This window comes from Heteronotia binoei, chromosome 9 (genome assembly GCF_032191835.1).
Source record: "Heteronotia binoei isolate CCM8104 ecotype False Entrance Well chromosome 9, APGP_CSIRO_Hbin_v1, whole genome shotgun sequence".
NCBI classification, from domain to species: domain Eukaryota; kingdom Metazoa; phylum Chordata; class Lepidosauria; order Squamata; family Gekkonidae; genus Heteronotia; species Heteronotia binoei.
In genome coordinates, this window is record NC_083231.1 from 126,442,801 (window position 1) to 126,510,219 (window position 67,419).

Consider the following 67,419-nt stretch of genomic DNA (forward strand, 5'->3'; position numbering starts at 1 on the left):
CGGTTCAGACCCTGCCCCAGTATGGAGAAGGTTCTAGTCGCGACTCTGTGATTCAAGAGGTTCCCTCGTGGGGAAGGGGAGCTGAAGGGCAGATGAAGAAAAAGAATCTTCCAGAGGAGGAGGAGGAATAAAAGGACGGCAACTAAGATGGAAGTAAAGAAACGCTTGGATTCTGCCAGCTCTCTCTGTATTCTTTGGGAAGGGTTTTGTGCTTGGAGTTGAAGCTCTTACGACAGTCGTGTTGGTGAACCCCTCGGAAGCAGCCGGGCCCTGTGTTTGGGGTGGGGCAGGCCAGGCCTGGGAGGTCTCTGGTGGTCCTGGCAAAGCCCTTGCTGCTGCATGGCCAGAATCGCAGCTGGAGCCTCGTTCCCAACCACCCTCAAGGCCAAGGCCGGGGCAAGGCACTAGTGCTGCAGGAGGGCAGTGCCAGGCTTGGCTTCTTGGAAGCCAGATGCTCACCAGAGCTTGTTTCTCTGCTTGCCCCACAAGGGGGAGGCCAGGGAAGGGGTGGCGGCTGTGCCCTGAGGGGCAGCTGTGCCACCAGGGGGGGCCAGGGAAGGGGTGGGCGGGTTGTGCCCGGGGGGGCAGCTGTGCCCCTAGGGAGATCCAGGGGAAAGGGGAGTGGGCGGTTGTGCCCTGAGGGGCAGCTGTGCCACCAGGGGGGGCCAGGGAAGGGGTGGGCGGTTGCCGCGGGGGGGGGCAGCTGTGCCCCAAGGGGAGATCAGGGAAGGGTGTGGGCGTTTGTGCCGGGGGGGCAGCTGTGCCACAAGGGGGGGGCCAGGGAAGGGGTGGGCGGTTGTGCTACAAGGGGGGGCAGGGAAGGGGTAGGCGGTTGTGCTGGGGGGGGCAGCTGTGCCACAAGGGGAGATCAGGGAGGGTGGTGTGTTTGTGCCCGGAGGGGGCAGCTGTGCCACAAAGGGGGAGGCCAGGGAAGGGGTGGGCGGTTGTGCCCGGGGGGGCAGCTGCTGCCACAAGGGGAGATCAGGGAAGGGGTGGGCGTTTGTGCCCGCGGGGGGCAGCTGTGCCACAAGGGGAGATCAGGGAAGGGGTGGGCGTTTGTGCCCAGGGGGCAGCTGTGCCACAAGGGGAGATCAGGGAAGGGGTGGGCGGTTGTGCCCGGGGGGCAGCTGTGCCACAAGGGGAGATCAGGGAAGGGGTGGGGGGTTTGTGCCCGGGGGGGCAGCTGTGCCGCCAGGGGGGGCCAGGGAAGGGGGGCGGTTGTGCCCGGGGGGGCAGCTGTGCCACCACGGGGGGGCAGGGAAGAGGGCGGTTGTGCCCGGGGCGGCAGCTGTGCCACAAGAGGAGGCCAGGAAGGGGTGGGAGGGGGGTGCGGAGGGCGGTGTGCCCGGGGGGGAGCTGGGCCACAAGAGCGAAGGCAGGGGGGCTGGCTGATGCCCGGAGGGGGGAGCGCCACTGTGCCACAAGGGGGGATCAGGGAAGGGTGTGGGCGGTTGTGCCGGGGGGGAAGCTGGCACAAGGGGAGATCAGGGAAGGGGTGGGCGTGCCCGGGGGGGCAGCTGTGCCAGCACAAAGGGGAGGCCAGGGAAGGGGTGGGCGGTTGTGCCCAGGGCAGCTTGCCACAAGGGGAGATCAGGGAAGGGTGTGGGCGTTTGTGCCCGGGGGGGCAGCTGTGCCACAAGGGGAGATCAGGGAAGGGGTGGGGGCGTTTGTGCCCAGGGGGCAGCTGTGCCACAAGGGGAGATCAGGGAAGGGGGCGGGTTGTGCCCGGGGGGCAGCTGTGCCTCAAGGGGAGATCAGGGAAGGGGTGGGAGTTTGTGCCCGGGGGGGCAGCTGTGCCACAAGGGGAGATCAGGGAAGGGATTGGGCGGTTGTGCCCGGGGGGGCAGCTGTGCCACAAGGGGAGATCAGGGAAGGGTGGGCGTTTGTGCCCGGGGGGCAGCTGTGCCACAAGGGGAGATCAGGGAAGGGGTGGGCGTTTGTGCCCGGGGGGCAGCTGTGCCACAAGGGAAATCAGGGAAGGGGGGGTGGGGCGGTTGTGCCGGGGGGCAGCTGTGCCACAAGGGGAGATCAGGGAAGGTGGGGGTTTGTGCCCGGGGGGAGCGTGCAGCCAGGTGGCCAGGGAAAGGAGGGGGCGGATGGGCGTGTGCCCGGGGGCAGCTGTGACACCAGGGGGGGCCAGGGAAGAGGGCGGTTGTGGGCCGGGGGGCAGCTGTGCCACAATAGAGGGGCCAGGGAAGGGTGGGAGGGGGCTGCTGTGCCACAAGGGGGGATCAGGGAGGCGGGGACTGTGCCACAAGAGGAGGGGTGCACAGAGGAGGCAGGAAGGGTGGGAGGGGGGCAGCTGTGCCACAAGGGGGGATCAGGAAAGGGGTGGGCGGTTGTGCCCGAGGGGGGAAGCTGTGCCACAAGAGGAGGGCCAGGGAAGGGGTGGGGGTTTGTGCCCGGGGGGGCAGCTGTGCCACCAGGGGGGGGCAGGGAAGGGGGGCGGTTGTGCCCTGGGGGGCAGCTGTGCCACAAGGGGGGGCGGGTTGTGCCCGGGGGGGGGAAGCTGTGCCACAGAGGAGGCCAGGGAAGGGGTGGGGGGCAGCTGTGCACAAGGGGGGTCAGGGAAGGGTGGCGGTTGTCCCGGGGGGGAAGGCTGTGCCACAAGAGGGAGGCCAGGGAAAGGAGGGGCCTAGGGGAGGCAGGTGCAAGGGGGGATCAGGAAGGGGTGGGCGGTTGTGCCCAGTAGCTGTGCCACAAGGGATAGGAGGTGCGGTTGTGCCCGGGGGGCAGCTGTGCCACAAGGGGGATCAGGGAAGGGTGGTGGCGGTTGTGCCCGGGGGGCAGCTGTGCCACAAGGGGGATCAGGGAGGGGGTGGGCGGTTTGTGCCCGGGGGCAGCTGTGCCACAAGGGGAGATCAGGGAAGGGGTGGGTTTGTGCCCGGGGCAGCTGTGCCACAAGGGGGGCAGGGGGAGGCAGGGAAAGGGGGGGGCGGTTGTGCCCATGGGGGGCCAGCTGTGCCACCAGGGGGGGCCAGGGGAAGGGGTGGGAGGGGGCAGCTGTGCCACAAGGGGGGATCAGGGAAGGGGTGGGCGGTTGTGCCCGGGGGGGGGGAGCTGTGCCACAAGAGGAGGCCAGGGAAGGGGTGGTAAGGGGGGCAGCTGTGCCACAAGGGGGGATCAGGAAGGGGTGGCCGTTTGTGCCCGGGGGCAGCTGTGCCACAGGGGAGATCAGGGAAGGGGTGGGCGTTTGTGCCCGGGGGGGGCAGCTGTGCCACCAGGGGGGGGCCAGGGAAGGGGGGCGGTTGTGCCCTGGGGGGCAGCTGTGCCACCAGGGGGGGCCAGGGAAGGGGTGGGTGGTTGTGCCCGGGAGGGGGGAAGCTGTGCCACAAGAGGAGGCCAGGGAAGGGGGGGCAGCTGTGCCACAAGGGGGGATCAGGGAAGGGGTGGGCAGTTGTGCCCGGGGGGGGGGAAGCTGTGCCACAAGAGGAGGCAGGGAAAGGGGTGGGAGGGGGGGCAGCTGTGCCACAAGGGGGGATCAGGGAAGGGGTGGGCGGTTGTGCCCGGGGGGCAGCTGTGCCACAAGGGGGGCCAGTGAAGGGGTGGGCGGTTGTGCCCGGGGGGCAGCTGTGCCACAAGGGGGGATCAGGGAAGGGGTGGGCGGTTGTGCCCCGGGGGGCAGCTGTGCCACAAGGGGAGATCAGGGAAGGGGTGGGGCGGTTGTGCCCGGGGGCAGCTGTGCCACAAGGGGGGGCCAGGGGAAGGGGGGGGCGGTTGTGCCCTGGGGGCCAGCTGTGCCACCAGGGGGGGCCAGGGAAGGGGTGGGAGGGGGCAGCTGTGCCACAAGGGGGGGATCAGGGAAGGGGTGGGCGGGTTGTGCCCGGGGGGGGGGAAGCTGTGCCACAAGAGGAGGCCAGGGAAGGGGGTGGTAAGGGGGGCAGCTGTGCCACAAGGGGGGATCAGGGAAGGGGTGGCCGTTTGTGCCCGGGGGGCAGCTGTGCCACAAGGGGAGATCAGGGAAGGGGTGGGCGTTTGTGCCCGGGGGGGCAGCTGTGCCACCAGGGGGTCCAGGGAAGGGGGGCGGTTGTGCCCTGGGGGGCAGCTGTGCCACCAGGGGGGGGGCAGGGGAAGGGGTGGGTGGTTGTGCCCGGGGGAGGGAAGCTGTGCCACAAGAGGAGGCCAGGGAAGGGGGGGGCAGCTGTGCCACAAGGGGGGATCAGGGAAGGGGTGGGCAGTTGTGCCCCGGGGGGGGGGAAGCTGTGCCACAAGAGGAGGCCAGGGAAGGGGTGGGAGGGGGGGCAGCTGTGCCACAAGGGGGGATCAGGGAAGGGGTGGGCGGTTGTGCCCGGGGGGCAGCTGTGCCACAAGGGGGGCCAGTGAAGGGGTGGGAGGTTGTGCCACAAGGGGGGGAGCTGTGCTGCCAGAGGGCCCCCCTCGTCTCTCTGTTAAAAACCTCCAAGGCAGGAGAGCCCACCACCTCCCGAGGAGGAAGCCTGTTCCACTGTGGAACCGCTCTAACGGTCAGGAAGCGCTTCCTAATAGAATCCTAGAGTTGGAAGGGAGCTCCTAGGCCATCTAGTCGAACCCCCTGCACAATGCAGGAAACTCACAAACCCATCTCCCTAAATTCACAGGATCTTCATTGCTGTCAGATGGCCATCTAGCCTCTGCTTAAAAACCTCCAAGGAAGGAGAGTCCACCATCTCCCGAGGAGGAAGCCTCTTCCACTGAGGTATCGCTCTAATGGTCAGGAAGTTCTTCCTAATGTTGAGCTGGCCCAGAAACTCTTTTGATTCAATTTCAACCCACTGGTTGTGGTCTGGCCTTCTGGGGCAACAGAAAGCAATTTTGCTCCATCCTCTATATCAGGGGTGTCAAACATGCAGCCTGAAGGCAAATCAGGCCCTTGAGCAAGTGGCTGTCATTGCTTCCTCTCTCCTGCATAAAAGCTTGCTTTGCAAGGCTTGCTCAATCGTTCAGGAGCTACAGAGTCAAGGCTCTTATTTTCAGTTGGCTGAGGCTTGTCCATTAGCGGGGAAAGGAGAGCTTGCCTTGCCAGGCTCTTTCAGTTGCACAGCAGAGCTCCTGAGCAGCCTCTCTTCCTTCTATTGGCTGAGGCTCCTCCCCCTCCTGGTCCCCTAGGGAAGCAGGAAAGAGCTTCCTTTGCCTAGTTCCCTGAATCCCAACAAGTGCTGTCTTAAGTATGTTTTAAGTAAAAAAAAGCAAAAAGCTTTGTGTTTGTGTCCGTTATAAAGTTTGTATCTCTGCTACCTAATCTTAAACAGGTATGCACATGGCCCAGCCCAACAAGGTCTCATTCGTGTCTGTTTTGGCCCTCATGAGTTTGACACCCCTGCGGGCCTTCAAGTACTTGGAGATGGTGATCCTATCACCTCTCAGCCGCCTCCTCTCTAGGCTAAACATGCCCAGCTCCTTCAACCTTTCCTCATAGGACTTGGTCTCCAGACCCCGCACCATCTTCGTCGCCCTCCTCTGGACCCCTTCCAGCTTGTCTACATCCTTCTTCAAATGTGGTGCCCAAAAGGAAAGGGAAGAATTGGGTTCCCCCCTCCCCCGGCAGATAATTGTAAGACCTTTTTTGTATCTGTCCCTCTGTTGTCTTGAGCCCCTGGGCTGAAGTTTCCATGTTTACAGAGCTGGTGGCAAAGGGTTTCTTCCTTCCCCCTCTGTCCTCTTGGGGGGGGGGGGTCTCCTGCCCTCTCCTCACTGCCTTGCTGCCGGCCACCGCCTCTGCTCTTTCCCCAGTGCCAGCAGGGCCGCAGAGGCCACTGGGGTCAGAGGCTCCGTCCAGCCTCCCCTCCCTCCAGAAGAACCAGGCAGCAGGAGACAAGGTGGGGGCAAACCCAACACTTTATATGGGAGACAGTCCTGGCCGGGAGGGGCCACCCCACTCCTGGGGGGGCAGGAGGGTGCCAGGCAGGGGCTCCAGAGCTGGGCCCTTGCAGTCGAGTGCCAGCCTGCTTATGGAGTGGCTGCCTGGCCCCCGTGCTGTGCTGCTGCTCCTCCTCCTCTGGGGCTGTGCTGGATCCGCTGCTGGCGAGTGGGCAGCAGGGAGCTGGGCCAGAGCGCCATCCTCCCCGCCCCACTGGGTGCAGCTGGCGCAGGGGCGAGCGGAAGGTGTGGCTACACAACTTGGTTGTTCAGCTGTCCGGGATACTGTTCAAAGCGCCTGCTCGCCTCCTCGCTGAGAGCGTCTCCTGCAAGAGGGATGGAGGGGGGACTGAGCCCTCCCCAGCAGCAGGGCCTCCCCTCCCCTCCCCCCCTCCCCCTCCCCCCCCCGCCTGCTCCAAACCTATGTGGCAGCTGTGGACCCAGATGCGGTGCCCGTCATATTTGCAGTTGCACTTCATGGCGTTGTTGGTGAAGTCGCTCTCGGCCACCTCGTAGCGGGGGTTGATCACCACCTGAGAGGGAGCCCTCGGTCAGAGGGGCCCCGAGGCCCACCAAGCAAAGCCCCCGCCTCTTGCGCGCAGAAGAGCTCCAGGCCCTGGGCTAGGCTGGCAGCAGACGGGAAAGGCGTTCCTCAGCCTGCCCCCCCCCCCCCCCGCTGTCACCAGAAAGAAGGTGGGGGAAGGGCTCTGTGGGCAACAGGCTGCTCCTCTCCCCCAGCAGGGAGGATCTGGCCGCTCTCCGGGCCCAGAGGTGGCCTCGCCCGCCCTCCCTGCCAGGGCAAAGCCAGAGCAGCCCCTTGAAGACTCCAAGCCCCCCTGCTGGGGATGGAGAAAGCAAGGTCTCCGCAAGGGCCTGTGCTAGGCTCTGCCGTGGCTCACCTGCAGAATGTAGTTCCCGGGCCGGACGTCTGTGATGTCGATCCACTGGCAGTCGATGTCGTGTCGATAGAGGTCCCAGCAGCCCACAGTGATGCCCTGCTCTCCAAAGTTGGCACACTCGTACCGCTTGCCCACATCTGCCAGAGGAAAGGAGCGCAAGGGAGGGGGGGGGACGGGCATCCGGTGCTGCCTTTGGCTTCCCTCCTCCTCCCTGCCCAGTCAAGGAGACTGGAGGAAGGCCAGGGCACAGGCAGAGGGCACTGTGGCTTCACAGTCATGCCCGTGTGCCCGCCCCTGACGCGGCTGGTCTGCAAGGACTCAAGAAAGGCCGTGAAGCTCTCTGAACCCTGCCCCTGCCAGCAAGCTCTTCCTGCCCCACTCACCCTCCTGGCACTCCGTGTCTTCCAAGCAGAAGCTGGCCTTGTGCCCCTCGGCCACCTTGGTGCCATTGGGGGTGAGGAGGTCATAGTGGGTGAAAATGTCCATGCTGTGGTAGTGCCTGGGGGGGGGGGCACAAAGAGAAGGTGAGAGCCAGCAGGGAGGGAGCCCCAGGGAGACCCTTCTGGCCACCACTGCTCCTTACCCGTGGCATTCGTGCCACACCCAAGAGTGGCGCCCAGCCTTGGGGCGGAAGTCTGCCCGGCCGTTGTTGTGGATTTGAGAGGAGAAACGCAGGAGGCGCCGGTGCCCATAGGGCCAGTTGGCATTACGGGCGCTGCTCGACAAGCAGTTTTCCTCTGCCGCACAGTAGAGCATGTGCAGAGGGCGGTCCTCAATGTAGGCCGTCTCTTGCACCAACGGGGCGTGGAGCAGCAAGTCTGAGGCAGCTGCAGGAAGAGAAAGGGGCGCGAGAGAGCTAGCGGGGGGCTTAAGAACAGAAGAGAAGCCCTGTGGGATCAGGCCAATGGCCCCTCCAGTCCAACACTCTGTGTCACATAAGAACATAAGAGAAGCCCTGTTGGATCAGGCCAGTGCCCATCCAGTCCAGCACTCTGTGTCACATAAGAACATAAGAGAAGCCCTGTTGGATCAGGCCAGTGGCCCATCCAGTCCAACACTCTGTGTCACATAAGAACATAAGAGAAGCCCTGTTGGATCAGGCCAGTGGCCCATCCAGTCCAACACTCTGTGTCACATAAGAACATAAGAGAAGCCCTGTTGGATCAGGCCAATGGCCCATCCAGTCCAACACTCTGTGTCACATAAGAACATAAGAGAAGCCCTGTTGGATCAGGCCAGTGGCCCCTCCAGTCCAACACTCTGTGTCACAGAAGAACATAAGAGAAGCCCTGTTGGATCAGGCCAATGGCCCATCCAGTCCAACACTCTGTGTCACATAAGAACATAAGAGAAGCCCTGTTGGATCATGCCAGTGGCCCATCCAGTCCAACACTCTGTGTCACATAAGAACATAAGAGAAGCCCTGTTGGATCAGGCCAGTGGCCCCTCCAGTCCAACACTCTGTGTCACAGAAGAACATAAGAGAAGCCCTGTTGGATCAGGCCAATGGCCCATCCAGTCCAACACTCTGTGTCACATAAGAACATAAGAGAAGCCCTGTTGGATCAGGCCAGTGGCCCATCCAGTCCAGCACTCTGTGTCACACTGTGGCCAAAATTTTATATACACACATACACTGTGGCTAATAGCCAGTGATGGACCTCTGCTCCATATTTTTATCTAAACCCCTCTTGAAGGTGGCTATGCTTGTGGCCGCCGCCACCTCCTGTGGCAGTGAATTCCACATGTTAATCACCCTTTGGGTGAAGAAGTACTTCCTTTTATCCGTTTTAACCTGTCTGCTCAGCAATTTCATCGAATGCCCACGAGTTCTTGTATTGTGAGAAAGGGAGAAAAGTACTTCTTTCTCTACTTTCTCCATCCCATGCATTATCTTATAAACCTCTATCATGTCACCCCGCAGTCGACGTTTCTCCAAGCTAAAGAGTCCCAAGCGTTTCAACCTTTCTTCATAGGGAAAGTGTTCCAGCCCTTTAATCTTTCTAGTTGCCCTTTTCTGGACTTTCTCCAATGCTATAATATCCTTTTTGAGGTGAGGCGACCAGAAATGCACACAGTACTCCAAATGAGACTGCATCATCGATTTATACAGGGGCATTATGATACTGGCTGATTTGTTTTCAATTCCTTTCCTAATAATCCCCAGCATGGCGCTGGCCTTTTTTATTGCAAACACACACTGTCTTGACATTTTCAGTGAGTTATCTACCACGACCCCAAGATCTCTCTCTTGGTCAGTCTCTGCCAGTTCACACCCCATCAACTTGTATTTGTAGCTGGGATTCTTGGCCCCAATGTGCATTACTTTGCACTTGGCCACATTGAACCGCATCTGCCACGTTGATGCCCACTCACCCAGCCTCAACAGATCCCTTTGGAGTTCCTCACAATCCTCTCTGGTTCTTACCACCCTGAACAATTTAGTGTCATCCGCAAACTTGGCCACTTCACTGCTCACTCCCAACTCTAAATCATTTATGAACAAGTTAAAGAGCATGGGACCCAGTACGGAGCCCTGCGGCACCCCACTGCTTACCGTTCTCCACTGTGAAGACTGCCCATTTATACTCACTCTCTGCTTCCTATTACTCAGCCAGTTTTTGATCCACAAGAGGACCTGTCCTTTTACTCCATGACTCTCAAGCTTTCTAAGGAGCCTTTGATGAGGAACTTTACCAAAAGCTTTCTGGAAGTCAAGGTAAACAACATCTATCGGGTCTCCTTTGTCCACATGTTTGTTCACCCCCTCAAAGAAATGTAACAGGTTAGTGAGGCAAGATCTTCCCTTACAGAACCCATGCTGAGTCTTCCTCACTAACCCGTGTTCATCAATGTGCCTACTCATTCTGTTCTTGATAATGCTTTCTACCAACTTTCCCGGTATTGAAGTCAGACTGACTGGCCTGTAATTTCCCAGATCTCCTCTGGAACCCTTTTTAAAGATGGGGGTGACATTTGCTACCTTCCAGTCCTCAGGAACTGAGGCAGATTTCAATGAAAGATTACAGATTTTTGTTAGAAGATCCACAAGTTCAACTTTGAGTTCTTTCAGAACTCTCGGATGTATGTCATCCGGACCCGTTGACTTATTGTTTTTGGTTTTTGGCTTGGGAGGCCCTGGGGGGGGCAGAGTAGGGGAGAGGGATGAGGCAGAGACCTGGCAGGGGGGGCACCCAAAATTCAGCTCTGCCCCCATCCAACCCCTAAGAGAGGGGGCACCCGGAGCCCTGGGGAACATCCAGGGCAGAGACGCGAGAGAAGTGTAGGACTGCCCCTGCCTGCCCTCCCCCTCCCTGGACTCACTCTCAGAACAGATGACCCCTGCAGCGAAGCGGGCCCCTCTCTTCTGGCAGTTAAGGGTGTCGTGGTGCGGGCAGTGCCCCAGCGTCATCTCTTGCCCCGTGCACTTCACGCCACTCAGCACCATCTCTGTCACGTTGCTGGCGTCCCAGTACCACGTTTCCTTGGAGAGACACCAGGCAGCCTGAGTGGGCCGGACCCCTCCCAGCCCCTCACCCTGCCCCAGCCGCACCCCCCAGCCATCCACCTACCGTCACGGCATGCATGGCGTAGCCCAGGCCGAGCTGGCGACATGCCACCATGGCCTCCCTGGTGCTCCAGCCCGTGCTGCAAACTGTGCCCCACCTCCCGGCGTGCTTCACCTCTATGCGCCCCTCAAAGGCCGTGCGGCCACCGACCAGCCGGATCTGTGGGGAAGCCCTGCAGGGAATGAGCGTGCTGCCTGCCCCCCACCCCATGGAAAGGCCTGGCTGCCATGCCCCCTTCAGCCCCAGGGAAAGCTCCAAGCTCAGCAGCGGGGCGGGGGGGGGAACGGGGGGGGAGGAGATGCAAGCCGTCCAGCCAGGAGCGAGAGAAGCCAGCCAGGGGGCCGAGAGCGGGTACCTACTTGCAAGCCTTGGCTGGCAAACCCCAGGCCCAGCTGCCGGCACACCACCAGGGCCTCCAGAGCCCCCCAGCCCTCGCCACAAACCAGGCCCCACTGGGAGGGGCTGCTGCTGCTCCCAGCCCCCAGCGCCACCTCCACCCGCCCCTCAAAGCGGCTGCGGCCCCCGCTCAGGCGGATCTGTGGAGAGAGGGGGAGAGTCAAGGGCTCTGCAGCTCTGGCTCCCTTGGACGACTCCCCCCCCCCCCGCCATTCCTCCTGGTGTGGTCAGTTGCTATACCTCCCCCCCCCCTGTCTCTGGACTGAGCCCTCCACCCTTTGCTCAACAAAGGCCCCGAGTTCTTCCTAGCTGGGGGGGCACACGGGGGGACTACGTTGGGGGCAGATCTTGACCCCCGAGAGTATTTCAAGCACCTGCCTGTGCTTGGACCGCTCTCTCTCCCTCCCTCCGACAGCTGAGGCAGGAGGCGCTAGGGGGGAGGCAAGAGCAGGGGGGAGGGGACAGAGAGGATCTGCCCCCCCCCCCCGTGCAAACCTGATGCCCTGAGCGGTGATCTGAAGAAGCCTTAAGCAAGAATTGAAGCTCTCTGCCCCCCACTTCCTCAGCCCTCTTGTCTGTGCCAATCAGGGCCTTTGCCAATCCAAGGGCAACAAGATCTGACACCAGCTGGGTCAAAGGGCCCTGAGCCAATGAGCTTCCCGCCCCCCCCCCCCGGGCATTGTAGCCTGAGAAAATGGCACAGGCTGAAGCCACCCCCCCCCCCCGCCCATGCCACAGATGGGAGCCAAATGGGGCTCTGGAACACAGGTGCCCCCATGGCCCTTGGAGCCCTGCAGAGAGAAGACGAGAGCTGAGTGGTTCCAGATGCACCTGGGAGCTCCCAGCCCCACAGCAGTCCCCCCCCCCCCATCTGCTGTGCTATTTTACCAGAACGCTCTGCAAATCCCGTTCTCTGAATTCCCAGCTCTCGGTTTTCAAAAAGCAAGTCTCTAGCCCATTCTGTTGCAGAGATGTGGCTTTCCATTTATAGCAGCACAACAAAAGAGGCCAGAGAGGTTTTGCCTTCTAAATGAGAGCTGCGGAAGCAGAGAGACAGTTTGGACTGTGTGAAGATCCGGTAGGACTGGGGTGGTGCTGTTGGGGGCCCGAAGCTGGGAAGCCCACTCCCCTCTCCCCCGCATGGAGCAAGGGCAACAAACCCCTCCCCGCAGCCGATCCCAACCCAGTTCCTCCCAAGGGCCAGGCCTGCCTGGAGGTTTTAGCCGGCCAGTGTGGGAGCCACATGCTCCAAAGGGCCCTGGAAGCTGTCTTCTCCCACAAGCACTCTGGGCCTACTCCCCGCCCACCTGCTTTTGGCCTTGCCTGGAGAGTGAGCAGAAGGGGGGGGGCAGAAGCAGTGACGCTTTGTTGGGGGGGGCCTTTCTGCCTCCTCTCCTGCCTTTGGGCAGCAGGCCCCCCCTTCCCCGCTCTGTGCACAGGGGGCAGGGTGATCTCTTGCGGGAAGGGGGAGGTGGTAGCGAGAGGTCTGCAGGGGCCCCCTCCCCTAGCTAGGGCTTCTGCCTGCCTGCCTGGGTGCTGGGCTCCCTTGAGGGTGGCAAGTCCCTGGCTTAGAGGGCCGCAGCAGGCCAGAGGGGGCGGGGGCAGGTCGGGCTCCTGGCCAGAGCTGGGGGCGGCCCGGCTAACCGTGGTCTCGTAGCCCATGTAGGGGACGTTGCAGCGGACGCCGGCATCCTCCGAGTGCTTGCAGCCCTCCTGGGTGAGGTTCTTGTGTGGGCAGCTCCACAGTGACTTCTCGGAGCCTGTGCAGCGCACCTCGTTCATGTGGATGGGGCCCATTCCTGCCAGAGAGGAGAAGGAGCTCATTCATGCCCTCGGGCTCCATCACACCTGCCCAGCTGCCAAGCCCCACCCATAGGAGCTGCCCTGCAGGGAACCAGAGCGGGGCTCCATCTGGGTCAGCCCTGACTCCGCAGGCAGGGAAAGGCCTCCCACGTCCCCTCCTGCCTGCCTGAGTGTAGGACTTCCTGCAGACCCAGCCGAAGGGCTGCCACCCCTGAGCCACCAGGGCCCCCCCAGGAGCGAAATGCAGCGGCCCTCTTTTATAACCTGGGGGTGGGACCCCATCCACAGGGGAGCCTAAAGAGCTCCTGGCTGAGCCCAGATGGAGGGTGGGGCTGGTGGGTGCCATCCAGACTCACCTTGGCCCATGCGTGCCCCTGTCAGGGCCTCCTTGGCACTGCCAAAGCCCAGCTCCCGGCAAACTACGCTGGCCGACACCAGGTTCCAGCGGTCGTCACAGATGGTGCCCCATTCGCTGTGCCGGAGCACCTCCACCCGCCCTTCGCCGGCCCTGGCCCCGCCCTTCAGCCGGAGGCGCATCTGTGGGGAATGCCAGGCAGCTCAGAGCGGGCGAGAGACAGCCTGCAGCCCCCCACCTGCCCTGGGAAGGCTTCCCTCGTGTGGCCTCTCAAGTCAATAGCTTAGCAACCTGCCATACGATAAGGCAAGAGTGATGGTGGCTCACAGGATATTAGATAGTGCCAGACAAACGGACTTAACTAACTCACAAAAATGGTGCACCTTTATAGCGCTGTTTCATAGGTTTTCTCCCATGCTATATCTGTTTCCCCTAGAAAGCCCTGAATGCAGCAGAATATTCTCCCTTTTGAGGTGGGACGGCCTCCCTTCTGCAATTAGAGGGCAGCTGCAGGAAAATCCCCTATGAAGCTCGTAGATGCCCTTGCTGTCATGACGGCAGAGAGTCACTAGTTCACGGCTTTCATGACTGCAAGGGGCACAGGAAGCACGGGGAATCCCTCCTGCCGTCAAAAATATGCCAACTAAAAGAACTCCTGGAGGGCAAATATCCTGCAGTTACTCTTAAAATAGCTACATTTGGTTGGTTTGGCTTTAGGACGGGAAAATCACTAGTAGCCTAAAATGCTGGAGTATGCTTGTTTTAACAGCCATTTCTGGGTTTTTCCCCAATTTTTATAATGTTATAATACTTTTATAACGTTTTACAGATAGTTCTTATGGATATGTATAGTCATCCCTTTTGTTTAAGATGCTGGCTTTTGCCATCTCCTCACCTGCCCAGGCTGCTGCTTCTGCTGCCGCTTCTTCTTCTGGCCGCCACTTGCCATAAAGAGGGGCCCGGGGACGCAGCCCACCACTGCCGGCATCCCGCCCTTGCACACCCCGGTGGCGTTGCTGCGGTAGAACTCGAAGGAGCAGAGAGAGAGGTGGACCTCGTTCCCCAGGCAGGAGACCGAGTGCAGCCGGTAGCTGGGGGGGTGTCGCTGCGTGGAGAGCCTGCAAGGGGGGGGCGGTCAGTGCCAGGGGGAGGCGAGGGGTGCAGCAGAAGGGGACACTGCCTCTGAGCTGCTCTTTGGGCTGAGGGGGCCATTCTCACTGCCCCCCCCCCCCCCAATATCACTGTCATGGCGAAAGGGAGGCATTTCCGGGGCGGAAGGGGGAGAGTGCTCCTCTCAGCCCAGAGAACATCTCAGCCCCAGCCTTGTGAGCCCTAACAGAGTCCGGTGCTGTGCTGCCCCCCCCCCCCCCGCAAAAGCTGCCTCTCCTCCCTCACAGAAGAGCTCCCAGCTGCCCTTGAATGAACGCAGCGGCCTCTGGATCCTCCAGGCTGGGGGGGGGGTGCCCGCATTACCTCTTGGGGCCCCTAAAGGCCTCCCTGCGTCTCTGCTTGGGCCGAGGAGCCCTGGAAAACAGAAGAGAACAGTGAAGGGGCCCGCCGATGGCCAGGCCCACCCCCCAGAGCCCCCCCCTGCAGCAGGTCTGAAGCAAGCTCTGCAACCCCCCCCCCCCCCCGTGGTCCCAAAGGCCTCCCTTTAGCTGCCTTCACCTGGGCAGGGGAGCAGGAACACCCCCTGCTTGGATTAGACCCAGACCCCCCCTTCACCCTCCCCCCCCCACGGCCTGCTGTTTCCAGCACAGCCAACCCCCCCCCCCCCGGGGGCTCTGAGGAGGGCGGGTGGAGGCCAGCTCTGGGTCTTCCACAGCAGGGGCTCTGGGCTTGCAGGGAGCCTCTCCGTGGCTCTGGCCTCACTGAGCTGTTCCCCCTGCTTCTGTCTCAAGAAGGCCTGGCCCTGGGGTAACCCCCCTCCCGCCCCCGCAGGACCCTCCAGGCTAGGCAAGCAGATGCTGCCTCTGCATCAGAAAAGGCCCGGGGGGGGGGGGGGGGGCGGCCTGTGCACCTGAGCCAGATCTGACCATCACGGCAATTGTCAAGAACAACAACATTCCCCAAAGGGCCTCGGCCAGAGCCGCAAGGCATGTCAGGGCCACACGGGCTGTCCTGGGGGGGGGGCAGTCCTTTCAGCCACCTGATGAGCACAACAGGGAGTTGGTCTTGGCAGTGCCAGCTGTGCCAATGCAAGCTCTACGTGAGGGTGGTGCCCTGAACCCTGATGCCAGTCCTTGGCCCAGCTGCTGCATCTAAAGACTTAAGAATGGAAAAAGACTCCTTCAGGGAACGGAAAGAAGGCCTTATCGCCAAGGAGGGATACAAACAAATCACCAGTGCTTGTAGAGAAAGAGTTAGGAAAGCTAAAGGTCAGGGTGAACTTAGGCTGGCCAAAGATGCTAAAAACAACAGAAAAGGGTTCTTTCTTTGTGTTCAAAGTAAAAACAAGAGCAAGGACATGGTCGGCCCCTTGCAGGGACAGGAAAGTAAAATTGTAGCAGGTGATGAAGAGGGCGGAACTGCTCAAGACCTACTTTTCCTCAGTCTTCTCTTTTGAGGGAAATGGTGCTCAACATGTACATCGCCTAGAGCTCGGCAACAGCCAGGATGAAGCAATTTATAAATTTAATAAATAATAATATATAATAATAAAAACAGAACATATAATCAGGGTCGGGAATTGCAACCTAGTATCAGCATAGAGGTAATACATAAACACCGAGTTTCTTTAAATGAAGCTAAGTCCTCAGGGCCAGATGAACTGGGCTAAAAGAACTTGTGGATGTAATTTATGAGCCTCTGGCCATTATTTTGAGAATTCTTGGAGAACAGGTGAGGGGCTGGAAGATTGGAGGTGGGCAAATGCTGTCCCCATCTTCAAAAAGGGGGAAAAGGAGGATCCGGGTAACTACCAACTTATCAGCTTGACATCTATATCTGGAAAAGGTTTAGAACAAATCATCAAACAGTCGGTCCTGGAACATTTAGGAAGAATGAATGTGATTTCTAAGAGCCAGCATGGGTTTCTCAAGAACAAGTCATGTCAGACTAGCCTTATCTCTTTTTTGGAGAAAGTTACTAACTTGATTTCAGTAAGGCTTTTGATACATACTATCCTTGTTGACAAGTTGGTAAAATGTGGTTTGGATCCTGTTATTGTTCGGTGGATCTGTAACTGGTTGACAGATCGCACCCAAAGAGTGCTTGTGAATGGTTCCTCATCCTCTTGGAGAGGAGTGGCAAGTGGAGTGCCTCAAGGATCTGTCCTGGGACCTCTTTTGTTCAACATCTTCATAAATGATTTGGATGAAGGCATAGATGGAATGTTTTTAAATCTACAGATACTAAATTGGGAGGTGTTACAAGTACAAAAGAAGACAGAAACAGGATACAGGATGATCTTGACAGGTTGGAATACTGGGCTAAAACCAATAAAATGAATTTTAACAGGAATAAATGTAAAGTTCATTTAGGTACAAAAAATCCAATGCATATTTATAGCTTGGGGGAGACTTGTCTGGGCAGTAGTGTGTGCAAAAAGGATCTATGGGTCTTAGTGGACCATATGCTGAACATGAGTCAACAACCTGGAGAGGAGGCTGCTGAGAGGTGATATGATCACCATTTTCAACTACTGGAAGGACTGTCATCTAGAGGATGGGGTGGAATTGTTTTCTGTGGCCCCAGAAGGTTGGTCCACAACCAGTGGGTTGAAGTTAGATCAGAAGATTTTCTGGCTCAACATTAGGAAGAACTTCCTGACAGTTAGAGCGGTTCCTCAGTGGAACAGGGTTCCTCCTTGGGAGGTGGTTATATGGGCATCTGACAGCATTGCTGATCCTGTGAGCTTAGATCAGGTATTTGTGAATTTTCTGTATTGTGCAGGGGTAAGGTTACCAATCTCCAGGTGGGGGCAGGGGATCCCCCAGTTTGGAGGCCCTCCCCCCACTTCAGGGTCATCAGAAGGTGGAAATATTGGAAGGTAAAGGGGCATTTCGTGATTTTTGACAATAACTGAAGCTTTGTGGAATAATGGACTAAATCCTATTAAGAAATAATTTCCTTTTGTTTTGTTTTTTTGATAAAGGTGAAAGGATAAGAATGAAGATGGACATATAGGGTTTGACTTCTCTTATACTCATTCTTCTTTTTTCTTTTTTATTGGGATAAGGCTTTAATATGGAGATTCTTGGTTTGATAAAATTGTCTTGCATTTTTACCAATTTAAGTAAACACCGGCGGGGGTCATAAAAAGGGGGGAGAGGAGGAGGGGGGGAAGTGTAATGTACTGGTATAAATTTGTATTGATTATTTTATTTCTTTAAGAATATTATAACAATATATTGCAAATTAATAAAATTGTTTTACACACAAGGAAGTGGGGAAGGGGGGAGGGAAATGTTTGCTGGGCACTCCATTATTCTCTATGGAGACCAATTCCCATAGGATATAATGGAGAATTGATCCATGGATATCTGGGGCTCTGGGGGGGCTGTTGTTTGAGGTAGATGCAGCAAATATGCAACATAGCATCCTATGCCTCTCCTCAAACCACCCACCAAGTTTCAAAAGGATTGGACTAGAGGGTCAAGTTCTATGAAGAAGAAGAAGAAGAAGAAGATATTGGATTTCTATCCCGCCCTCCACTCCGAAGAGTCTCAGAGCGGCTCACAATCTCCTTTCCCTTCCTCCCCCACAACAGACACCCTGTGAGGTGGGTGGGGCTGGAGAGGGCTCTCACAGCAGCTGCCCTTTCAAGGACAACCTCTGCCAGAGCTATGGCTGACCCAAGGCCATTCCAGCAGGTGCAAGTGGAGGAGTGGGGAATCAAACCTGGTTCTTCCAGATAAGAGTCCGCACACTTAACCATTACACCAAACTGGCTCTCCTATGAGCCCCAAAATGGAGGGAATGTAATGTAACGGCAAGACCTCCCTTTGGAGTTCAAATATGCCTGTCAGAACCTTGCTCCTGGCTCCACCCCCAAAGTTCCCAGATGCTTCCTGGCAGCCCTGTTCAGGGGGCTTGGACCAGATGACGCTGGGGGGCCCTTCAACTCTGTGATTTTATGATTTCATCAGCCCCTGTCCAGCCCAGAAGCCCCCAGAGAGGCACAGGGGCCATTCAAACCCATCCTAGCCCCCAAGCCTTGGCTTTTAGTGTTGGCTGTCATTTTTGTGGGCAGCCTTGCAGCTACCCGTGGCGCAGTGGTAAAACTGCAGTCCTAAGCTCTGCTCATGACCTGAGTTCGATCCCGGCGGAAGCTGGGTTCAGGTAGCCGGCTCAGGTTGACTCAGCCTTCCATCCTTCCGAGGTCGGTCAAAGGAGTCCCCAGCTTGCTGGGGGAAAGCGTAGATGACTGGGGAAGGCAATGGCAACCACCCCGTAAAAAGTCTGCCGTGAAAACGTTGTGAAAGCAGCATCACCCCAGAGTCGAAAATGACTGGTGCTTGCAGAGGGGACCTTGCAGCTACTAGTGGGTGGAAAGCCCGAGGGGGCCTGTGTTACCCCTGACGGCCTCCTCTCTGCCTCCGCGAACTGGGCTCCCTCGGAGTGTGCAAGCTGCCTAGGCCAGTTGGTGGCTGTGCCCAGCTCTCATGGGGAAGCACAGAAAGGACTTCCTTTTTCCCCTCTGGCACCACCTGCTCTATGATTTCACCATGTCTAGAAAACCCCTCTGACTGCTCCAGAGGCGAGGAAGCCCTCACGCCTGAGCCACGTGTGTGCGAGGAAGTGCAAACCATAACTCCACCCCCCCACACAAATGCCTTTCCTCAGCAGGAAAAGAGGCCACAAAGCCCCCCCCCCCACCTCCCCCTCTTCCTGGCGGGCCAAGGCCAGGCCCGTCTCCACAGCCAGTGCAGCCAGTGAGGAGGAGGAGGAGGGGCCTGCTGGTGAGTCATCCCCTGGAAAGGCTGGGCACACAGGGGGAGCTTTGTCCCCAGGCTCTTTCCAGACTCCCATTCATGTCTCTCCAGTCCTCCTCGTGGCTACCCTCTGCCCCTCTCCGTGCCACAGTCCTGGAAGGCCAGGAAAGGAGGGCAAGCAAGGCCCTGCCACTGCCCCCTCCCCTCCCCTGCTTGCTCTTCCTTCCTTGCTCGACCTTTGAGCTGCCTGGGGAGAGCTTTGCCTGCTGCCCTGGCCCCTGCTCTATGGCCTGGCCTCTTCCTCCTCCTCCTCCTCCTCCCTGCTGCCTGCCTGTGCAGAAGCAGCCCCCTCCCCTCCCCCCCCCCCCCCCGCAGGGGAGCAAGGCTAAGGAGAGCCTGCTGGCCTCAGACAAGCAGCCCCTCCCTCCTGCTGGCCCCTCAGCAAGGCCAAGGGTGGGCAGGAAAAAGAGCCCCTCGAAACAGACCCCCCCTTTCCAGAAACCTGCAGGCCTTGGCCCCTCCTCCTCCCCCAGGGCAGGAGGGCACCGGAAGGGAGAAAGGTCTCCCCCTCCCCGCAGCTGGGCGCTGGGATTGGGAGGGCTGAGAGGCCAGCAGGCGCCCCCCGGAACGATCCCAAGCAGGTCAGGGTGCCCCAGACTTCCGGGATGAACCTCGTGCCCTCCAAGCCCAAAGGGAGCCAGAAAGCCAGCCAGTGCAGGGGGTCCTTCTGCTTGGGAGAGAGGTTCATCCCCACCCCCCCGCTCACGGCCGGATTCCCAGCCACTCAATCCAGCCGGGATGGGCCTGCCACCCGCTGCGTAGCCGGGTCCCATCCCGCAGGGAAGCCTCGGGGCTGCACGACCCCGCAGGGCCCGTTACCTCCTGCCACCGAGGCCTGCCTTCCTCGGGCCCTTGGCCGCCTTGGCCACTCGCCTGAACCGCCTGCTGGGGAGGCAAAGGCAGCGGCAGCAGCAGCCGCCTCTTAGTGGGGAGGGAAAGGCCAGGAGCCCCCAGACCAGTCAGCTCTCCCTGCCCTACAGGCTGGGCCTCCCGCCCTGTGGGCCAGATGTGTGCAGGGAGCGGCATGCTCTGAACAGGCCCTCCCCTCCAGGGCCCCCTTTGCCCTGCTGCAGAAATGCCTTCGCAGCGACAGAGAAGTCGGCCCAAAGGGAGAAGCAGCAGCTCCTGAGGCTGGGCTGGTGCAGCGGCTGCTGGATGGCAGAAGGGCCTGAGCTCCGACAGGGCCCTCCCCTCCCCACCCCCACCCCGAGGCTGACCCAGCAGGCCAGGACTCACCGGTAGAAATTCCGGTTGACTTTCTTCTCAGCAGGGAAGCCCAGCATGCCACAGACGACCCGGCTGTTCTGGCTGCTCCAGCTCTCGTCACAAATCTGGGCCCAGCTGTTTTTGTAGCGGACTTCCACGATGCCCTCTGTCACCGGCAGCGGCCGCTTGGCGTGGGAGACAACTGGGCGCAGCCGGAGCTCTTCCACCTGGTTCTGCTCTGTCTGGGGAGAGGGGCAAGTATCAGCCCCCCAGCAGCCACTTTGGCCCTCCCTGCAGGGGCCACCCACAATCCACGTTGTGGGGGGAGCAGGCTGGCAGGAATTCTCTCTGCTCCAGGAAGCAAGATCCAGAGCAAGCCTCTAGTCTGCACTGGACAGCAACCACACAATGCTGCCCCGCCCTCCCCACAGACCCCATGTACCCACGGCTTTGTGGGGCAAATTGGTAAGAGGGTGTGCCAGGAGTCCAAGGCAGGCTGGAAGCTTCCTGGCTCTCCTCCAGTGCTCTTTGCAAGGCCCTGAGTGCGAAGGGACATATCAGAGGCTGCAAGCAATCCGGAGGGATTTGTGGGGCAGCTGGGCAATGTGGAGCCCTTCGGGAGGGCTTGGGGCACAGGGGACAAGGACCTCTTGGGAGAAAACCACTCAGAAAGGGGTTGTAGCTACTGGGAGGCTTTCAGGAGGACTTAGGGCTCCAGGGACGAGGCCCTCTTGTGAGAAAACCACTCAGAAAGGGGTTGTAGCTACTGGGAGGGATTTTGGGAGGGCTTGGGGCACAGGGGATGAGGCCCTCTTGTGAGAAAACCACTCAGAAAGGGGTTGTAGCTACTGGGAGGCTTTCGGGAGGACTTAGGGCTCCAGGGACGAGGCCCTCTTGTGAGAAAACCACTCAGAAAGGGGTTGTAGCTACTGGGAGGGATTTTGGGAGGGCTTGGGGCTCTGGTGACGAGGCCCTCTTGTGAGAAAACCACTCAGAAAGAGGTTGTACCTACTGGGAGGGATTTTGGGAGGGCTTGGGGCACAGGGGATGAGGCCCTCTTGTGAGAAAACCACTCAGAAAGGGGTTGTAGCTACTGGGAGGCTTTCGGGAGGACTTGGAGCTCCAGGGATGAGGACCTCTTGTGAGAAAACCACTCAGAAAGGGGTTGGAGATACTGGGAGGGATTTCGGGAGGGCTTGGGGCTCCAGGGACGAGGCCCTCTTGTGAGAAAACCACTCAGAAAGGGGTTGTAGCTACTGGGAGGGATTATGGGAGGGCTTGGGGCTCCAGGGACGAGGCCCTCTTGTGAGAAAACCACTCAGAAAGGGGCTGTAGCTACTGGGAGGGATTTCGGGAGGGCTTGGGGCTCCAGCGACATAAGAACATAAGAGAAGCCATGTTAGATCAGGCCAATGGCCCATCCAGTCCAACATTCTGTGTCACAAAGCGGCCAAATATATATATATATATACACACACACACACACACACACACACACACATACACACTGTGGCTAATAGCCACTGATGGACCTCTGCTCCATATTTTTATCTAACCCCCTCTTGAAGGTGGCCATGCTTGTGGCCGCCACCACCTCCTGTGGCAGTGAATTCCACATGTTAATCACCCTTTGGGTGAAGAAGTACTTCCTTTTATCCGTTTTAACCTGTCTGCTCAGCAATTTCATCGAATGCCCACGAGTTCTCGTATTGTGAGAAAGGGAGAAAAGTACTTCTTTCTCTACTTTCTCCATCCCATGCATTATCTTGTAAACCTCTATCATGTCACCCCTCAGTCGACGTTTCTCCAAGCTAAAGAGCCCTAAGCGTTTCAACCTTTCTTCATAGGGAAGGTGTTCCAGCCCTTTAATCATTCTAGTTGCCCTTTTCTGAACTTTCTCCAATGCTATAATATCCTTTTTGAGGTGCGGCGACCAGAACTGCACACAGTACTCCAAATGAGACCGCACCATCGATTTATACAGGGGCATTATGATACTGGCTGATTTGTTTTCAATTCCCTTCCTAATAATTCCCAGCATGGCGTTGGCCTTTTTTATTGCAAACGCACTTGCGACTTGGGAGAGCTTCGGGCTCCGGGTACAAGGCCCTCTTGTGAGAAAACCACTCAGAAAGGGGTTGAAGTTACTGGGAGGGATTTCGGGAGGGCTTGGGTCTCCGGGTACAAGGCCCTCTTGTGAGAAAACCACTCAGAAAGGGGATGTAGCTACTGGGAGAACTTTTGGGAGGGCCTGGGGCACAGGGGATGAGGCCCTCTTGTAAGAAAACCACTCAGAAAGGGTTTGTAGCTATTGCGAGGGATTTCAGAAGGGCTTGGGGCTCCAGGGATGAGGCCCTCTTGTGAGAAAACTCAGAAAGGGGTTGTAGCTACTGGGAGGGATTTCGGGAGGGCTTGGGGCTCCAGGGACAAGGCCCTCTTGTGAGAAAACCACTCCGAAAGGGGTTGTAGCTACTGGGAGGGATTTCAGGAGGGCTTGGGGCTCCAGCAACAAGGACCTCTTGTGAGAAAATCACTCAGAAAGGGGTTGTAGCTACTGGGAGGCTTTCGGGAGGGCTTGGGGCTCCGGGTACAAGGCCCTCTTGTGATAAAACGACTCGGAAAGGGGTTGTAGCTGCTGGGAGGGATTTCGGGAAGGTTTGGGGCACGGGGGATGAGGCCCTCTTGTGAGAAAACGACTGAGAAAGGGGTTGTAGCTGCTGGGAGGGATTTCGGGAGGGTCTGGTGCAAGGGGGAAGAGGCTCTCTTGTGAGAAAACGACTCGGAAAGGGGTTGTAGCTGCTGGGAGGGATTTCGGGAAGGCTTGGGGCATGGGGAAGAGGCCCTCTTGTGAGAAAACGACTCGGAAAGGGGTTGTAGCTGCTGGGAGGGATTTCGGGAGGGCCTGGGGCACGGGGAAGAGGCCCTCTTGTGAGAAAACGACTCGGAAGGGGGTTGTAGCTGCTGGGAAGGATTTCGGAAGGGCAGGGGGGATGAGGCCCTCTTGTGATAAAACGACTCGGAAAGGGGTTGTAGCTGCTGGGAGGGATTTCGGGAAGGTTTGGGGCACGGGGGATGAGGCCCTCTTGTGAGAAAACAACTCTGAAATGGGTTGTAGCTGCTGGGAGGGATTTCGGGAGGGCCTGGGGCACGGGGGATGAGGCCCTCTTGTGATAAAACGACTCGGAAAGGGGTTGTAGCTGCTGGGAGGGATTTCGGGAAGGTTTGGGGCACGGGGGATGAGGCCCTCTTGTGAGAAAACGACTCGGAAAGGGGTTGTAGCTGCTGGGAGGGATTTCGGGAGGGCCTGGTGCAAGGGGGAAGAGGCTCTCTTGTGAGAAAACGACTCGGAAGGGGGTTGTAGCTGCTGGGAGGGATTTCGGGAAGGCTTGGGGCACGGGGGATGAGGCCCTCTTGTGAGAAAACGACTCGGAAAGGGGTTGTAGCTGCTGGGAGGGATTTCGGGAGGGCCTGGGGCACGGGGGAAGAGGCCCTCTTGTGAGAAAACAACTCGGAAAGGGGTTGTAGCTGCTGGGAGAGATTTCGGGAGGGCCTGGGGCACGGGGGATGAGGCCCTCTTGTGAGAAAACGACTCGGAAAGGGGTTGTAGCTGCTGGGAGGGATTTTGGGAGGGTCTGGGGCACAGGGGAAGAGGCCCTCTTGTGAGAAAACGACTCGGAAAAGGGTTGTAGCTGCTGGGAGGGATTTCGGGAGGGCCTGGGGCACGGGGGATGAGGCCCTCTTGTGAGAAAACGACTCGGAAAGGGGTTGTAGCTGCTGGGAGGGATTTCGGGAGGGCCTGGGGCACGGGGGAAGAGGCCCTCTTGTGAGAAAACGACTCGGAAAGGGGTTGTAGCTGCTGGGAGGGATTTCGGGAGGGCCTGGGGCACGGGGGAAGAGGCCCTCTTGTGAGAAAACGACTCGGAAAGGGGTTGTAGCTGCTAGGAGGGATTTCGGGAGGGCCTGGGGCACGGGGGAAGAGGCCCTCTTGTGAGAAAACGACTCGGAAAGGGGTTGTAGCTGCTGGGAGGGATTTCGGGAGGGCCTGGGGCACGGGGGAAGAGGCCCTCTTGTGAGAAAACGACTCGGAAAGGGGTTGTAGCTGCTGGGAGGGATTTCGGGAAGGCTTGGGGCACGGGGGATGAGGCCCTATTGTGAGAAAACGACTCGGAAAGGGGTTGTAGCTGCTGGGAGGGATTTCGGGAGGGGCTGGGGCACGGAGGAAGAGGCCCTCTTGTGAGAAAACGACTCGGAAAGGGGTTGTAGCTGCTGGGAGGGATTTTGGGAGGGTCTGGGGCACGGGGGAAGAGGCCCTCTTGTGAGAAAACGACTCGGAAAGGGGTTGTAGCTGCTGGGAGGGATTTCGGGAGGGCCTGGGGCACGGGGGATGAGGCCCTCTTGTGAGAAAACGACTCGGAAAGGGGTTGTAGCTGCTGGGAGGGATTTCGGGAGGGCCTGGGGCACGGGGGAAGAGGCCCTCTTGTGAGAAAACGACTCGGAAAGGGGTTGTAGCTGCTGGGAGGGATTTCGGGAGGGCCTGGGGCACGGGGGAAGAGGCCCTCTTGTGAGAAAACGACTCGGAAAGGGGTTGTAGCTGCTGGGAGGGATTTCGGGAGGGCCTGGGGCACGGGGGAAGAGGCCCTCTTGTGAGAAAACGACTCGGAAAGGGGTTGTAGCTGCTGGGAGGGATTTCGGGAGGGCCTGGGGCACGGGGGAAGAGGCCCTCTTGTGAGAAAACGACTCGGAAAGGGGTTGTAGCTGCTGGGAGGGATTTCGGGAAGGCCTGGGGCACGGGGGATGAGGCCCTATTGTGAGAAAACGACTCGGAAAGGGGTTGTAGCTGCTAGGAGGGATTTCGGGAGGGCCTGGGGCACGGAGGAAGAGCCCCTCTTGTGAGAAAACGACTCGGAAAGGGGTTGTAGCTGCTGGGAGGGATTTCGGGAGGGCCTGGGGCACGGGGGAAGAGGCCCTCTTGTGAGAAAACGACTCGGAAAGGGGTTGTAGCTGCTAGGAGGGATTTCGGGAGGGCCTGGGGCACGGGGGAAGAGGCCCTCTTGTGAGAAAACGACTCGGAAAGGGGTTGTAGCTGCTGGGAGGGATCTCGGGAGGGCCTGGGGCACGGGGGAAGAGGCCCTCTTGTGAGAAAACGACTCGGAAAGGGGTTGTAGCTGCTGGGAGGGATTTCGGGAAGGCTTGGGGCACGGGGGATGAGGCCCTATTGTGAGAAAACGACTCGGAAAGGGGTTGTAGCTGCTGGGAGGGATTTCGGGAGGGGCTGGGGCACGGAGGAAGAGGCCCTCTTGTGAGAAAACGACTCGGAAAGGGGTTGTAGCTGCTGGGAGGGATTTCGGGAGGGCAGGGGGTATGAGGCCCTCTTGTGAGAAAACGACTCGGAAAGGGGTTGTAGCTGCTGGGAGGGATTTCGGGAGGGCAGGGGGGATGAGGCCCTCTTGTGAGAAAACGACTCGGAAAGGGGTTGTAGCTGCTGGGAGGGATTTCGGGAGGGCCTGGGGCACGGGGGAGGAGGCCCTCTTGTGAGAAAACGACTCGGAAAGGGGTTGTAGCTGCCTGGAGGGATTTCGGGAGGGCAGGGGGGATGAGGCCCTCTTGTGAGAAAACGACTCGGAAAGGGGTTGTAGCTGCTGGGAGGGATTTCGGGAGGGCCTGGGGCACGGGGGAAGAGGCCCTCTTGTGAGAAAACGACTCGGAAAGGGGTTGTACCTGCTGGGAGGGATTTCGGGAGGGCCTGGGGCACGGGGGAAGAGGCCCTCTTGTGAGAAAACGACTCGGAAAGGGGTTGTAGCTGCTGGGAGGGATTTCGGGAGGGCCTGGGGCACGGGGGAAGAGGCCCTCTTGTGAGAAAACGACTCGGAAAGGGGTTGTAGCTGCTGGGAGGGATTTCGGGAAGGCTTGGGGCACGGGGGAAGAGGCCCTCTTGTGAGAAAACGACTCGGAAAGGGGTTGTAGCTGCTGGGAGGGATTTCATGAGGGCAGGTGGGATGAGGCCCTCTTGTGATAAAACGACTCGGAAAGGGGTTGTAGCTGCTGGGAGGGATTTCGGGAGGGCCTGGGGCACGGGGGATGAGGCCCTCTTGTGATAAAACGACTCGGAAAGTGGTTGTAGCTGCTGGGAGGGATTTCGGGAGGGCAGGGGGGATGAGGCCCTCTTGTGATAAAACGACTCGGAAAGGGGTTGTAGCTGCTGGGAGGGATTTCGTGAGGGCAAGGGGGATGAAGCCCTCTTGTGAGAAAATGACTCGGAATGTGGTTGTAGCTGCTGGGAGGGATTTCGGGAGGGCAGGGGGGATGAGGCCCTCTTGTGATAAAACGACTCGGAAAGTGGTTGTAGCTGCTGGGAGGGATTTCGGGAGGGCAGGGGGGATGAGGCCCTCTTGTGAGAAAACAACTCGGAAAGGGGTTGTAGCTGCTGGGAGGGATTTCGGGAGGGCCTCGGGCACGGGGGAAGAGGCCCTCTTGTGAGAAAACAACTCGGAAGGGGGTTGTAGCTGCTGGGAGGGATTTCGGGAAGGCTTGGGGCACGGGGGATGAGGCCCTCTTGTGAGAAAACAACTCGGAAAGGGGTTGTAGCTGCTGGGAGGGATTTCGGGAGGGCCTGGGGCACGGGGGAAGAGGCCCTCTTGTGAGAAAACACCTCGGAAAGGGGTTGTAGCTGCTGGGAGAGATTTCGGGAGGGCCTGGGGCACGGGGGATGAAGCCCTCTTGTGAGAAAACGACTCGGAAAGGGGTTGTAGCTGCTGGGAGGGATTTTGGGAGGGTCTGGGGCACGGGGGAAGAGGCCTTCTTGTGAGAAAACGACTCGGAAAGGGGTTGTAGCTGCTGGGAGGGATTTCGGGAGGGCCTGGGGCACGGGGGATGAGGCCCTCTTGTGAGAAAACGACTCGGAAAGGGGTTGTAGCTGCTGGGAGGGATTTCGGGAGGGCCTGGGGCACGGGGGAAGAGGCCCTCTTGTGAGAAAACGACTCGGAAAGGGGTTGTAGCTGCTGGGAGGGATTTCGGGAGCGCCTGGGGCACGGGGGAAGAGGCCCTCTTGTGAGAAAACGACTCGGAAAGGGGTTGTAGCTGCTGGGAGGGATTTCGGGAGGGCCTGGGGCACGGGGGAAGAGGCCCTCTTGTGAGAAAACGACTCGGAAAGGGGTTGTAGCTGCTGGGAGGGATTTCGGGAGGGCCTGGGGCACGGGGGAAGAGGCCCTCTTGTGAGAAAACGACTCGGAAAGGGGTTGTAGCTGCTGGGAGGGATTTCGGGAGGGCCTGGGGCACGGGGGAAGAGGCCCTCTTGTGAGAAAACGACTCGGAAAGGGGTTGTAGCTGCTGGGAGGGATTTCGGGAAGGCTTGGGGCACGGGGGATGAGGCCCTATTGTGAGAAAACGACTCGGAAAGGGGTTGTAGCTGCTGGGAGGGATTTCGAGAGGGCCTGGGGCACGGAGGAAGAGGCCCTCTTGTGAGAAAACGACTCGGAAAGGGGTTGTAGCTGCTGGGAGGGATTTCGGGAGGGCAGGGGGTATGAGGCCCTCTTGTGAGAAAACGACTCGGAAAGGGGTTGTAGCTGCTGGGAGGGATTTCGGGAGGGCAGGGGGGATGAGGCCCTCTTGTGAGAAAACGACTCGGAAAGGGGTTGTAGCTGCTGGGAGGGATTTCGGGAGGGCCTGGGGCAAGGGGGGAGAGGCCCTCTTGTGAGAAAACGACTCGGAAAGGGGTTGTAGCTGCCTGGAGGGATTTCGGGAGGGCAGGGGGGATGAGGCCCTCTTGTGAGAAAACGACTCGGAAAGGGGTTGTAGCTGCTGGGAGGGATTTCGGGAGGGCCTGGGGCACAGGGGAAGAGGCCCTCTTGTGAGAAAACGACTCGGAAAGGGGTTGTAGCTGCTGGGAGGGATTTCGGGAGGGCCTGAGGCACGGGGGAAGAGGCCCTCTTGTGAGAAAACGACTCGGAAAGGGGTTGTAGCTGCTGGGAGGGATTTCGGGAGGGCCTGGGGCACGGGGGAAGAGGCCCTCTTGTGAGAAAACGACTCGGAAAGGGGTTGTAGCTGCTGGGAGGGATTTCGGGAGGGCAGGGGGGATGAGGCTCTCTTGTGAGAAAACGACTCGGAAAGGGTTGTAGCTGCGCTGAAGCTGCTGGGAGGGATTTCGGGAGGGCCTGTGGCACGGGGGAAGAGGCCTTCTTGTGAGAAAACCACTCAGAAAGGGGTTGTAGCTGCTGGGAGGGATTTCGGGAGGGCCTGGGGCACGGGGGAAGAGGCCCTCTTGTGAGAAAACCACTCAGAAAGGGGTTGTAGCTACCGGGACAAGGACTGTGGCTGCAGCATGTGTCTGTTGCTGTGAAGTGGGATCCCGCTACATCAGCTTTGCATTGTTGAACGTGTCACGTTAATATTTGTGCTCTTCTTCAGATCTTGGGTAGGTTCCAGATTTCTGCATTCCCCATCCTGCTGCACTGGGATTGGGTATACTCCTTGTAATGCAGCTTCAGCGCAAGAGGGAAGAGCTCAGTAGAAGTGATGCGTGTGATTTTTAAAAAACAAATTCCAACAGCCTCTCTGTAGCGTGCAGAAAGATGGCTGGCTGCAGCCCACGAGTTGGTGCCTGCAGTCAGGCCGAGTGCCCTGTCGTTTTCCAGACATGGAGCTGGATGGACATCTGGGGCAGAAAGGCCTGAGAGCGGGGCTGGGGTGGGTGAAGCAATCCCTCAAGAAGGAAGGAAGCAGAAGAACGAAATGCAGCAATCTGCCAAATTCTGTCTTCGGAAAGGACCCCCCCCCCAACTTGGAGCAGAGTGGAAAACAAAAGTGCTCATGGGAAAATAGGAGGGGGGGCAGGCCCAGAAGGGATGGAGGCTGAGGCGGGGGGGGCTCTTGGCAAAGGAGTTGCCGCAGCTGCAGCCAGGACACAGTCCAGAAAAGCAGGAAAGTGGCAACTCCAGGAGCAGCTGGGAGGAGAAGAGGCGCTGCTTGCTAGAAAGTGGCCAAGTGCCTCCCCCCTCCCCCGCTGCCTGCTTCTAGCATGACGAACAGACCTCAGGAATGCTGCGGGTGTTAAGTCATCCCCGGCCGGCCTTCAGTCAAGATGAAGACGCATTGGGAGGGGTTGCAAACACAGAAACAGGATGACCTTGACAGGCTGGAAAACTGGGCTAAAATCAGTAACATGAATTATAACGGGGATAAATGTAAAGTTCTGCATTTAGGTAGGAAAAATCCAATGCATGGCTATAGGATGGGGGAGACTTGTCTTAGCAGTAGTATGTATGAAAAGGATCTCGGGTTCTTAGTGGATCAAACTCTGAACGTGAGTCAACCGTGTGATGCGGTGACTAAAAAGGCAAATGCAATTCTGGGTTGTATCAACAGAGGTATAGTGTCCAGATCACGTGATGTGATGGTATTGCTTTACTTTGCCTTGGTAAGACCTCACCTGGAGTCTTGTGTTCAGTTTGGGGTACCACATTTTAAGAAGGATCTAGACAAGCTAGAACGGGTCCAGAGGAGGGCGACAAAGATGGTGAGGGGTCTGGAGGAAAGGTTGAAGGAGCTGGGGATGTTTAGCCTGGAGAGGAGGCAGCTGAGAGGTGATAGGATCACCATCTTCAAGTCCTTGAAGGGCTGCCTCAGGAGAAGCCCCAGGGTCATGGGACGCTTGGCATGCGTGTGCCCCACATTTGCAGGGGAGTAAAACCACTGGGAGCTGGTGGGAGCAGTAGTTAGAGCGTGGGGACATCCAACCCACCAGGGGGAATGATCCACAAATCTTGGTGTGGTGGGGGGTGGGGGAGATGGGGCACTTTGGAGACTTAGCACAGCCCCTTTTCCCTGCTTCCAGAGAGAGATGCTCTTTTAAGCACTGTGACTGACTCAAAGTCACACCACTTGGCTGCACATGGAGGAGAAGTGGTGACTCAAACTTGGTTCTCCCAGATAAGAATCTGTGCTCTTGGCCACGACACCCCAGCTGCCTCTCCCTTCACCTCACAGCCCTGGGGCAGGGGGGGCTCCTGAGTGCCCTAGCCTGAAGGGCCATAAACAGCCCCCTGCCCAAGGCTGTGGTCACCTCCTCCTGCTGGGACTTGGGACTCCTCCTCCTCCATGGGGCGGGGTGGTCGGGAGGACAGCTGAAGAGGAGGGAAGGGAAGGGCTGAGAAGGCTCCCTCGGGGGCTCCAGGGGAAAAGGTCTTTCACAACAGCTCTGTGCAATAGCTGGAGCACGCAGGCCTGCAGCTCAACCAGCTTGTAGCTGAAGCGGAGGCTGGACGGACACTTGTTAGGGATGCTCTAGCCCAATCCTGCATTGAGCAGCGGGTGGGACGAGGTGATGCTATGATGTTCCAGATAAGTGCGAGTGAGTGAGTGTGTGGGGGAGAGAGAGACGGGCTTATTTGATATACCTGTATTTCTTAGTTTAATAAAGAAAACTAGTGGTTTTTTCCCCAAAGACTGCCTGGTCAGGGGAGCTTCCAAGCAAGCCAAGCCTTGGGGGTATTTGACACACATCCCCCTGCACCCCCCACCTGTTTGTCAAGAGAAGACTCTTCCACAAGAACAGACTTTGCCCTTGCAAGAGAAGAGCAAGGATTGTGGGTGTGGAAGTGGTAAAGAGGTAGAACATGTCCAGAGGTAGCAAAGAGGAAGCAGTAAAGGGCTGGAGCGGGTCCAGAGGAAGGCGATGAAGATGGTGCGGGGTCTGGAGACCAAGTCCTGTGAAGAAAGATTGAAGGAGCTGGGGATGTTTAGCCTGGAGAGGAGATGGTTGAGAGGTGAGAGGATCACCATCTTCAAGTCCTTGAGGGCTGTCATCTAGAGGATGGGGTGGAATTGTTTTCTCTGCCCCCAGAAGGCAGGACCAGAACCAATGGGTTGAAATTAAATCAAGAGAGTTTCCAGCTCAACATTAGGAAGAGCTTCCTGACGGTTAGAGCGGTTCCTCAGTGGAACAGGCTTCCTCCTCGGGAGGTGGTGGGCTCTGCTTCCTTGGAGGAGGTTTTTAAACAGAGGCTAGATGGCCACTGGATAGCAATCCTGATTCTGTGAATTAGGCAGACCATGAGAAAGAGGGCGGGAAGGGCTGCACCAGTGCTCGTGGCCCTTTCTGAAATGCCCAGGGAAACGCTGATTGACACTTTGAGGTCAGGCAGGAATTTTTCTCCAGGCCAGTTTGGCCAGGGGTCCTGGAGGGGTCTTTTGTGGAGCAGGGGCCACTGGGGGTGGGGCAATATCTGTGTTGTGCAGGGGGCTGGACTAGATGACCCTGGAGGTCCCTTCTAGAGAAAAGCACACCCACCCCGCCCCCCCATTTGGGGAGCCTGAGGGGGAGGGGTCTGGCTGGACTACTGCACGGTTATGCAAGGCTCCAAGCAGAAGGAAATTCTCCTTCCCAGAGCCCCAGAGCTAAAGCAGCACAGATGCTGCGGGGGGGGGGGGGGAGTGTGGAATCCAGCTGCGCCGCCCCCCTCAGATGTTGGCAGGGTCCCACAAGGCTGGGAGCATCTTGGTGGTGACAGGCAGGCAGGCGGGGCCTTTTCCCCTGCTCATTGCAAAAGAAAAGGCAACCGTCCCGCTGGTCTGTCTAGCAAAGTGAAGGAGAAGGTGGGGGGTGGGGTCAACCAGCCTGAGCTCTCCCATTCTTAGAACCACAGAATCCTAGAGTTGGAAGGGACCTCCAGGATCATCTAGTCCAACCCCTGCACAAGGCAGGAAACTCACAAACGCCTCCCCCTCAGTTCACAGGATCTTCATTGCTGACTCCTGCCTTGAGCCAGGAGACTGAAGAGATGGTGGTTGGACAATTCCAAGCTTTCCTGAAGGAGGAGGAGGAGGAGCCTTCTTCAGGCCCCTTCCGACAGAGTTTGAGGCCTGGAGGGGGGGCTGAAAGAGGGAGCCCCACTTGCCCTGTGCTGGGAGACGGGGCTGGTTCTCTCAGCCCTTTCTGTGGCTCCTGATCCCGATGCTCTTCCGGGCCACCTTTCCAGGCTGGAAGGAGCAGCCAGTTGGCTTCAGGAGGTGATGCTGGGGGGGGGCTCCATCTCGTCCCCCCTACATGAAGCCATGGGGGTGGGTGGGGTCATCCGGAGAGCTGGGCAGGGCTGTCACTAATATGTGGGTGGTGGGACTCCGCCCAGAGAGTGGATGAGGGCAAATAAGCTGGATGGGAGCACCACTAGTGAGTGGAAGCCAGAGGAGGATTGCCGGGGTTCCCTGTTCTGGCTGAGGTTGCACTCAGGAACAAGGCTGCAGTGCGGAGGGTGCTCCAGCACTGGAGAAGCAGCTGACAGCCGTGGCTCGGAGTGCCTTTCCCCCCAGCTCTGGCCACTTCCCCAGCTGCTGCCTTTCGGGGGCAGAGAAGAGCTGGCCACTGCAGCCAGCCGAGGCAGGGCCTTCTCAGCCAGGGCAACAAAGATGGGGAGGGGTCTGGAGACCGAGTCCTATGAAGAAAGGCTGAAGGAGCTGCAGTTGTTTAGCCTGGAGAGGAGGCGGCTGAAAGGTGATAGGATCACCATCTTTAAGTACTTGAAGGGCTCTCATAGAGAAGAGGGTGTGGAATTGTTTTCTGTGGCCCCAGAAGGTAGGACCAGAACCAACAGGTTGAAATTAAATCAAAAGAGTTTCCGACTCAACATTAGGAAGAACTTCCTGACCATTAAGAGTGGTTCCTCAGTGGAAGAGGCTTCCTCCTTGGGAGGTGGTGGGCTCTCCGTCCTTGGAGGTTTTGAAACAGAAGCTGGATGGCCATCTGACAACAATGCGGATCCTGTTAATTTAAGGGGGGGGCGATATCTGTGAGTTTCCTGCATTGTGCAGGGGGTTGGATTAGATGACCCTAGAGGTCCCTTCCAATGCTATGATTCTGTGATTCTATGAGGGCACCAAAACACTGCAACTCCCCTCCCCACCCTCAGAGACCCTCATCCGTCTTCCACTGATGGGCAAAGGATTTTTTTGTTTTGCTTACTGTTCTCTCTACAGTTCCCTCTTTCCTGCCCACTACAGGTTTTGGATACATTTTAACTCTTGCTTTGTTTTAATTACACATTTTTGATGGTTTAAATGGTTTCAAAAATGTAATAATTTTATTATGCACCTTTCAATTTGTTAGCCACTTTGGTAGGATTTATGAGGCAGAAATGTGGGTGTACATTTTGTGAAATAAATCAAGCAGAGACTAAGTATTTACTGTGGTGCAAGCTTTCCTGAGTCACTGCTCCAGAGATGGGAAGGGAAATTCTCCTTATGGAGGGGGGGGGAAGGCGGGGGGGGGTGTCAAGGCTCTGTGTAAGGGGGAAAGGGAGGAGGTGAGGTAGGAAAGGTGGGTCTGTCATGAATCAAGGCTCCTCACTGGCGAAGGAGGCCAGAGATTCCAAGAGAGAAGCAGGCAGCACAAGGGAACCTTCAAGGATGCTGGGACCAGGTTCCAGACTGGCCACATACACTGTCAGCAGCCCACCGCATGGTCTGAAAAGTGACTCCTGGAGTGCTATGAGTGGGCCCCGCCCCGGCAGGGCCCACCTGCCAGAAACATTTCAAGGGGGGTGTTCTTGGCATCCCCACCCTCTCCCTCCCCCCATTCGCACCAGCCTGGACTCCTCCCCTCCCCTCTCCTGTCTCCCTCTCTTTGGGGCTGCTAAGGAGATGCGCCTGCCAGTTGTCGTGTGGTCTGCTGAGGCCGAAGCTCCAGCCGGGGCCCCCACGTCCCTGAGGAGACCCACCTCAATCACATTGGAAGCGACAAAGCCAGGGATGCGCTCGTCCTTGCAGATGACGCCGGCATCTTCCTCGTGGGAACAGTCGCTGTTGCCCCAGCCCCGTGAGCGGCAGTCCAACACGCTCTTCTCGCCCCCACCACAGCTCAGGTTGTCCAGCCAGATACGCCCTGTGTGTGGGGGAGGGGGCCCCAGTCATGCCAGAGAAATGAGGCCGGGAAGGGAGGTCACACAAGCCCCGCCCCCTGCCAGGGCCAGAGGGGGTGGGGCCCCCGGGGTTCTCCTCTGCCTGCCCCTCTTGGGCCTGAGGCTGACCTGCAGAGGAGGGGAATGGAGGGCTTCTCCACGCTCCCCCCCACCCCACTGCAGCCAGACTAGCTGAACTCACCGGAGCCTTTGCCATATTTGGCACTGTGGGTCCAGCCGGTGGCAGCGACAAAGCCCAGGTGGCGGCAGAGAACGTGGGCATTGGCCAGGGTGAAGTCGTCGTCACAGATGGTGCCCCACTCTTGGTTGTAGAAGACCTCGATGCGCCCCTCGTTGTGCTTGCGGGGGTAGCCTGCCAGCCGGAGCTGCAGGGGGCTCTGCCCCGTGGGCGTCGGAGGGCTTGGCTCAGCTGCGCTCACCCACAGCCAGATGCCACACCAGAGGCTGAGCAGCTCCCACCTCCCACAAGCGGCACCCATGGTGACCACGGCCTGGACCTGGGTGGGAAAGGAGGGGTGTCAGGAGGCTGGGTGGAAAAGGAGGGAGAGGGCTCCTTGCAGCCTCCCCTCCCAGCACCCAGGGGCCCTTGCACCCCCTCCCCAGGAGGAGACCTAATGGGACGAGGGCAGTTCCCAGTTACCTCATCCCCCGCCCCCCCCCCCCGCCATGGCCACAGGACAACCTGTCTGGCTCTTTCCATTCCCTGGACAAATGCTGAGAAGTGGCCCTCCGCATCTCTCGCTGCTGACGGTTTCAGCACCCCCCGCAGCTGTGCCATCTGCAGACGTCATGAGGGTTCCCTCCATCCCTGCATCCACCAGGAGAGCAGAGGCCCATGCCCCACCTCTTGCCCCACACTTCAGGCCAGGAGGACAACCGGAGCCCCCTTCCCAGCCCTTGGAGGGAGAAGGCTGTTCTCAGGGGCCAGAGGCCTTCCTTCCAGCTTGACGCCCCCCCCCCCCCCGCAAACCCACAAAGAAGGTGCACACCTCTCCACCCCGAGCAAAGGATGCGGGGGGAGGGCCACTCTCCCCTGAGTCCACACCCGGCCCAGTCAGCTAGGCTAGATCTTGCCTCCCTCTCTCATCTCTCTCCCTGTGAGAAAGAACTCCTCTGAGTTCAGCATCTGACCCTTTGGTAAGTCTGTGGGCCCCCTCTGCACCAGAGCCTGGCTGGTGGCCTGGATGAAACGCCCGCTGCTGCCCTCTGCTCCCCTGGCTGTGGCAGGGGCGAGACAGAGGCCTGCATGGGCCTACACAACCCCCCCCGCATTCTCTGCACCCCCTTCTGGGGGGGGGGGGGAGAAGAGAGGCTATCCTCCCACCTGCACTGAGGGGGGTGGGTGTGCGCTGTCAGACACCAAGTTGAAATCACAGTGTGGTGTGTTCCCGGCCTTTCCAACTAGCACAATTCTTTGCAATGAATGGCAGGGCTTTGAGACTCCACCAGCCAGCTCCTTCAGGGTCAGGGCATGTGATTTGCCCCAGGCCAGCCCTGCTTTGTGAGTGGTGTGTGTGTGGGGGGGGTCCTCCTGGGTGCCTCCACAAGTGTGCAGCTGCCTGCGGGGCCAGGAGAGCCAGGGGCAGCTGGGCTGCTGGCAACCCTAGCAGGACCTCCAAGAGGCAATGCCAACACCTGGGTCCAGAATCTGGGGCACTTGGTGGTGAGGGGGTTTGGGCCAGGTCGAAGGGCTTGACTCCCAAGGCCAGCCTGGGGGCACCAGGAGCAGGATTCCTTCCGAGTGGGGGAGAGGAGATGGGGGGGGGGGGGATTCCATGCCCCAGAAGGGACCATCTCCCCCCCCTCCCTCCCTTTGATCCTCAAGGGAGCTGAGAAAGAGCGGCGGGGGGGGGGGAGGGATCATGCAAGACCCGGGGGGGGGGGGCGGCACGCAGACCTCCGGGATCCTGGCCCAGCGCCCCTCCCCCCCATCCCCGCTGAGTCCCGAAAGAGTTCGAGGGCTGCCGCCGCTGCTGCTGCCTTCCTTCGCGAGGAGGGAGTGGGCGGGCGGGCGGAGCCCTCGCCCGGTTGCCTGGGGCGGGGAGGGGGGAAGCGCGGCCAGGAGAGACGGGGGGGGGGGGGTTCAGGAGGACTGGAGGCTCCTTCGGGGCGGGCGGGTGGGCTGGTTGGCCCCCCTGGCCGCCGCCGGGCTGGCTCTTCGGGGCCAGAGACGGGGAGGGGGGAGCCGGAGGGGGGCGGAGGGTCTCTCTTCGGGGCAGCTGCCCCCCCCCCCGCCGGTGCTCAGCCCGCTCGCCGCCCAGGCCGCCCGGCGCTGCTGGGGACGTGGAAGGGAGGCAGGCAGGCAGGCCCAGCCGGCGCCCCCCACCCCTCCCCTCCCTGCCCAAGTGCGAGCAAGAGAGCGCGGCGGCTGGGAAGCTCCTCCGGCGCCCCCTCCCCTCCCGTCCCCTCCCGGCGCGGGCCTGGCCACTGACCTCTCGCCGCTCCCTCGACCCGACCCGACCCGCCTGCGCCGCCGACTAACGGGCCGCCCGCCTGCGCTGCCCCTGGGGGCGCCTCCCAGGCCCGCCCCGCCGCCACTCCGCCCCTCGGAGCAGCCGCAGCAGCCGCAGCCCTCCCGCCCAGCCCCGGCCGTCGGGGGGCAAGCGAGCCCTCGCAGGAGGACGACCCCGGGCAGCAGGGAGGGAGGGAGGGGCGCAGCGCGGTGCTCCAGGCGGGAGCCGGAGGGAGGCCTTGCAGCCTCGCCTCGCCTCCTCTGCTTCTCGGGGGGGGGGGGGGGCTGGAGACCCTGCCTGGACCCCCGACGAGCCTCGATGGACGGGGGGGGGGGGGCGAGCGGCCCAGGAGGAGGAGGCGCCCCCGCCGCTGCAGCCGGAGACCGAGGGGGGTCCCGGGTGGGCCTGGCAGGCGGGCGGGGGGGGGGGCGCTCGCGGAGGAGCCGGCTGCGGCCCGCGGGCACAGGAAGCAGCAGCAGCGGGAGGAGGGGAGGCCGCCGGGGCTGAGACTAGAGGAGAGGGACTGGCCCAAGATCACCCCGCTGGCTGCAGGCGCGGGGGGAGGGGAATCGAACCCGGCTCTCTCCTCACCACGCCCCCACAGCCGGCTGCCGAAGGAAGCAGCTCCACCGCAGAGAGAACTCGGCCTGCCGGTTCTTCAAGGCCCCCCCCCAGCGGATGCCCCCGGCCGGCCTAGCCTCTCCCGCACCCCAAGCCAGGCTGGCGTCTGGCGCCGCCCCCCCCCCCCCCCCCCCGGTATTATCTCCCCGAGCGCTGCCTCGACGCTCCCGTCTTGTGAGCAGAAATCCCACTTTGAGCTGCGGCAGAGACACGTGTGCTCCGGGCACGTGTGAGCGGGAGGCTTGAAGTCCCTGAGCTGGCTCTCGCTGACACAGCTTGGAGCAGGAACGCCGTTCCGTTAGTTGCGTCATGGGGTGTGGCCTGATATGTAAATGAGTCCTTGCTGGACTTTTTCTACAAAAAAGCCCTCTGTGAAACCATGGTGACCCCAGGGGTGTGGCCCAATATGCAAATTAGCTCCAGCTGGGCCTTTTCTACTAAAACAGCCCTGGGGGGCGCTGCAGGGCTCGTGGGGGCGCGACGGAAGGTTCGTGCTGTGCTCCAGGCCCTCGGCTTCCCTTTTTTTTTGCACGGCAGCCCACGGAGGGGCGCGCGGTCCCAGGCCCGCTGCTGCCAGCCCCGCCTGGGGGCACCTCCCCCCCTCCAGCAGGACCCGGCGGGAGGGCTGGGCGATCTCCCCTCTCCCCCCCCCCCCGCTGCTCTCTGGCGGCGCGCCTTCCTCTGCCGGGGCGGGGCGGGGCCGGCCGGAGTAGCCAGGCAGGCAGCTGGCCTCGCCCTCTTCCGAAGGGGCGGCCCCGGACTTCGCGTTGCCGCCGCCTTCCCGCTCCCGGCCGCGCGCCGGCATGGACCCCCCGGTGAAGGCGGGCCCGCTCCTCCTCCAGCAGCCGTCGGGGCTGCGCCTCGGGGCCAAGGTAGGCGAGACCGGGAGGGAGGGAGGGAGGGAGGAGACAGAGAGAGAGCGGGGCGGCGCCCCCTGCCTGGCCCCACCGCCCGCCCGCGGGCGCTGCGCTTCCGCTCTCCGCGCCGCTGGGCGGGGGCCCCGTCGGGGTGGGGAAGGAGAAGGGTGCCCGCCTCGGCCTGGCCGCCCCAGCCCGGAAGTCTTCTCGCCTTGGCCGCCGGCTGGCTTCCCCGAGCCTTCTGCGCGACCGTCGGCGGGGCCCCCTCCCGCTTGGCTGCACCCCCGGCCACGGCCTCCCCCCCCCCCCCGGCCTCCTGGGGGAGCGCACTGGCAGGCCTGCTGCAGCGGCCCGGGAGGGGGGGCGGAAGTCGGCGGTGGCATGGCAGGGAGGGGAGCTACTTGAAAGGCGCCCCCCCCCGCTTGCGGAAAAGCGGCTGCTGGGGCTGCTGCCCCCCCCGTCCCATTTGGGGGGCGTGCGAGGGGGCGGGAAGAGGTCCTAACGGTTTGCCCCTTGCGAATGGGAAGGGAGGGGGGCAGAGGCAGCCTCCCAGTTCTCCCTCCTCCCCCCAGCAATCTGGGTCGCCGCCGAATGCCTCCCTTTCGTCTCAAGGGCTGGGGAGAGAGCCCCGCCGACGAGGCAGGTGGACCGCTCACAGAACAGAGCGGGAGCCTAGGCAGGGCCCTCCATGGCCAGCCGAGGCGTTTCCGTCCAGGCCTGCGGGGGGGGGGGGGGGGAGAGGCTGCCGCCTGCAGGCACAACGGAAGGGAAGTAGGAACAAGTCATTCGCATGGGGGGGGGAGTAAATTAGCGCACTGACTTCCTCTATCGAAAGCATTGGGCGCTTTATCATCCTGTATGCTAATTCATTGTAAAAACCACCCCCCATGCATGACTGTTATGTCTCTTTTCATTCCATTGTGCCTGAAACCCCGGGGGGGCGGCGGGAGTTGCCGGCAAAGACTCAGCCCTGCTGGAATAAAACTTGGTTGGCCTTCCGGGTGTTCTGCTGCTTCCACTAAGACAGCCCCCCCCCCCCCCCCAATCTATGGACAGGCTACAATTCTGCACACCCCTTAGACCTCTGGGCATTTGGCGGGTGGAGTCCTGGGGCTCTTCTGAGTGATGGGAGTTGTGAAGGCGGGACTTCCCAAGGGTGGGGGTGCAGCCCTCCTGGATTTGGGGCAGAGACCTTCGCTGCTGAGGTGGCAGAAATCCGAGGTGCTTCTGCTGACTTCTATCCAGCCGGCCGAATCCTGTGAACCTTTTCTGCTGGCGCATGGAGATGGAGTGAGGCCCCTGTGGAGAGCATAGGTCGCCTGGCCTGCAGGGGGAGCTGGCTGGCCATGGCAGGCCCTTCCCTCTGTGACCGGAGGGGACTCCTGGCTTTGTTGTCACTGAGCTGTTTGGAGGTTGCGTTTTTAATTTGAGTCAGGGGTCATCATTGTGTAGTGTTAAGAGCATGCTGGGATACAGGTCTTTTAATAGCTAAACAAATAATAACTCTATAAGATGTAATTAGGATCACAGAAGGGTCCATAGAGGTCATCTATTCCAACCTCTGCTCAGTGCAGCAGGACCGAGCATCTGCTTGAAGACAGCCGGTGAGGGGAGCTCCCCACCTTCCTAGGCAGCTGATTGCACCCCTGAACTCCACCTCCCCCCCAATATCCAGCTGGGGCCTTTCTGCGGGTTTCAGTGCACAGAATCTCTCAAGCACAGCACTACCTGAGGAAATGCAGCGTTGCCTGTGTAGAACAGGACTAGACGTTTCTGTTTGGAAGAGGTGGAGTGAAGAGATCCTGGCCTCCACATTTCCCATTTCCCAGTAATGCTGAAGACAGAAAAATCAGAATGGAAAGAACCAGACAGTTGTATTTGACGTCTGTGGCTGTGAGACTTTTTGTAATTGTCCTTCAGATCTGGGGCAGCATTGAGGCACCTTCCGCCGGGAGCTTTTTTTCCTCCCCCCTCCCCCTGTGACATCTGGGGGGGGGCAGGGCTTTCCCCATGGCTCCAGCGCAGAGGAGAAGTGGCAGGGTGGGTGGGGACGCCAACGTCTGTGGGGCGGCTCGGCTCACAGCCAGTCCAGGGAGGGGATAGAGCTCAATTTCCCCTTGAAAATGGCACAGCTGTGCTTCGGTTGTCTTGCTCCAGCCCTGTGGAGAAGGGGGACAGCAAGGTTCTTTTTTCATTTTATTTGATTTATATCCCGCCCTACCCCACCAAAGCAGGGCGGTTCTCCATGTGGCAAAGGGAACTGGGCTGGACCGTGGGGGCAGCCAAGGGGTGGACATGGCCCCCTCGGAGCTCCACGCCACTTGCTCCTGCTTCCGCAGTGGGTGGGTGGGTGTGACTTCCCTCCTTTAGTGCAGCTGCAGCCAAAGTCAAACACAGTGCTTGCCAGAAGAAATGTTGCCAGTCTTTAAGGTATCAGTTGCTGCTGCGGCTCAGCATCTGGACTTTTCTTCAGCAGTCATTCTTTGTTGTTCTGTCTGGCCTTCCAACCAGTTAAGCCAGAAGAGACTCTGTCTAGGTTAAGTTGTTTCCACCTCCTGTTCTGTGATTGGGCTCTGTAGTGCTCAATTCCTCTCCATTGGGCAGCCTTTCCCTGCTGCTGAGGAAAGCATCGGCCAGTTCAAGGGCCCTGACCTGGAAATGAAACCTGATCTAATCCAGCAGTGGGCTTCCTTTCCCTTGAGCCTTTAAGAACATAAGAGGAGCCCTGTTGGATCAGGCCAGTGGCCCATCCAGTCCAACACTCTGTGTCACACTTGATGGACAGCTGTGGCCTGTCCAGTCGCCTGTGGGCTACCCGGACAAGTTCCCTGGAAAGGCAGGAGCAGCACAGGAGTCTCCCAGACCGAGCAGTAGTTGTCCTCCAGACCTCACTGGGTGCTTTGGCAGTGTCGTCGCCTGTTCTGGAGGCTCAGTGGTGGGTCTTTCTGTTTTGCTGCTTTGGGTATTCATTGAAGAACTCAAACCAGTGCGGCTGCTTCTGCCAATTTGTTGGGATTCGGCCTCAGTAGAGACCGGCCTTCATCTCCTGCATCCAGCCGGGTGTCAGCCCCCCAACTGCACCTTGGCCCAAGCTGGGCCCTGTCTGGAGCTGGCATGGCACAGCTTGCTTTCTGGGACATTCCAAGGTTTCCGTGTGACTGTTGAGGAGGATGGCTGCCAGCCTCCTTTGCTGCCTCCTCTCCCAGTCGGGCCAGCCAGTGGCTGGGAGGGTCTGGGCAAGATTGGAAAGAAGACAGCTGCAGAGTGATCAGCCGCCGCCACCTTGAAGCGAGGCCTGGGCTTCGTTAGCACTTGATGCTGCAAGTGGGGCTTCCATTCCCTTCCACATGTTGCGATGCCTGTAGAGTATCTGGGGTGATCATCCTACAGTGTGGGGAGGCTGGGCCAAGAGACGGTTGCTGGAAGATGGAACTGCTAAACACACAGAAGGGGAAGAAGCGCCCCCGCCCCCCGGAAGGACCTCTGTGGTTTAAAGTCCCGTTTCTTCCACTTTGGGGAGCATTTTGTGATCTGGGAGACGTGATATAGAGTTACAAACAGCTTTTGATGAAGTCCCTCAGCAAACACTCCTGTGTGTGAAGACAAGCATTCAAGCAGGAAGCAGAGGAGAGGACTAACCAGACCGTTCCTGCCACGGGGCCCTGCAAGGATTACGATTGGAACTGGGCTATTTAATTTGTTCATAAATGACCTGGGATTGGAGCAGCGCAGTGTCCAGGTTTGTGGACAATACCAAATTATTCCGGAAGCTGAACACTGAGGCAGATAAAATTGAAGCTCTCTTTCTCTACTAGGCAAATGAAGCTCTCTGCTGGCGAGTGTGAGATGCTGCCCGCTGGGAGGGGGTGGGAAGCCCCCTGGGATGCATTCAGACTGGGCCAAGAGCCAGAAGGAAACTGACACTGGAGTTGTAGTGGATCCTGTGATGCAGGAGCGGAAAAGGGGAACTCTGCTGGGGATTGTTAGAAAAGGAACTGAGAACGAAAGAGCTGACCCTGTGATGGCCCTGGGATCTCTGTGGTGCAGCCTCACTGGGAATCCTGGGGGCACTTCTGGTCACCCCCATATCTCAAGAAGGACATTGCTGAGCTGGGAAAAGGGCAACCCAGGTGCTGAGGGGGCTGGGGGGGGAGGCTGAAGAGTCTGCTGGGACTTCTCAGATCAGGAAAAACCAATTAAGGGAGAGAGCACAGAATGAGGTGGACAGATGTGTAGCGACAAGATTTCCTCTTTTGTATCTCATAGTGCTCAAACCTATGGGCAGGAGATCCTGGATGCCCAAAAGGAAACACTTCTGGATATCGTGAAAAGCACTTGCACAGCTGCCTTCAAAAAGGACGTGGACACATCCATTGAGGAGATGCCTGTTGATGGCCATTTGCCTACATGGAACCTCCGTTCACATTCAGAAGCAAAGAGTCCATGAATGCCAGTGGGGGGGGGCAACAGCAGGTGGGGGCTTTGGCTCCCTTTCGACCTCTGGTTGTGGCCTTCAGTCAGCGTCTCTTTGGCCCTCCTCGTGCCACAGCAGAGGCCGAAGGAGATGGGCAGCGGCTCAAGTGTGGTCTTGTCTAGAGTGGCAACGCCAGCAGTGCGCCAGGGGAGGGCATGCCTCCGTCAGTCGTCAGATGTTGGTTCGGGGTGGAGGGGAGTGTGTAGCCATGCCCAGGACAGGAATTGTAACAGGGATAAATGTCAAGTTCTGCATTTAGATAGCGAAAATCCAGTCCATCATTATAGGATGGGAGGGACTTGTCTTGGCAGTTGTATATCTGAAAAGGATCTAGGAGTCTTAGTGGAACATATATTGAACATGAGTCAGCGGTGTGATGCAGTGGCTAAAAAGGCCAATGCAATTTTGGGCTGTATTAACAGAAGTATAACGTCCAGATCATACAAAGTGATGGTATTGCTTTGCTCTGCTCTCCTTAGACTTCACCAAGAGTATTGCGTTCAGTTCTGAGTACTGCAATTTAAGAAGGATATAGACAAACTGGAATTGGTCCAGAAGAGGGCTACAAAGATGGTGAGGAGTCTGGAGACAAAGTCCTATGAAGAAAGGTTGAAGGAGCTGGGCATGTTTAGACTGGAGAGGGGACAACTGAGAGGTGATCTGATCACTGTCTTCAAGTACTTGAAGGGCTGTCCTATAGAGGGTGGTGCAGAATTGTTTTCTGTTGCCCCAGGTTGGACCGGAACCAATGGATTGAAAACGAATCAAGAGTTTTTGTCTAAACATTAGGAAGAACTTCCTCCGTGGAACAGGCTTCCTCAGGAGGTGGTGGGCTCTCCTTTGGAGGAGGTTTTCAAACAGAGGCAAGATGGCCACCTGACAGCAATGCGGATTCTGTGAACTTGGGCAGATGAAGAGAGGGAGGGTGGTTAGAGGTACAGTGCAGGGGGCTGGACTAGATGACTCTGGAGGTCCCACGTGTGGGGACATCAGGGGAGGGGGGTGTCGATGGGGGGTGTCTCCTCCTTGCCTTGCAGGCACATGCCCCTCCCTCTAAGGGATCTGGCGGGGGCAGAGTGAGGAGAGAGAGCCAGAGAGTGTGAGCAGATCCACTTTGAGCAGAGTGCTGGTGAAGGCGGGGTGGTTCTGCCTCTCTGCACAGACAGGCCGTCCGGATTTCCTTCTGGGGAAAAGGGCTGCTCCTGTGAGGCTCTCACGATGTCTCTCCCTAGCGGTGGAAGAAGGGCTGGTTCGTGCTGTATGCGGCAAGTCCTCACGGCGTGGCTCGCTTGGAGTTTTTTGATGGCAAGGAGGGGGCGGCTGTGGCGGACAGAGTCAGCACCAAGCGCCTGGACAAGAAGATTGTGCGCCTGGCGGACTGTGTGAGCGTGGCCCCTGCCCCAGACGGCGTCCCCAAGGAGGGCCTGGCAGCCTTCCGCCTGGAGACCAGCGAGCGCACCTACCTCTTTGCCGCTGAGCCGCAGGAGACGGATGAGTGGATGGCCAAGCTCTGTGAGGCCGCTTTCCCGGTAAGTGGGGGGCCTTCTGGGGTCACGCGGGGAACGGGGGAGGCAAAGACCTTGCCCTCTTGGTCTGGCCCCCATCTCCCCTTGCCCTTGGGCCCACGATGGCTGTGCTCGCGGTCAGCCTTTGGGGGTCTGCCCTCTTTCCCCCTCCTTCTGATACTCTCTGCTCCCTGGGGTGTTGGGCCGGGGCCTCAGCGCTTGAGGGGTGGAAAGGGAGGGCGCTGAGCTGGGGTGGGAGGCACTGGGCTCCAACGCTGCCTCTCCTTTCCTGGCAGGGCAACTCTGGCAAAGGGGCACCAGCTGCATCTGAACCCCGTGGGCCGAGCCCCCTGGAAATGGCCACCAATTCCATCTACTGCTCCCGAGACGAAGGTGGGAGCCCCCCCGCCCCCCTCTGCTCCCTGCCCGTGGCAGTCCAGCAGAACTGAGCAAAAAGAACAGGGCCGAGGAGGAGGCCCGGCTGGGAACTGTACCTTGGCTGGGGACACAGGGACAGGGCAGCTCCGGAGGGTGGGGGGGGGGCTGCCATGGCTGGGGGAGTGCCTATTATGAGGGGTGACTGGAGGTCTTTCCTGTCTCTCTTCCCCCCTCCCCCCGCCACAGCCAGCGAATTCTGGGTGACAGTGCAGAAGACGGAGGCGGCCGAGCGCTGCAAGCTGCAGGGGGGGTACCTGCTGAAGGCCTCCCGGGAGGGCCTGCTGCTCCAAGACCCGCACTCACGCCAGCTGCTCTACACCTGGCCCTACCGGCTCCTCCGGAGATATGGCCGGGACAAGGTAGGAGGGAGGGGCGGGGCCACCAGAGCCGGTGGGTTGAGCAGGAGGCAGCTCTGACCCTCGGCTCCTTAGCTCCATCCCAGCAGGGTGTGGGGGGAGTGGGTTGGAGAGGGCGAGGGCCAGGCAGGGGCCTCCCAGGAATGTGTGCCACAGGGAGCTGGAAGGACACTGTTGGTGGGAATGGCAAAATTTTGCCTTTCTTGAAGCGGCAAGGCGTGGCCCTCACCATGGCCCAATCCCGGAGGAGTCAGTCTGCATGAATGAGAGGAAAGACGGGTTCTGGGCAGTCCGTGGGATTTGTGGGCCAGCCTTCCCCAGCAGTGGGGCCGTCTCTCTCCCGATGGGGCTGAGGTGGGGCTGCTTCTGCCCTGCAGGTGATGTTCTCCTTCGAAGCTGGCCGACGCTGCAACTCCGGCCCCGGCAACTTCACCTTTGAGACCAAGCAAGGGAACGAGATCTTCCGGGTGGTGGAGGCTGCCATCCAGCAGCAGAAGGCCCAGGCAGAAGAAAACCGGCAGAGCGGCAGCTCCCTGGACTCCGCTGAGGCCTCCTCTGGCGACACAGGCCACCTCCAGAGTGCCCTCGCCAGCCTGCAGCTCCCGGAGAGTGAGGCTCCTCCTGAATGGCGGGGGCCCAGGAGCACCCGGGGGGGCACGGAGAAGGGAGGGGCTGCATCTCCTCTGAAGGGGTGGGGCACGCAAGACCCTGTGCCCCAGCGGCAAAGCACCCCGCCCCAGTCCCCCCGCCTGCCCTCTGAGGACATGGGCAGTGTCTACTCGGAGCCCCTGGACGCTGTCAGGGGCCCCCAGCCCGACCCCCTCTACGCAGACCCCCTCGACAGCAGGCGGGCAGAAGGTGGGGGGCTGGGGCGGACCGGCTCCCTGTACGAGCTGGTGGGGCCGGTGCCCAGCAGCTGCCGAGGCGGGCAGGGAGCTGGAGGGCACATCTACGATGAGCCAGAGGGGCGGGCCCCCAGGCCGGCTCCCATCTACGATGAGGCCCACCTCCCTCGGGAGGCCTGGCGGACTCAGGGCCTGGAGTGCAGGGCAGGCTACGAACTGCCTTGCTGGCCTGGGGCTGAAGACTACGCTGTTCCCGCCTTCCACCAGAATCTGGGGCTCAAGCCCGCCAAGCCTTCGCCAGCCCCAAAGCCCCCCCGGACTCACAAGAAGCCCCCTGCGGTGCTGGAAGGGGCCCCCCCACAGAAAAATGGCAACAACAACAACAACCACACCCCCCAGGAGGAGGAGGAAGCGGGGGAGCCGATCTACAGCCGGGTGCTGAAGCCTCTCGGCCCCCCAGGGAGAGAGCAGTCGGTGGATGAGAGTCGGCCTGCCTCCGTCTTTGAGGACCTGGGGGAGATCTGAGAGCAGGCGGCCAGTGCCCTTGAGGGCAAGCCCCGCAGCCCCGCTGGAAGGACCACCGGCAGCTTCCGTGGCTGCCGCCTCTGCAAACCCTCAGGAATCCCCCAGCCTAGAGGGGCAGCTCCAGTTGCTGAGCCCAGAACTGGGATCTGATGCTTTGGAAAGTTTCCTATAAATGTGTGGGTGTCTTCCTTTTGTTTAGAAAAGACCAGCCTTTCTGTTGCTGAATGCTCCGGGTGTTCCTGGTGCTCCCCGCCTCTCCCCCCACCCCCCTCACCTGCCATGCATCGATGGGGCTGCCCAACTTGTAGTGAAGCTGGGGCTGCCCCTGGCAATGTCTGCCCGAGAGTAGGCAGCAGCAGGCCCCCAGCCTCTCCCCCTCCCCTGGGGAGCCTGCAGGAGTGTCTGGAGTGGGAGAGCTCCTTCAGGGCCATGCAAGGAGGAGGGGGTGGGGAGAGAGGCTGCAGAGCAGAGAGCACAGTTGTTGTCAAGACGTTTATTGAAGGGGGGGTGTGCTGGAAGGAGGCAGCTGCCTGCAGGAAAGGACCCCTCTGGCTCAGGAGGAGTCCCAAAGCAAAGGAGGGTCAAGGAGGGGGGCTTCTTCCCTCCCCCCCACCTGAGCCAGTCCCACATGGGGGGGCACCCGGAGGCTGGGCCAGAGTGTCAGAGCTCCCTCCAGGGGGGGCAGCAGGAGGGAAAATGCGTGGTGGGGGGGGCTTGGGGCAGCTGTGGCTGAGGGAGGGGCTCTCTTGCCCAGCCCTGCCCTATGGGGGGGAGTCGGTGAAGTCCTCTTCCTCTCTGGAGCAAAGCGGGAGGGGTCCGGTGCTGGCAGGCGGGGGGGCCATGCGCAGGGGGGCCACGGCCGCCCTGGCCTTGCTCTGAGGCTGCCGGCCAGACTGCTGTGGAGAGGAGGAAGGCAACGAGGGGGTCACTTGGGGGGCTGCAGAGAGACTGCTCCTCCTCCCTGCCCCCCTCCTGTGGGGGCACTCTTCCAGAAGGGGGGGCACACCTCTTCCACAGCAGAGAAGCGCTTGCCTGGGTGGGAGATGCCCCGTTCCACTGTGTCGCAAGCAGTTCTTCCCTCACCAGCTCTTGGCAACCAGTGCCTCAGCCTCCTCTTTGTGTCCCCCGTACCTGGCGGGGCAGGTGCCGTCCAGCCACCCGCTGTATCCTGGGGGCCCGTGGCTGGCCCAGGCCGCTCCTCAGCACCTGGTAGAGGGAGCTGGTCACACTCAGGGGGTTGTAGGCGGGGTCCACGGGCAGCCTGTCCAGGGTGCTCTGGAGGAAGAGGAGGCGGCAAAGGGTTAGGCCCCGTCAGCCTCAAGCGCTCCCTTCCGGTCTCCTCTTGCCCCCCCCCCCCCCAAGAAGGCAAGCCTGAGGAGGAGCCAGCGCAGGCCCAGGGAGTAGAGCCGCCCAGCAGCTGTCTGGGTGTCCAGGCCGGCTGTCATGGCGACAAGGCCAGCAGGGGCCCCCAGGCCTGCCCCCTTGCCTCCATTTTGCTGACTTCTGCCCCAGGAAGGTCGTCGGGGAGGAGGGGGAAGCTGCAGGGCAGCAGGAGCTCTCGGACAGCAACCGACTGGAGCAGCAGTGAAGAGGCACCGGAGGGCAGCAGAACCTGGTAGGAGGTGGCCAAAGGCCCCCGGCCGGGACCCATCTCTTGTGGCTCGCTCTGGACCAGAAGTACCCCCTCCCGCTTCTGAAAGAGAAAGAAAACCACAGCTCTTGTGGCCGCTCTGGCTGGCAGGGGCTGCAGTGCAACCATGGTGCAGTCATGGTGTTGCCAATCTCCAGGTGGTGCAGGGAACAAGGCATACACCTCCATGAAAAACCAAATGATACAAATGTTTATAAATAGCAAGCAAACATAAAGTGAAATTAATCATGAAGTAGACAAAGCCCACGTTCACACTCAAGTCCCTTGATAGGCAAATTAACGCCAAGAAGATGAGAGGAGCAGTCCAAGTCGTGGCAGAGGGAGGTTCTTCTAGGGGGTCCAACGCTCCAGGATGTCCCAAATTTTAAAGATGAAACAGTCCAGTGCAGCAGAGCACAAGAAACGCAACAGGGCAGTACTTGATCCCGTTTCACTAACAAGCTTCTACGAGCTCTGGAAAACCACCATACATTTTACAATAGAGCAGAGCTTTGTTAAGATCTTCGTAGAAGCTGGTTAGTGAAACGGGATCAAGTACGGCCCTGTTGCCTATAATTCGCCTCTAAAGGGACTTGAGTGTGAACGTGGGCTTTGTCTATTTCGTAATTAATTTCACTTTATATGTTTGGTCGCTATATTCATAAACATTTGTATCATTTGCTATATATTTTTTAGGCTGGTTTTTCGTGGAGGTGTATGCCTTGTTGCCTGCTCCATTTTTCCGCAAGTCTCTGTTGGCTGCCTAATCTCCAGGTGGTGGCTGGAGACCTCCCACTATTGCACCTGTTCCCCAGGTGACAGATCAGGTCTTCTGCAGACAGGGGCCACTTGGGAAGGGGGGGCTCACTGAAGCCCCTGCCCTCCTCAGGCACAGCCCCCCCACCCGCCCACATGTCCCAACCTGGGGCTGGCAGCCAGGCACTGTGGGGACCCCCCCCCCTCCTGCTGTGTGTAGGAGAGAGGAAGTGGCCATGGCTTGGATCCCCCAGGGGAGAGAGGGACCTGAGGCCCACCCCGCAGGCAGGAGCTGGAGCCCTGCAGCTCCAGAACAGATGATATAATGATATGAATACGTTGTTAGCCGCCCTGAGCCCGCTTCGGCGGGGAGGGCGGGATATAAATAAAATTTTATTATGACAGAGCCCTAAAAGGGGAGGTCACAATGCAGGAAACTCAGAAGTGCCTCCTCTGGCACGAGCCCCCCCCCCCGCCACGACTCACCCTCAGGCAGTGGCAGAGGGCCTGGAAGCTGTGCTGGTTGGCCTCCAGTTCGTCCCAGTTCAGCCGCCAGCAGCTCGTGGGCCGGATGAGGAGAGGCAGCCCGAACAGCACGGAGGCACACAGCCCACCTGCCTGCAGCACCCTGTGAGGGGAGACCCCACCGCCAGCCAGGAGGAGGAGACCTCAGCCTCCCCCCCGCCCCGCCCACAGGGGAGGGGAGCGGCTGCTGCTTGGTTTTGCAGGCTGGCTGGCCACAGGCAGTCCTCGGTCAAGAGCTGTGTCTGCCCTGGGCGGAGGGCCCACTGTCGACTGGCCTGACAAGCACACCTGTCCAGCCCTTCCGGGCAGCTCACCTGCACTCTTGCCCAAGTCCTGCTGCTGCTGCTGGAGCTCCAAAGAGGGCCGGGCTGGGCAGGGGTTCCGGGGGGGGGGGAGCCCTTGTCAGCTGCTGGGGGTCAAGGGCGGTAGGAACAGCCTGCCCCCCCCCAGTCAGGGGCAGTGTCAGTGCTGCTCTTCCTGCGGCTCAGTTCACACTGTCTGCCTCCCCCTATCAGCTGAGCGGTGGGCCATGTGCTGGGCTCTCTCCCTCCGGACCGACCCTGGCTCCGTTCTTTTGCCCCAGGGGCCAGTGCCCGTGCACCTAAGGGGGAGGCAGCAGCCGTGTCCTGCCCCCCCTCTGGAGGCAGCCGCTGCCCACAGTCGAGACCCACTGGGGAGGCTTCACTGCTGCTGCACATCACGAGGAGCTGATCCGTCAGGAGTCACCAACTGGACCCCAGTTGCTGACTGGCCTCATTCTGAGATGATCTCTCCTGCTGTCAGTGGAGAGCCAGCAAAGGAGAGGGACTGCCCCCCCCCCCCCCGTGGCCCCAGGGAATGAGTGGGGCACTCTGGCCAGAGAACTGAGACCCCTGCGGTGGGCTGAAGCAGAGCCAGTCCTCGCGCACAACGGCCAGGAGTCGTGCTCCAAGCCAAGGGGCTAATCTGGGGGCGGGGGGGGGGGGCACAGCAGTTCCCAGAGCCTCAGCTGCTGCTCCTGCTTCCCTTCTCCCCCAGCCCTGTCTCTGCTGAGTACCTGACAGCCCAGAGCTGGGCTGGTGCTCGGCCATGGCCAGCCGCCATCCCGAAGGGGCCGGGGGCATCATGCCTGCTGGAGAAGCTGCTGTGGAAGGTGGTGGCAAGCAGAGCTGGGTCCAGCAGCCTCTCCTGGATGTCGCATTTCAGCTGCACTGTGGGGGGAGGACAGCCTTGCTAGGGAGGGGGCCGTCTTCTAGTGACTTGGCCATATTCTGCAGCCAGTGTAACTCTTAGAGTGCCAGAGAAGAATCTGGCAGACCCACGTTCGAATCCTCCCCTCTGCTGTGGAAGCTCGCTGGGTGACCTTGGGGCAGTCACAGTCTCAGGCTCGCCTACCTCACAGGGTGATTGTGAGGGCAAAACAGAGTTGTCAAACAAGCCATAACCACTGATGCCCAGTGCCACGAAGGCCAACCTGGGAGGTGGGCACGGGGGATGAACCACCGAGTGGCCAAAGAGGGCCTCCCCGGTCCCAACCCGGGCGGCCTCTGCTCTGGCCACGGTGGGAAACAGACAAGGCGGATCCAGCCCATGCTGGGCTGCTTCTAGGGCCTGGCAGGGCGGCCTGCAAGACTGCTGCTCCCTCAAGGACCGGGACAGCCACCCCCCTGCATTGTGGCTCTCCAGGCCCGCCCCCATCCCCACCCTGGGGCAGGGTGGCCCAGAGCTGGAAGACCAGCAACTCGCCTGGGTTGGCCCCGAGAGGGCCAGGAGGCAAGAGGAGGTGGAGGTGCTCTTGGTCGGTGGCCCCACCCTGCAGCCAAGCTTTGAAGGACGTCTCCAGGGCCAGGAGGTCGTTCTCTACAGCCTGGAGGTCGATGGCTGTGCCCAGGAGCACGGAGTTCTCTGCAAGGGGAAATTACAGCAGAGCCAGGCTGGACCCCAGGCCACTCAGGGAGGGAACTCGGCAGCAGCAGCCCATGAGAACCTGCCAGCAGTCTTCCTGCTGCTTCGCGTGACCCTTGCACAGAGCACACTGCAGCAGTCTAGGCGGGAGGTGCCCATGGCAGGAATCAGTGTGGTGGAGGCAGAACGGCCTTGCCCTTGCCCCCGCTGATGCCTGCTTGTCCCGACTCCTCTCATGAAAGCTGCACTCTCCCCTCCCCCCCCCCGCCACCTGTGGTCCAGGCTTCCCCAGCCAGATGAGCGCTCTCTCTTAGAGGAGTCTGCAGTCCCCTCAGGGAGACAGGCGGGTGGCAAAGGAAGGAAGCAAACGAGCACCCAGAGCAGGAGCCCCACTCTGCAAGAGAGCCCCCCCGATTCCTTCAGGCTCCCATGAAGGAGATGCCCTTGCAGACAGGCAGTGTTTGCAGTGCTTCACATGGAAGCCTGGGGGGCCGGAACTGGAAGTATGGGGGGGGGCTCTTTCCACGTTTTTTTAAGATCTCCCCCCCCCCTTCCAACAGAAAAAACTGAAGCCCTGAAAAAAACCTCCTTATGAAATGTTTCCTCTTTTCGTTTGAGTGCACTGCTTGGAAAGACAAGGTGGGTGCGCTGTAGACCTGCGCAGCTCTTTCAGTCCAGGGTGCATTTCTGAACCTGGAAGGATCTCTGAACTTCCTGAGGGGAGGAGGCGGGGCTCTCTCCCTCCCTCCTTCTCAGCTGTTCCAGCCCTTCTCTGGCCCTCTGGTTGGTCTTGCAGCTGACCTTTCCCCACTCCTTCAAACTACTGTGCTGAAAGTGGCTGAATGCCCTACCTTGTGGTGGGGGGGAGGCAGAGCAGGAACTGCACCAAAGCTGGGGTTGGAGGGCTGTAAGTATTGCATAGAGTTCCACTCTCCCCCCTCCCTTTTTTTTCAGGAGGGGGGAGGGGGATCATGCACAGCAGGGGAATATTATTTCCTGCGGCTTCAAACCTTCTGGAGGTTTTGCATCTCTCGCTTCACCGGAGTCTCCCTTTCTTTTCTATGCCTCAGGCTGGATGTGCACCCAGAATCTGAAAAGCCCCTTTGCCCTCCCTCCACTGACTTTTTTGTCTCATGTACCTCATTTCCTGGGAGTGCAGCCAGGTCCTGTTTCCCACCTCCCTTGAGCTATGCCCTTTAAAAAAAACCCTACTCTGCTTCCAGGGCACTCAGCACTACATACCTTCCATTTCACCTTCATTACAACCCTGCGAGGTAGGTTCAGTACAGAAAGAGAGAAAGAGCCCCAAAGTACAGGCAGCTGCCTCTCGTGCGGGGCTGGGGGGGGGGGGAGGGCGGGCTGAATAGTTCTCTTTTCCTGAGCATGATCTGGGAGCATTTCCTCGGCCCCAGCACAAAGTTGGTGCGTGACTACCGAGGGGGGGGGGGCGTCTTCAAAGGACTTCCCTTCCCTGTCTGGAGGAGAGTCTTTGGGAATGAAGCTCAGGCAGCCAAGATCTGCTGCAGCTGGTTAGCAACAGAAGAGGGAACGAGGGCAGCTGAACCCAGGCCGAGCGCAGAAAGAAATGCCAGAGGAGAACGAGGCTTCAGACCTGCCATCTGTCTCCACTCCAGCTGCCAAGAGAACACCATGACAGTCTCCCCCTACGATCCACCCAGCCGTCCACCGGGCACTTCACTCCCAGACAGGCAGAGGGAGGGAAGGAAGGAGCGCTCCTTCCAGCTGGCGGCAGCAGAGGCCCATACTGGTCCTGGCATTCACGGAGCTGTGGAATCCCTTCTCCCACAGGTGGGCGATAGCTCACAAAATGCTGGGCTGCTGGAGCATGGATCTTGTGTTGGGTTTAAATGCAACTCTGCTTCTACCTGGTCTATCCACTGGAGCACAGGGATGCAGCTTCACTACTGACTACTCACTCACTCACACCTCCGATGTCCACAAAGGGCTGAGGACAGGAATTGCTGCAGCCCCATTGAGAGCAGCAGCCTGAACCCCTCTCCCATCCCAACCCCAGAGCCCCAGAACAGGCAGAGCTGGACCCCCCCCCCTTGGCTCAATGCCCCTCCCATGCCTGGGCCTGGCCAGTCGGGTGGGATCCAAACTGCATCCTCTCCTCTCTCTCTAGCTCCTGCCCATCCATGCGAATGCAGCCCCAAGGGAACGTTACTTGGGAACAACAGCCTTGCACAGGCCCGTGCCCGACACAGACCCTCATAACTGTGGGAGGCAAAGACACTTGGGATAGCAGGGGTGGGTGGCCACTTTCTAACAGGCCTCTCCTCCACGTGAAGCATTTGCTGCTCTTTAACGGGAATCTGAAGGCATCGCCATCGGCAGGAGTGTGCCAAAACCCCCTTGAAGGGCGGGGGGCTCCTGCTTTGGATCTGGGTGCTTGTTTGCTTCCTTCCTTTGCTGCCCGTCAGTCTCCCTGAGGGGCCGAGAGGTGGCTGACAAGTGGGCAGCTCTGTCCCTGGCTGGGGAGGCCTGGAGGACTACGAGCTTCAGCTCCCAGTCATCCTCCTGCCCTCCCTCTCCTTGCAGACCTCCCTCCAGCACCAGCTCTGGGGCCTGGCAGCTACTCCAGCTAGAGGCCTCTTCTCTGCCAGTCCTTTCCAACAGCAGCGCCCAACTCACCGAAGCAGCTGGCTTCCCCTCTGGCACGGCTAGTCCCCTCCGCATCCGTTGGCTCCGGCAGCACAGCCCTGCCGATCACGACCACTTGCAGCTGGTGAAGACCGATCAGGTCCACGCCCTGCAGCCCGGCCTCCAGTTGCTTGACCACCTCTGTGCCGGCTTGGCTGGTCAGGACTGTGATCTGGAAGAGGGGCCACACTGCGGGCTCTCCTCCTCCTCCTCCTGGGGAAGAAGTGCCTCTGCTTTGCGGCAGCAGGTCTGTCAGGAAGGCGTGCCTGACGGGAGGAGGAAGGTGGATCCCTTCTCCAAACACTGAAGGGGGGACACTGGCCTGCAGGCTCTTGGGCCCTGGGCACAGGTGGCACAAGAATGACAGCACCAGTAGTAGGATGCTGGGAAGTCCGGGGTGTGACTCCTACTCAGCCACAAAGCAGAGCGGGTGATCTCTGCTGGCCCCTGTCTTCCAGCCACCCGGCCAGACTGCTGTGAGGGGGACCTTGTGGTGGGGGAGAGAGAGGTACAAAGCTCCTTTTGGGAACCTCAGTGAAGAAAATAAACTCCCTCTATTATAACCACAGCTGCTTTTTGCTGCACGTGAGCTTGGCAAGAACAAAGGGCAGTGGGGAGGGCAGCTCCAACCAAACTCTGCCCCCCAACTGCCCCACAGCAGAGGCCGGAAGTGGGGGTGGGGGATGCCTTGGGCGCCACAGCCAGGCTGGATTTTGTCCTGGAAACGTCCTGCTGGGGGGGGGGCTTTCCCACCCTTTGCTGCTGCTCTCCATGCAAGCCGATCTTCTTCGAGGCCTGTGGCAGTCCTTGAAAGGGCCAAACTACAGGGGACTTTTTGGGACGCCCAGCTTCAAAGGGCGGCAAATAACCATTTCAGCTCAGAGGAAACGGTGCCATGGCAGCCTCCCCCCTCCTTGCACCCCGTGACCCTGAGCCAAACTGGGCCCAAACCATCCCCCACAGTGGCAAGATGGATGGAGCCAGGGAACCTGCCCCCCCCTCCTCAGGGCCTTTTGTTTCCGGCAGCAGCGCTCTGGAGGGTGGGTGGGGGACACATTCCCAGCCCTTCAGAATGCACAGTCCAGGCTGCTTCTACAGGTGGCGAGTGGGGTGGGGAGCAGGAACTTTCATTCTGAGCATGACTTGTGGCCCTCCTGGCCAGAGGACTCCAGAGAAGAGCTCAGCAGCCCTTGAATGGGCTTCTCCTCTTCCCCCTCCAGGCCACTGGGGGGCCTTGCGTGTGCCAAGGGGGTGGGGGGAAGCAGGCAGTAGCGAGTGGGCAGGGGGTGGTTGTGTGGATGCTGCTGGCTGCTGCTTTCATAGCGGGGACACGTTTCTGTGCTCCCTGAGGGAGCAGCCCCCTTAAGACTGGACACAGACATATTCACAACATCACAAAAGGCGCTAATAAAGTCAGAAGTGGCTGCTAGTCACATGACTTTTATAGCATCTTTTGTTGCTGGATGTGTCTGCTACACTGATTTCAGCTCTCAGGAGCAACAAACTTGTATACTAATACTGCGTTTATTGCATTTCATGAATTAATTGTATTTATGGCTAGTGCATTATTGATGTAAAGTTTTATTATCATATCCAGGGGTTGTTTTGTAGGAAAATAGGTGGTGGAGCTCATTAGCATAACTCATTAGCATATGCTGCCCCCTCCCACCAGCCAAAAGCAACCTGACGCAAGAAAGAGCCCTGGGCGAGTGAGGCCTGCTTGGGCTGGCTAGAGATCCAGCCAGCCCAAGCAGGCCTCGCTCACCTGGGGCTCTCCTGGGCCACCCTGCCAGTCAAAAGGCCAGCAAGCCACCTGCCACCCAAAATCACATAAGAAGTGGAGAAAGGGTGGCATGGGCTTCTCCAGGGGTTCATGAGGGCTGCTGGGGGCGTGCTCTCCTAATCCAGGAATTGTTATGCAGCTGCACCTACTGTTCAATGGACAAGGGAGGGAGGTGGGGAGGAAGAGGGGGAACCCTCAGAAAGGTTCGGGAGCTGTGCTGCTGTGAGCTCCTGCTGAATCCAAGGCCTGATCGTGCCTTATGAGCAACCACCTGATGCAGAAGCTTCTGCCTGCAGAGGGACCTTTGCTGTGTGTTTGGCTCACTGGGCTCAGGGCAGCTGGGGTGGGATGGGGGGCGGGGGAAGGCCCTCGTCAGTCACAGAGCAGCAGCGGCTCAAGTGAGTGAGCCACACCAAGAGACTTCCCACTTTTCTCTCCATTAAAGGGGGGGCGTGCCAAAGTTATTATTCTCCTTCGGGCCAGCCAGCAGCCTGGTTTCCAGGCATGCCCACTTGTCAGCCACCTCTCAGTCCCTTCTTACCTCAACCCAAGAGCTGCTCAGGGAAGCGCCTGCCGAGCTCTGCCTGGTGAACTGCTTGAACTGCTGCAGCCCGTCCTTCACGGCCTGGGTCACGGCCCCCTCCTCTGGCTGAAACGCCCCTTCTGTCGGCAAGGCCCGGAGCTCTGCCAGGCATCTCTGCAGCTGGGCAAAGCCCTCTCTCACAGGCTGCAATGAGGGCAGAAAGGCAGGGCTCAGACGGAGAGGCCAGGCCATGGCAGAGCGGGAGAGCCCAGGGGTTGTGCCCAGGATCTCCTGAGCTCTCCTCCACGCAGCCAGTGGGACACAGCACCACTGCAGACCTGCCCTGCTAGTGCCCAGGGCACCCACCACACTGGTCTTCCAGGAGCAGTGCCTGTTCATGGGCAGCATGCCAAACCACAGGCATGGCGGGGCTGCTGCTGGACCAGGTGTGGCCGCTTTTCCAGAGCGACAGAGGCCCCAGCAACCAGCCTGGGCAGGCCAGCGAATGAATGCAGGGGGAGGGATCAAGTACAGATCTGCTTTTGTTGGCCAAGAGAACGCTAAAGCAAACTGGGACCAAGCAAGGAGAACAGGAGGCGCCTGGCTGAGCATCATGCTCTCTGGCCTCTTCACACATGACAAAGTTGTGCTTGGGGAATGCAGGGCTGGAGGCACGTGCAGGCCCAATGTGGATCACGATCATGATGGTTTTTTGGGGGGGTCCTTAAGCTCCCCACCCCGCACTGTTTCCTCAACCTGAAACGGTCCTGAAGGTTTGCTCTTTGCCCTGCTGGAGAATTCTACAGGCACCGGAGCCTCCACTTTTCCCCAGCAATCATCTTCTTTCCAGTTGCCTCTGCCCTTGTCTGTCTGGCACCAGCCAAACCTCCCAGTTGCCACTTCACAGGCTCAAAGGAGCAGGCCGAGAAGCAGCGCTGAGTGGATCCGGGCAGACAGGCCAGTTCCTTCCTTCCTCCAGGTGGGGCCTGGAGCTTTTCTGCAATTAAGACTGGCCTTCCGGTTCCAGGGAGGAAATGCAAGCGTGGGGGGGGGGCAGGTTCTGTGACATCACCTCCCCCTCCCCAGGCAGGCACCACCTGCAAATCTCCAGGAATTTCCCTACAGCAGACAGGAAGCAGTCAGGAGACAGACGGGGCCAAAGCTCCTGTGCCTACAGAAGCTCTGAAAGCCAGACCCCAACAGGCTGGCCTGCACCCTGTGTGTGGGCCCCGAATGAGGGCCTGGCAGCCAGGAGGACCTGCATCGCCCTGCTTTTTGGGGCTCTTAATTGCAGTGGCAAGTTCTGGCAGAGAAACCTTGCCTCCTCTTCCACCTTCACAGCAGCAAATCACAGAGCCGGTTCCCACATAACGTTCTCCTATCAAGTCAGCAGCTTGGCTGCTTCAAGCACAGCTCACTTGCCACACGTAGCTTTCAGTTAGCAAAAGCTAGGTTGGCCAGCCAGGTCACAAGCTCCACCCTGACCCTGCCAGCTTGCCAGCAGGCAGGGCTGGGCGCTTGTTTAGCCGCCCTTCTACACCTTATGCTAACACTGGGCAATTTCTTTCATGTTTGAGTGCATATTCTCTGAGATAATTTTGTCATCTCACCAGCTTAGTTTCTAAATTTAGGAAGATAAGCTTTCAACCAGTTGAGAACATACAAGCAGCCATGTTCCGTTACACCAATGGCCGTCTTTAGTTCAGCATCCTCTTTCACACAGTGGCTGACCACAGTGCCCCCAGAGAGGCACTGTGGCAAGGAGGGGAAGAGAAGCCAAAGGCCCTCCCCTGTTGCCACCCCCCCTCAGCAGCTGCCTCTTAGTATTCTATACTGATGGATGTTTCCCCCCTGAATTGGTGAAGCCTTCTTTAAAAGTCAATGACACCAGGGGAATCCTTACCTCCAGATCTCTGCAGCACAAGATGGGGGCCATTCCTGGGGTGCAGCAAAAGCCAGGCCCAGGCCCCAAGACTAGTTGGAAGGCCAAGCAAGGAGGAGTCAGACACCTCTCTTCAGAGGCAAAGAAGCGGAAAGCTAGCTCCACTGAAAGCAGGACAACACCTCTAGCCAATGAGCTCTTTCCCCAAGATCTTCAACATGAATTGGATTTTTATTTTTCTGGGATACCCAATGCAAGCCAATTTTTCCCAGGTGAACCGATACAAACCAAGTTCCTACAGAAATCGCTTATCATTGTAAATATAAGTTTCCTGGCCTGGAAAAAGCACACAGGAGGGTTTGTAAGGCACCTGAATGAAACACGATTGATCTACTAACCAGTGTCCAGTTCCATAGGGCAGCTGTGTTGGTCTACAGCAGAAGAGCTGGGTTCAAGTCCAGCAGCGCCTTGGAGACCAACAAGATTTCCGAGGAAGAGGCTTTTGAGGGCAAAGCTCCCTTCCCCAGACACAAGCAGGCAACAGGACTCCGCTCTGACCAGCGAATCTAACTCCAATTGGCCTCCACACCAGAGGAATGGGAAACAGCAAACGGACCAGTTACCCTAGCCTCTGTCCCAGGTACGTTAGTAGATCCAGAGGAGTTAGCCGTGTTAGTCTGGTTGCTGCAAAATAATAAAGAGTCGAGTCGCACCTTTGAGATGAACACGTTTTATTGTAGCATAAGATTTCAAGCAACACAGAAATTAGTAAATTAAATGAATAAGATAAATTAGTAGAAACTGTTATTAAAGGCAGCATTATTACATACAGAAGAGGAACATCAGCACAGCTTCTGCCAAGAGAAGCCCAGCCTCACCCACCTTTGGGAGTTCTTTGCACAGATTAACCAGCATGGGGATAAGAAGGAAGATCCGTATCAGTCGCAATCCGTTTGATTGCGACCCCTGCGAGTCTAGGGCAACTGGTTGGCTGCTGGGGGGAACCCTAAATAGTCTGATAAGGCAGGGCCTTTTTATTATATATTCCTTTGTGATGTTCTTACAAGACTACGAGCAATTCCGCATTAGACCTTGAATCTTGGTTTAGCCCTGTCCCCAAGCTGACTTTCTACACTAAAATCATAGAGTCATAGAGTTGGTTTCTCTGATTCCACCAGTCCACTAGTACAGCGGGGGCCAACTGTAGCTCTCCAGATGTTTTTTTGCCTACAACTCCCATCAGCCCCAGCCAGCATGGTCAATAGCTGGGGCTGATGGGAGTTGTAGGCAAAAAAATCTGGAGAACTACCACTGGCCACCCCTGCACTAGTAAAAGGAAGGAACAGCAGTCTCCTAGCTAATAGTTTAGTTAAAAGTTCAAGGACGGTCCGGACTTGTTCTTTGGCTCTTGCAGCAGCAGGTGAGCCCCCTTCTCCTTTTGCTCAACACCACCTGTGACAAACACAGGTCAACATACTGCACAAGGGGTATCGCCAAGTCTGGAGACATAGTCCTTTCTTGTCTCAGCAGGTTAGAACATGTCGCTTATGCAGCAGGATAGACGGTGTTTAATAACAAAAAGGTGGTGGGTGCCAGTGGCAAGGGGGCATACTGGCAAGAGGAGGAGATGGACCTGCATCTCCTTTCAAAGAGCAACAGGCATCCGAGATCCCACCCAGAGTGCTTCAAGAGTGTTCCCCTGCTGCAAACATTGGCACGAAAACAGTGAAATGAAAACCAACGACTGGCAAAGGACAAGGGTGTGTAATTTGGGCGGGGGGGGGGGGGTGGGGAGGGAGATGATGCAGTGAGGAAGCGGTGGGGGGAAGGGGAGTAAGCAACACATTACAGTGAACTCTTCCCACGCTGGCTGCTGGGAGCTGCTCGCCAATCCTCCCCCTCCAACGTCAGCCTGTCACATCCACACTCCACTCCCTTGGCTGCATAGAAATGCAAAGCGCATGAAGTGCCCTCCCCCCATGAGGAAGGAGTCAAGGGCCTTGTGATCCAGCTGGGCTAGGGAGAGGGAGCACTGAGCATGTCTAGCCAGTAGGGTTGGATAGGGGGGTCAGGCTGCAGATCCAGATTGGGAAATTCCAGCTCATCTCCAGACTACAGGCGCGGCTGAGAAGGAGCCTCCCCCAACCTGTGCTGTGATCTGTCCTGACCTTCCCCCACCACCCCTGGGGAGAAAGCAGCCCCAAGAACCTCCAGGGGACACCTGCAGCTTTGTCCTCAGCCCTACAGGCATGTGGGAAACTCCAGAAGGGGGCTGCGCCTCTGGTCTCCCCTCTGGAAACACAGAGATGCAAGCCGACAAACCAGGGCTTCTGACGGGGGGTGGGGTGGGGGGATGAGAGAGGTCCACCACTTGAAAACTGAACTCCATCCCCAGTGCAGACATATCTGGTTCCCATCCCAATGCCCCACAGCCAGCGGCCCCCACGTCCCTCCGGCTCACTCACCACAAAGGGCAGCAGGCACTCCGGCTGGCGGCTCTGGGCCGCATAGATGCTGAGCAGGGGGATGCGGGGAGGGCCGGCCAAGCTGCCTACCAGGGAGAAGACGTTTTCCAGGGCCTCACAGACCCCATGGCAGGTGTGGGGCCAGCAGGGGGCGCAGACATCCACCACGAGGATCCGCGAGGGCTGCCGTGAAGAAGCGGCAGCAGGTTGCCCTCCTCTTCCAAAGTCCATGGCGCTCCAGGTGAAGCTGCTAAGGGACAAGCAGAGAACTAGAATGAACATCACTCTCTCTCTCATACACACACACTCTGGGAACAGGTCTGAAGGCACAATCCACAATCTTCCAAGGACAAAAGTCCTGTGTCCGTATGTGTGCATGCTCAGGCACTCATCCCTCTCCACCTGGCTGGCCATTTTGGTCCCCTCACCTATCACAGTCCAGGACAGGGGCCCACCTTCCAATTTTATACATACTCTGTTATCTCATTGTGAAAAGGAAAATCAAGGTTGCTGCAAGTGTCATGGAATTGGCTTCCTTTCAAGTCTCTCCAGCCTCCAAGGGCAGAGAGAGTTTGGGGACTGTTATCCCAGGATAACAAATCACTTTCGTCTGCTAAAGTCAGCTGCTGCTTGCAAAAGGAAGGCCACGATGGGATGTGTTGGGGCAGAGCTGAGGGAGATGCTGAAACTGCAATCCCCTCCACCCCCCATCTCCTTCAAAAGGGCTCCCCCCAAATGCCGTATACCAGCAGCATGTGCTGAGCCAGCACCCAAGAGGTGGCAGCTGACAAAGCTATAAGGAAAGAAAGAGGGGAACAAAAATGTACCCCCCAACGAATTAAGAACCTGAAAGGTTGAATGGATATACCGTAATTAACGTAAAATCAATAAATATACAACATAAATGTTACAAATGATCGATCAGAAACACATGTATTTATTACGAATTAGATTAAAAACAATTATAGGTCCAAATATAGTCCTAATAAGAATTACAAATCATACAATATACACAATTAGGACCGAAACAGACACATTTCTGCCTACTAGCCTTCATGCTGCACAGAGGCTCAACAGGGCTTCTTTTGTAGAAAAAGCCCAGCAGGAACTCATGTGCATATAAGGCCACACCCCTGACACCAAGCCAGCCAGAAATGCGTTCCTGTACCTTCCTGCTCAAACGAAAAAGCCGTGGGCTCAACTACTGCAATACTAATATCAATCAGTATAGGACAAAGGGATAATTGTGTTCTGATAAATGTCAGTGACACAAGGCAAGGTTGTACCATATAATCTCATGTGAGAATTTTCCTTGTGTCCAAGTCAGATACATCTAACCAAAATGGTCAGTTCAACTGCTAGCCTCCTGTTTTGGTCCAGGAGTAGAGATATAAAATTTCCAGAAATTTTGAAGCTTGGGGAAAAAAACCCGTTTTCCTGTTTTTTCCAGAAAAAAACGGAATTTTTTGGAAAAATTGAAAAAAATGCTACATAAACACTTTTTTTTCTTTTCCAGATTGAAAGTCATTCTATTACTTTAGGAACATAAAATATGACTACGGACAATTCTACTTGGCATAAAATTATCACAACTAGCATATTAAAAATATAGTGTATCCAAGCAATTATTACAAACAGAATTTACTTTTAAAATAATATTTACTTGTAATTTGTAATTTACTTTTAAAAAATTTAAATGGTGAATTTGGAGAACTTGACACACACAGTTATATTGCTGCAACAACATTCAATTGCTACTCATATTATTATTGCATCAGAATGTTCACTGATTTTTGAGGGTGCTTATGTGTGATGCGGTGGCTAAAAAGGCAAATGCAATTTTGGGCTGTATCAACAGAATTATAGTGTCCAGATCACGCGACGTGATGGTATTGCTTTACTTTGCTCTGGTAAGACCTCATCTGGAGTACTGTGTTCAGTTTTGGGCACCACATTTTAAGAAGGATATAGACAAGCTGGAACGGGTCCAGAGGAGGGCGATGAAGATGGTGAGGGGTCTGGAGACCAAGTCCTATGTGGAAAGGTTGAAGGAGCTGGGGATGTTTAGCTTGGAGAGCAGGCGGCTGAGAGGTGATAGGATCACAATCTTCAAGTACTTGAAGGGCTGTCATATAGAGGATGGTGTGTAATTGTTTTCTGTGGCCCTGGAAGGTAGGACCAGAACCAATGGGTTGAAATTAAATCAAGAGAGTTTCCAGCTCAACATTAGGAAGAACTTCCTGTCCGTTAGAGCGATTCCTCAGTGGAACAGGCTTCCTCCTTGGGAGGTGGTGGGCTCTCCTTCCTTGGAGGTTTTGAAACAGAGGCTAGATGGCCATTTGACAGTAATGAAGATCCTGTGAATTTAGGGGGAGGTGTTTGTGAGTTTCTTGCATTGTGCAGGGGGTTGGACTAGATGACCCTAGAGGTCCCTTACAACTCTATGATTCTATGAACTTCCTGACAGTTAGAGCGGTTCCTCAGTGGAACAGGCTTCCTCCTTGGGAGGTGGTGGGCTCTCCTTCCTTGGAGGGTTTTCAACAGAGGCTAGATGGCCATCTGACAGCAATGAAGATCCTGTGAATTTAGGGGGAGGTGTTTGTGAGTTTCCTGCATTGCGCAGGGGGTTGGACTAGATGACCCTAGAAGTCTCTTCCAACTCTTTGATTCTATGATTCCAAACTATCTGCCTGTCTCTTGGGAGGCTATCTGATGGTCAACAAAAATGGACCCTCTGTGCCCCTACTAAAGCTAACGGAGAACACTGGGAAGATAAATATCCCCTACAGTAAATCAATGGAATGAGGACCTGAGAGCTCCACCAATATTTGACAGAACACCCAAGCGCCAAGGAAGCTGACCTACTAGAGGTTGGTGGCCATGGAGGGGGGAGATGGCTGTCCATCCCAATCACCTCACTCAGGAGCCTTCAAGGGACTGGGTTGTCTTTTATTGAAGGTCAAAACCTGGATTAAAGTGATCTAGGAAGACAAGCAGAGGACAGGCCTGGAATTCTTTGGTGTTGCTTCTCCCTCTGCAGGAGGGCCTGTGAGAGCTGAGAAGCCTTGCAAAATTTGCCTTCCGGGGCTGTTTAACAGCTTGGGAGTTAACCCAAGAGGAGATTAATAACAATGGTTTGATCCTGTTCCAGAGGTGCCTCCCTAAGGAGCCATGAGAGGCGGGACGGGAGGGCAATTATCTCACAGGCAGAGTGGGGATTCCAGCAGGATGGGCCTATTTCCTGGGTGAGTGATGAGGGGGGTTCAGAGGACGTGTTCCTTGCCACAGGGGAATGGAGCTGCCCAGGACCAGGTCAGACCATCAGCCAGCGACCTCTGCAAGGACCCAGCAACACTATTCCGGAGAAAGTGCCAAGTATAACGGGACACTGTTTTTCCCCAGACAGCAACGTTAGCAAAGGTGTCTGATGCCAGAGACAGGCGAGGACAAAGCCCCAAAGGCGGCCAGGGTACAATCCAGCTATTGCTGGGAGAGGGACCCAGGTTGGATTACTGTAATGTGCTCTCCATGGGGCTGCCTTTCACAACTGCCCAGAAATGTCAGCTGGTACAAAATAAGCCCGCCAGGCTACTGCCAGGGGCTAGATAGAGGGCTCACATCACCCCCCACTCCCACCCCAGTGCTGGAAGCTCTGTTTGCCCATCTGTTCCCTGACCCAATTCGCAGGGCTGGTGCTCCCTTCCAAGGTCTGCGGTGCCCTGCTCTCTCTGTGCCTTCAGAGGTGAGGGGGTGGCAGCCACAGCCAGGGCAGGGCCACCTTGGTGGGTGGGGGGATCCCGGCCAGCGACTGCCTTGAAGGGTGTGGCTGGGAGGCAGGTGGGCATGGAAGGGCCGCATTGACCCTGTGCCATTCTGGGCACGGTGCCACTAGTGAAAAGGAGCCCAGGCCTCTCCCCGGCAGCTTCCCCTGCGCTGGCCCCGGCGTGGGCGCTCCCGAGAGCAGGAGGAAGGGGGCGGCGGGGGGGGCGGTCCTGGGGGCCAGGCCAGCCTCCGCGGCCTTGGATAGCCCCTCTTTCCTTCGTCGGCCTGGGGAGGCACCTGCTCGCCTTACCTGTCGCTTGGGCAGAGCTGGGGGCCGCCCGAGAGGAGGGAGGGCGGGAGGCGAGGAGGCGGCCAAGCAAAGACGCTGCCTGGGGCGGGGCTGCTGTGGGCGGGGCCCCGCTTCCCCCGCCCCCCCCGGGATCCAGAGAAGCTGCGCGGGGAGGAGGGGCGCCCCCCGACGGCTCTCCCCCTCCCCCTCCCCGGGCCGGCATGGAGGCGGCCTTGCCCCCCCCCCCCCAACCCCATGCAGCAGGAGGAGGAGGAGGAGGAGGAGAGGCCCCTCATGCAACAGGCAGGGAGCAGCGAGGCCTGGCCTGGGGAGGGGGCGCCCGCACCTACCTGGCCAGGGCACCTGCAGGGCCTCCTCCTGCCTCCCTCCACAGGCGAGAGTTGTGGACCCCGCAGCCTGCTCCGCCCACCTGGGAAACTCTTGGAGATTGGGGGGGGGCGGGGGGCGGAGCAAAGGGTGCTCCGTGGGGATGGCATCCCTTCCACGCAGTCCACCCACTGAAGAAGCGGCCATTTCCTATGGGGAACTGAGGCCCGCTGTCCGCAGGTCACCTGGAACTCTGGAGGTTGGCAACCCTAAAGTCTCCACATCATTGCTCGGGGAGGAGACCCGCTGCGGGAGCACCCCCCCCCCCAGGTATCTGCCTGGCCTCTGCCAGAAGGCCTCCAGCATCTCCCCCTCCTCACCGTTAGTTCTGCTGTCACACCTCTCCAGGTGAAGAAGTCTCTCCTGATGTTCAGACACAATGAGGCCTTGTCCTGTCTTCTGGAGGGCAGGGAACAAGGCCTCATCTCCCCCTCCCCTTATGTGAAGAAGGTACACATATTGTGTCCCGCCCCCCTGGGTCCTCTCTTCTCCAGGCTAAACACATCCACCTCCTTCAGCCCTGCTTTCCTAATGCCTGATCCTCTTAATTAAGAACATAAGAGAAGCCATGTTGGATCAGACCAATGGTCCATCTAGTCCAACACTCTGTGTCACACAGTGGCCAAAAAAACCCAGGCGGCATCAGGAGGTCCGTCAGTGGGGCCAGGACATTAAAAGCCTTCCCACTGCTGCCCCCCCGCCGCAAGCACCAAGAATACAGAGCATCACTGTCCCAGACAGAGAGTTCCATCAGTACACTGTGGCTAAGAGCCACGGATTGACCTCTGCTACAGATGTTGATCCAGTCCCCTGTGGAAGCTGGCTATGCTCGCAGCCATCACCACCTCCTGTGGCAGTGAATTCCATGTGTTAAATCACCCTTGGGATGAAGTACTTCCTTTTATCAGTTCTAACCCGATTGCTCAGCAATTTAATTGAATGCCCACGAGTTCTTGTAATGTGAGAAAGTGAGAAAAGTACTTCTTTCTCTACCTTCTCTATCCCATGCATAATCTTGTAAACCTCTATCATGTCACTCCTCGGTTGACATTTCTTCAAGCTAAAGAGCCCCAAGCGTTTCAACCTTTCTTCATAGGGGAAGTATTCCAGCTCTTTAATCATTCTAGTTGCCCTTTTCTGCACTTTTCCCAATGCTATAATATCTTTTTTGAGGTGCAGTGACCAGAACTGTACACAATAATCCAAATGAGACCGCACCATCGATTTATACAGGGGCATTATGATACTGGCTGATTTGTTTTCAATTCCCTTCCTAATAATTCCCAGCATAACACTGGCCTTTTTTATTGCAGTTGCACACTGACTGAACATATCTACCACGACCCCAAGATCTCTCCTCCTCTGGACCTGTTCTAACTTGGCTAGTTTTTCTTCAAGTGCAGTCCAAGACACAACACTCCAGAAGGGGTCCAACTAGCACGGAGTGGACTGCAAGGGCATCTTCTTGTGACTCTCTTTTCCCTGGGGGACTCTCCTCAGCCCCAGAATCCCCAAGTGCGGCTCATGCTCTCCTCCCTCCTTTCCGAGGCTCCTGGCCTTTCTGGGCATCTTCACAGAGTGCAGCTTTCCTCTTCTCTTAGGGCCACCCAGGCAGTCATTTGTCCCAAACTTCTCCCTTTCTCCAGGCTCACCTAAGAAGATGCCTGAGCCATACTGGCGCTCAGTCTGCCAGCAGTTTTCCAGGATTGTCCATGGCAACGGGGAGGGTCTCTCCTCTGGTTCCAAGCAGACAACTCCCAGCTACAGCAGGTCGAGAAAGGGCTGGGAGGCTCCTGCTGCCTCTCTTGCTCCAGCCAAGCCAAGACAAAGTTCTTTCCTGGTGGAATTCTGGTGTGAAAAGCTGCCATCCCGGGCAGCCTCCACAGACCTTGAATGCGGCTTGCTCTCCAAACCTCCCCTCCCCTCCCCCATGAAGCACCATTAAGCCAGGCTGTGGTTTCCTCTCTCCAGGGAAAGCTCAATCCCCCAGCTGTCTCTAATCCAGGCCATCTTTAATCAATCTTTGATCTGCATCCCCTTTCCATCCAGACAACGCGGGAGCTGTTTAAACTGTCACTCACCACCCCTGGTGCAACACCAGCCCTGCCTTTTCCAGCTGTGGACACATCTTGTGAATAATAAACCTGTGCTGAGAGGAAAAGAATTTGTGTTAAGAGCAGCTCAGATGAGGAGAAGCACCGTGAAAGTAATCGCCCTTAATATAAGCTCAAAGTCTGATGAGACACGTCTTGTTTTGGCAAACCACAAGGGAGGGAACCGCATGCACTGCATATTTCCTAATCCTCTGGACTGTCTGGGTCCTTTCCAGTCTGGCTTCAGGTTGTTTTAGAGCTGAAAAAGCCACAGTTGCATTGGGGGATGACCTACTCCAGAACCTGCATGGTGGGAGTGCAGGTCTGTTGAGTCTCCTGGGTGCCTCCGCATCTTTTGAGGTCATCAGCCATCGTATGGCTTTTTGCATGTGGAATGGAGGGCACCATCCATGGGGGTTTCGGTCCTACCTGGAAGGTAGCAGGAGGAAAGAGCCAGAGTCCAGGAGCACCTGAAAGACTAACCAAGTTTGTGTGGGGCGTGAGCTTTTGTGAGTCACTGCAGTCACATCCTCAGCTACAGCTAGAATGGGAGTCCATCTGCCCTTGAAGAGCAGAGTGATTTCAGATGCTGAATAACAATAGCAGGCATGATTGGATTAGGTGTGCTGCGCAGAGGGGTGTAGGCATAGAAAAATTAGCATTGGTAATGAGACAGGAGACCTGAGTCTCGATTTAGTCCAGGAGGATGCCTTGTCTTGAGCTTCATTATCAGTTGCAATTCAGCAGTCTCTCTTTCTAATCTCCCTCTGAAATTCCTTTGTAAGAGAACTGCTAC

At 58.4% G+C, this 67,419-nt stretch overlaps 3 protein-coding genes across 3 annotated transcripts; 1 reads left to right on the plus strand and 2 right to left on the minus strand.

Annotated features, from left to right (window-relative positions):
• Nucleotides 1-5,796: 5,796 nt before the first annotated feature.
• Nucleotides 5,797-34,385, minus strand: LOXL3 (lysyl oxidase like 3). The gene is made up of 13 exons (XM_060247244.1): nucleotides 34,088-34,385; nucleotides 33,706-33,869; nucleotides 20,030-20,241; nucleotides 13,753-13,975; nucleotides 12,859-13,039; nucleotides 12,344-12,498; nucleotides 10,663-10,839; nucleotides 10,059-10,218; nucleotides 7,318-7,561; nucleotides 7,118-7,233; nucleotides 6,735-6,871; nucleotides 6,257-6,368; nucleotides 5,797-6,161 (listed from the first exon to the last, which is right to left on the minus strand). The coding sequence occupies exons 1-13, from the start codon at nucleotides 34,383-34,385 to the stop codon at nucleotides 6,088-6,090; spliced, it is 2,253 nt and encodes a 750-aa protein (XP_060103227.1). The 3' UTR covers nucleotides 5,797-6,087.
• Nucleotides 34,386-37,740: 3,355 nt separating this feature from the next.
• On the plus strand, nucleotides 37,741-46,183 carry DOK1 (docking protein 1). Its single transcript, XM_060246110.1, has 5 exons — nucleotides 37,741-37,852; nucleotides 43,544-43,840; nucleotides 44,113-44,209; nucleotides 44,441-44,613; nucleotides 44,988-46,183. The coding sequence occupies exons 1-5, from the start codon at nucleotides 37,784-37,786 to the stop codon at nucleotides 45,978-45,980; spliced, it is 1,629 nt and encodes a 542-aa protein (XP_060102093.1). The 5' UTR covers nucleotides 37,741-37,783; the 3' UTR covers nucleotides 45,981-46,183.
• A 558-nt stretch (nucleotides 46,184-46,741) lies between these two features.
• On the minus strand, nucleotides 46,742-60,323 carry M1AP (meiosis 1 associated protein). Its single transcript, XM_060247455.1, has 11 exons — nucleotides 60,093-60,323; nucleotides 55,764-55,949; nucleotides 53,431-53,611; nucleotides 50,617-50,775; nucleotides 49,928-50,081; nucleotides 49,451-49,581; nucleotides 49,206-49,259; nucleotides 48,853-49,034; nucleotides 47,467-47,673; nucleotides 47,112-47,255; nucleotides 46,742-46,876 (listed from the first exon to the last, which is right to left on the minus strand). The coding sequence occupies exons 1-11, from the start codon at nucleotides 60,321-60,323 to the stop codon at nucleotides 46,742-46,744; spliced, it is 1,764 nt and encodes a 587-aa protein (XP_060103438.1).
• Nucleotides 60,324-67,419: the final 7,096 nt, after the last annotated feature.

Coding starts and splice junctions, on each gene's coding strand:
- LOXL3 (XM_060247244.1), bottom strand. CDS start 34,385: ATGGGTGCCGCTTGTGGGAGGTGGGAGCTGCTCAGCCTCTGGTGTGGC. Junction 13,040..13,752: donor AGAAGCAGCAGCCTGGGCAG/GTGAGGAGATGG, acceptor CATTCCCCACAG/ATGCGCCTCCGGCTGAAGGG. Junction 7,234..7,317: donor GTGTGGCACGAATGCCACGG/GTAAGGAGCAGT, acceptor CCCCCCCCCCAG/GCACTACCACAGCATGGACA.
- DOK1 (XM_060246110.1), top strand. CDS start 37,784: ATGGACCCCCCGGTGAAGGCGGGCCCGCTCCTCCTCCAGCAGCCGTCG. Junction 43,841..44,112: donor TCTGTGAGGCCGCTTTCCCG/GTAAGTGGGGGG, acceptor CTTTCCTGGCAG/GGCAACTCTGGCAAAGGGGC. Junction 44,210..44,440: donor CTACTGCTCCCGAGACGAAG/GTGGGAGCCCCC, acceptor CCCCCGCCACAG/CCAGCGAATTCTGGGTGACA.
- M1AP (XM_060247455.1), bottom strand. CDS start 60,323: ATGGACTTTGGAAGAGGAGGGCAACCTGCTGCCGCTTCTTCACGGCAG. Junction 49,582..49,927: donor GCCCAGCTCTGGGCTGTCAG/GTACTCAGCAGA, acceptor CGTGATGTGCAG/CAGCAGTGAAGCCTCCCCAG. Junction 47,674..48,852: donor CCCTCTGCCACTGCCTGAGG/GTGAGTCGTGGC, acceptor TTTCTCTTTCAG/AAGCGGGAGGGGGTACTTCT.